This window comes from Pseudophryne corroboree, chromosome 6 (genome assembly GCF_028390025.1).
Source record: "Pseudophryne corroboree isolate aPseCor3 chromosome 6, aPseCor3.hap2, whole genome shotgun sequence".
Lineage (NCBI taxonomy): Eukaryota > Metazoa > Chordata > Amphibia > Anura > Myobatrachidae > Pseudophryne > Pseudophryne corroboree.
In genome coordinates, this window is record NC_086449.1 from 346694392 (window position 1) to 346766480 (window position 72089).

The following is a 72089-nucleotide window of genomic DNA, read 5'->3' on the forward strand; positions in this document are numbered from 1 at the left end:
GAAAAAAACATGCATCGTGGTTTTGATTTTTTTTACATTTCCTGTCTGCAATTGGATTCCCCCCCTAAATGTCTTTTTTTTTTTTTTTTTTTATTCATAGTTTCTGTACTGTATTATATTATACTGTTGAGGCCTTGTGCCCTATTGAAGAAAGAGCACTATATAAAATAAATTCATATCCTTAATGCATAAAGTATATGTAATCTATGTGTTAGCAATTGCCTTTAATTGTTTGCAGTGGGCTTTCTGAATAGTACACACATCCTAATCTGTGGTCATTTTATGGCTTTTGTTTTGAAATGAGATGACTTTTTACTTTTGAGCTAGCATTAAGCAGCCTTCGCACACAACCACTGGCTACTAGAGCATACCTAGGTTACAGGGCACTGAGAAATAATATTCAAGATTCAATTTACTGTATACCAAAGTTGTGAGCATAGTATAGTCTTCACACTGAAGACTATTTGCACAATTTCCCCCGGGAATGTTTTGCAGCCTATATACAACCCTTCCACTGATCTAAATTTTAAAGGGGCTGCTATCTATGTCTAAATATAACCCGTTAACAGCTGCTGTTTGGTCCTAGCTCCCTGCCATATATGTCCTGGACCATAAAGTCTGGTGCTTTGCGTCCACAGCAGTTCATGCAGTGAAGTTCTAGCTTTCCCTTGAAACTGGTAAGTCTTCTACAAATATTTTCATAAAGATATATCATGAAATGAGTCTTGGTGGAAAGATTCAGTTGCACTGACTGATTCTTTGGCCAAACTGGGGCTAGTTCTTGTCTGTATGGTTACATATATTTCATGTCATTATAAATTGTCTTGTCAAAGGTTCTCACAGCAGTAAAGGAATTTTTGGAGGTTTTATAAAGTGGTTTTGCATTTTAGCCTATGATTATACTAAACAGATTATCACATAATAAAATTAGCACGCTGAGTCATTATAGGATTCTGACAAATACCGATTTGAATCCAACCCTTAATGCTGGCTGTACACATGATATTCCAATCATTATACAGCAATTGGCTGGTTGCATCAAATGTCTCTATCCTGCAAGTGCTAGCTTTTGCTTCTTGCACATGGGGGGTCATTCCGAGTTGATCGCACGTAGCAACTTTTTGCTGCTCGTGCCATCAACTAGACGCCGCCAATAGGGGAGAGTATTTGAGCATAGCAGGGCTGCGATCGCATGTGCAGCCCTGCTATGCTAAAAAAGTTTAAAGCAAAACAAGACTAGCCCGGCAGCTACTTAACAGTGTGACGGATCCAGCGATGAAGGTCCTGGCTGTGACGTCAGGCATCCGACCTCCAAACGCCTGGACACGCCTGTGTTCGGTTTACCACGCCCGGGAAACGGTAAATAGATGCCCCGATCCTCCTTCGTGCTGTCAGTCTTCTTGCAATCGCTTTCAATGGTCCTGGTGTCGTTGGTCAGCGATGGCAATGCGAGCGCAGCTGCAGTTCTGACCTGTGCGCATCGCAGCGAAGAACCACTGCGTGTAAACAGTTTGGAATGACCCCCATTAGCGTAATATAAAAATCAGTAGTCAGGACATTCATTGCTCCCAATTCACAATCCGTGCAAGATGGAGTTGATCTGATCATCTAACAGGTATTTTTTTTTTATTGTAAAATATATATTTGTGCTAAAATGAATGATTGTTATATGTTATACTGTAAGTTTCTATATCTCACACTGTACCCTTTCTACAATGGTGATTTCCTAGAACCCAGAATCTGGACAGCGTGAAGGGAAGAGACTTCTGGATCTTACTCCTCTTCTATGATGCCAGGAGTACTCACTATGAATATTACGGATTTAAATCGCGAGTGCCTTCTGCATTTATTTTCCTTCTTAGATAGAGACAGTAAGAAATACCTGTCACAAACATGTCACAAGTTCATGGAAGTTTTCCAAGAACCTTCTCTGTGGCCCTTGTTGAATTTTACCTCCATATCGGAGCTCTCAAAAAAGAATTATGTTTTGGGACCAGCTTTGAAATCTCTGTCAATTTGCTGGTACTCCAGCCGGGTAAAGGTCTGCAACATTGAGGACTGGGTGAAAACTGCACTCCAAAAATCTATGTGCAGCTCCCACCTGAACACAGTCAGTGATTTCCTTCTGCAAGTCTGTAAAAGGTAACGTAATATCCAGCACTCTATTGCTATGTGGCTAGAGTGCATGACATTTATTGTTATTGTCATTCTATTCTGGGTTGTAATTTATATATATTTTTTACATCAGTGTTTTTGTTTATGTACGCATGTTCTTTACTTGCTTTATTTGAACTTTTGTTGTTTGTACATTTGTTATTTAGTAGAATGCTAAGCCCCCCCAAAACAAAAAACCCTTCCAAAAAACTACCCAAAAAAACTCTATACATGGGACATAAGTTATCATGGAAATGTCTTGCCGTAATAAAGAATAAATAAAAGGCCGTAACCAATCTTATTTTTGTTTACATACATCTGTTTTTAGTTTTTGTGTGAAGTAAACTTAAAACTTCATTTTAAACTGTTGTGAAGGGTTTGGGTTTCATTCAGAAGCAGAGGATAAGTGCAGCATTATCACATCTTGTACATGAACTCCTATCATGTGTGCATACTGTAGAAATCATTCTGTATACTGTGCAGTGCGGAACATTACACACATGCCATTTAAAGAGAGTCCAACCATGGAGCCAATGGGTCTAATTCAGACCTGATCACACGCTAGCTCTTTTTCCAGCGCTGTGATCAGGTCAGAACTGCGCATGCGTATACACCGCAATGCACAGGCACGTTACACGAGTACAAAGCGGAACGTTGCTGTGCGATGGGTTTTACGAAGAATCCATTCACACAGCTGATCGCAAGGAGATTGACAGGAAGAAGGTGTATGTGGGTGGCAACTGATTATTTTCTGGGAGTGTTTGAAAAAAACGCAGGGGTTCCCAAGCATTGGCAGGGCGGGTGTCTGACGCCAATTCCGGGTCTGGACAGGCTGAAGTGATTGCAGCGGCTTAATAAGTTCTGGGCAGCTCAGAAACTCCACAAATTTTTTTTTTGTACCGCTCCGCTGCACATGCGATCGCACACTTGCACAGCTGAAATACACTTCCCGGTGGGTGGCGACTATCTGATCGCATAACTGCAAAAAAACTGCTAGCGAGCGATCAGGTCTGAATTGCCCCCAATGTTCTTTTTATTTATAACAACATTTCTCTGACGTCCTAGTGGATGCTGGGAACTCCGTAAGGACCATGGGGAATAGCGGCTCCGCAGGAGACTGGGCACAACTAAAAGAAAGCTTTTAGACTACCTGGTCTGCACTGGCTCCTCCCACTATGACCCTCCTCCAAGCCTCAGTTAGATTTCTGTGCCCGGCCGAGCTGGATGCACACTAGGGGCTCTCCTGAGCTCCTAGAAAGAAAGTTTATTTTAGGTTTTTTATTTTACAGTGAGACCTGCTGGCAACAGGCTCACTGCATCGAGGGACTAAGGGGAGAAGAAGCGAACCTACCTGCTTGCAGCTAGCTTGGGCTTCTTAGGCTACTGGACACCATTAGCTCCAGAGGGAACGACCGCATGGAACTAGCCTTGGTGTTCGTTCCCGGAGCCGCGCCGCCGTACCCCTTACAGAGCCAGAAGCAAGAAGAGGTCCGGAAAATCGGTGGCAGAAGACATCAGTCTTCACCAAGGTAGCGCACAGCACTGCAGCTGTGCGCCATTGCTCCTCATACACACTTCACACTCCGGTCACTGAGGGTGCAGGGCGCTGGGGGGGGGGGGGGGGGGGGGGGGGGGGGGCGCGCCCTGAGCAGCAATAAAAACACCTTGGCTGGCAAATATATCACAATATATAGCCCCAGAGGCTATATATGTGATAAATACCCCTGCCAGAATCCATAAAAAAGCGGGAGAAAAGTCCGCGAAAAAGGGGCGGAGCTATCTCCCTCAGCAGACTGGCGCCATTTTCTCTTCACAGTGCAGCTGGAAGACAGCTCCCCAGGCTCTCCCCTGTAGTTTGCAGGCTCAAAGGGTTAAAAAGAGAGGGGGGGGCACTAAATTTAGGCGCAATATTGTATATACAAGCAGCTATTGGGAAAAATTCACTCAATATAGTGTTAATCCCTAAATTATATAGCGCTCTGGTGTGTGCTGGCATACTCTCTCTCTGTCTCCCCAAAGGGCTGTGTGGGGTCCTGTCCTCAGTCAGAGCATTCCCTGTGTGTGTGCGGTGTGTCGGTACGGCTGTGTCGACACGTTTGATGAGGAGGCTTATGTGGTGGCAGAGCAGATGCCGATAAATGTGATGTCGCTCCCTGTGGGGCCGACACCAGAGTGGATGGATAGGTGGAAGGTATAAACCGACAGTGTCAACTCCTTACATAAAAGGCTGGATGACGTAACAGCTGTGGGACAGCCGGCTTCTCAGCCGCGCCTGCCCAGGCGTCTCAAAGGCCATCAGGGGCTCAAAAACGCCCGCTCCCTCAGATGGCAGACACAGATGTCGACACGGAGTCTGACTCCAGTGTCGACGAGGTTGAGACATATACACAATCCACTAGGAACATCCGTTACATGATCCCGGCAATAAAAAATGTGTTACACATTTCTGACATTAACCCAAGTACCACTAAAAAAGGGTTTTATGTGTGGGGAGAAAAAGCAGGCAGTGTTTTGTTCCCCCCATCAAATGAGTGAATGAAGTGTGAAAAAGCGTGGGTTCCCCGGTAAGAAACTGGTAATTTCTAAAAAGTTACTGATGGCGTACCCTTTCCCGCCAGAGGATAAGTTACGCTGGGAGATATCCCCTAGGGTGGATAAGGCGCTCACACGTTTGTCAAAAAAGGTGGCACTGCCGTCTTAGGATACGGCCACTTTGAAGGTACCTGCTGATAAACAGCAGGAGGCTATCCTGAAGTCTGTATTTACACACTCAGGTAACTAGACTGAGACCTGCAGATAGTGCTGCTGCAGCGTGGTCTGTGACCCTGTCAAACAGGGATACTATTTTGCGAACATATTAAAGACGTCGTCTTATATATGAGGGATGCACAGAGGGATATTTTGCCGGCTGGCATCCAGAATTAATGCAATGTCCATTCTGTCAGGAGGGTATTAGAGACCCGACACTGGACAGGTGATGCTGACTTTAAAAAGGCACATAGAGCCTTATAAGGGTGAGGAATTGTTTGGGGATGGTCTCTGGGACCTCGTATCCACAGCAACAGCTGGGAAGAAAATTTTTTACCTCAGGTTTCCTCACAGCCTAAGAAAGCACTGTGTTATCAGGTACAGTCCTTTCGGCTTCAGAAAAGCAAGCGGGTCAAAGGCGCTTCTTTTCTGCACAGAGACGAGGGAAGAGGGAAAAAGCTGCACCAGTCAGCCAGTTCCCAGAATCAAAATTCTTCCCCCGCTTCCTCTGAGTCCACCGCATGACGCGGGGGCTCCACAGGCGTAGCCAGTTACGATGGGGGGCCGCCTCAAAAATTTCAGCGATCAGTGGGCTCGCTCACAGGTGGATCCCTGGATCCTTCAAGTAGTATCTAAGGGGTACAAGCTGGAATTCGAGGCGTCTCCCCCCCCACCGTTTCCTCAAATCTGCCTTGCCGACAACTCCCTCAGGCAGGGAGGCTGTGCTAGAGGCAATTCACAAGCTGTATTCCCAGCAGGTGATAGTCAAGGTGCCCCTACTTCAACAAGGACGGGGTTACTATTCCACACTGTTTGTGGTACCGAAACCGGACGGTTCGGTGAGACCCATGTTAAATTTGAAATCCTTGAACACATATATAAAAAAATTCAAGTTCAAGATGGAATCGCTCAGGGCGGTTATTGCAAGCCTGGAGGAGGGGGATTACATGGTATCCCTGGACATCAAGGATGCTTACCTACATGTCCCCATTTACCATCCTCACCAGGAGTACCTCAGATTTGTGGTACAGGATTGCCATTACCAATTCCAAACACTGCCGTTTGGACTGTCCACGGCAGCGAGGGTCTTTACCAAGGTAATGGCAGAAATGATGATACTCCTTCGAAAAAAGGGAGTTTTAATTATCCCGTACTTGGACGATCTCCTTATAAAGGCGAGGTCCAAGGAGCAGTTGTTGGTCGGAGTAGCACTATCTCGGGAAGTGCTACAACAGCACGGATGGATTCTATACTTTCCAAAGTCACAGCTGGTTCCTACCACACGCCTACTGTTCCTGGGGATGGTTCTGGACACAGAACAGAAAAAAGTATTTCTCTATCGTCCTAGTGGATGCTGGGGTTCCTGAAAGGACCATGGGGGATAGCGGCTCCGCAGGAGACAGGGCACAAAAGTAAAGCTTTCCGATCAGGTGGTGTGCACTGGCTCCTCCCCCTATGACCCTCCTCCAAGCCAGTTAGATTTTTGTGCCCGGCCGAGAAGGGTGCAATCTAGGTGGCTCTCCTAAAGAGCTGCTTAGAGAAAGTTTAGCTTAGGTTTTTTATTTTACAGTGAGTCCTGCTGGCAACAGGATCACTGCAACGAGGGACTTAGGGGAGAAGAAGTGAACTCACCTGCGTGCAGGATGGATTGGCTTCTTGGCTACTGGACATCAGCTCCAGAGGGACGATCACAGGTACAGCCTGGATGGTCACCGGAGCCTCGCCGCCGGCCCCCTTGCAGATGCTGAAACATGAAGAGGTCCAGAATCGGCGGCAGAAGACTCCTCAGTCTTCTAAAGGTAGCGCACAGCACTGCAGCTGTGCGCCATTTTCCTCTCAGCACACTTCACACGGCAGTCACTGAGGGTGCAGGGCGCTGGGAGGGGAGCGCCCTGGGAGGCAAATGAAAACCTATTTGGCTAAAAAATACCTCACATATAGCCTCCGGGGCTATATGGAGATATTTAACCCCTGCCAGAATACACTAAAGAGCGGGAGACGAGCCCGCCGGAAAGGGGCGGGGCCTATCTCCTCAGCACACAGCGCCATTTTCCTTACACAGCTCCGCTGGTCAGGACGGCTCCCAGGTCTCTCCCCTGCACTGCACTACAGAAACAGGGTAAAACAAGAGAGGGACAGAAACAGGGTAAAACAAGAGAGGGGGGGCAAAATAGTGGCAAAAATTATATTATAAAAGCAGCTATACAGGGAGCACTTATTATAAGGCTATCCCTGTCATATATAGCGCTTTTGGTGTGTGCTGGCAAACTCTCCCTCTGTCTCCCCAAAGGGCTAGTGGGGTCCTGTCTTCGTTAAGAGCATTCCCTGTGTGTCTGCTGTGTGTCGGTACGTGTGTGTCGACATGTATGAGGACGATATTGGTGTGGAGGCGGAGCAATTGCCAAATATGGGGATGTCACCTCCTAGGGGGTCGACACCAGAATGGATGCCTTTATTTATGGAATTACGGGATAGTGTCAACACGCTAAAGCAGTCGTTGTCGACATGAGACGGCCGGACAATCAGTTAGTGCCTGTCCAGGCGCCTCAAACACCGTCAGGGGCTGTAAAACGCCCTTTGCCTCAGTCGGTCGACACAGACCCAGACACAGGCACTGATTCCAGTGGCGACGGTGACGAATCAACCGTATTTTCCAGTAGGGCCACACGTTATATGATTTTGGCAATGAAGGAGGCGTTACATTTAGCGGATACTACTGGTACCACTAAACAGGGTATTATGTGGGGTGTGAAAAAACTACCTATAGTTTTTCCTGAATCAGAAGAACTAAATGATGTATGTGATGAAGCGTGGGTTGCCCCCGATAAAAAGATGCTAATTTCAAAGAAGTTATTAGCTTTATACCCTTTCCCGTCAGAGGTTAGGGCGCGCTGGGAAACACCTCCTAGGGTGGATAAGGCGCTCACACGCTTATCTAAACAAGTGGCGTTACCCTCTCCTGAGACGGCCGCACTTAAAGATCCAACAGATAGGAGGATGGAAAATATCCAAAAAAGTATATACACACATACAGGTGTTATACTACGACCAGCTATAGCGTCAGCCTGGATGTGCAGTGCTGGAGTAGTTTGGTCAGAGTCCCTGATTGAAAATATTGATACCCTGGATAGGGACAATGTTTTACTGTCTTTAGAGCAAATAAAGGATGCATTTCTTTATATGCGTGATGCACAGAGGGATATCTGCACACTGGCATCACGGGTAAGTGCTATGTCCATTTCGGCCAGAAGAAGTTTATGAACGCGACAGTGGTCAGGCGATGCGGACTCAAAACGGCATATGGAAGTTTTGCCGTATAAAGGGGAGGAGTTATTTGGAGTCGGTCTATCAGATTTGGTGGCCACGGCTACAGCCGGGAAATCCACCTTTTTACCTCAAGCTACTCCCCAACAGAAAAAGACACCGACTTTTCAACCGCAGTCCTTTCGTTCCTTTAAAAACAAGAGAGCAAAGGGATATTCATATCTGCCACGAGGCAGAGGAAGGGGGAAGAGACACCAACAGGCAGCTCCTTCCCAGGAACAGAAGCCCTCCCCCGCTTCTACAAAAGCCTCAGCATGACGCTGGGGCTTCTCAAGCGGACTCGGGGGCGGTGGGCGGTCGTCTCAAGCATTTCAGCGCGCAGTGGGCTCACTCGCAGGTAGATCCCTGGATCCTGCAGATAATATCTCAGGGGTACAGGTTGGAACTAGAGACAGATCCGCCTCGCCGTTTCCTGAAGTCTGCTTTACCAACGTCCCCCTCCGAAAGGGAGACGGTTTTGGAAGCCATTCACAAGCTGTACTCTCAGCAGGTGATAGTCAAGGTACCTCTTCTACAACAGGGAAAGGGGTATTATTCCACTCTATTTGTGGTACCGAAGCCGGACGGCTCGGTAAGACCTATTCTAAATCTGAAGTCCTTGAACCTGTACATAAAGAAGTTCAAGTTCAAAATGGAGTCACTCAGAGCAGTGATAGCGAACCTGGAAGAAGGGGACTTTATGGTGTCCTTGGACATCAAGGATGCGTACCTCCACGTTCCAATTTACCCCTCACACCAGGGGTACCTCAGGTTCGTTGTACAAAACTGTCACTATCAGTTTCAGACGCTGCCGTTCGGATTGTCCACGGCACCTCGGGTCTTTACAAAGGTAATGGCCGAGATGATGATTCTTCTTCGAAGAAAAGGCGTATTAATTATCCCATACTTGGACGATCTCCTAATAAGGGCAAGGTCCAGAGAACAGCTAGAGAGGGGATTAACACTGTCTCAAGAAGTGCTAAAACAGCACGGCTGGATTCTGAATATTCCAAAATCCCAGTTAATGCCGACAACTCGTCTGCTGTTCCTAGGGATGATTCTGGACACGGTTCAGAAAAAGGTTTTTCTCCCGGAGGAAAAAGCCAAGGAGTTGTCCGAGCTTGTCAGGAACCTCCTAAAACCAGGAAAGGTGTCTGTACATCAATGCACAAGAGTCCTGGGAAAAATGGTGGCTTCTTACGAAGCAATTCCATTCGGCAGATTCCATGCACGAATTTTCCAGAGGGATCTGTTAGACAAATGGTCAGGGTCGCATCTTCAGATGCACCAGCGGATAACCCTGTCTCCAAGGACAAGGGTATCTCTTCTGTGGTGGTTGCAGAGTGCTCATCTATTGGAGGGCCGCAGATTCGGCATACAGGATTGGATCCTGGTGACCACGGACGCCAGCCTGAGAGGCTGGGGAGCAGTCACACAAGGAAGAAACTTCCAGGGAGTGTGGACGAGCCTGGAAACGTCTCTTCACATAAACATTCTGGAACTAAGAGCAATCTACAATGCTCTAAGCCAGGCAGAACCTCTGCTTCAAGGAAAACCGGTGTTGATCCAGTCGGACAACATCACGGCAGTCGCCCATGTGAACAGACAGGGCGGCACAAGAAGCAGGAGTGCAATGGCAGAAGCTGCAAGGATTCTTCGCTGGGCAGAGAATCATGTGATAGCACTGTCAGCAGTGTTCATCCCGGGAGTGGACAACTGGGAAGCAGACTTCCTCAGCAGACACGACCTTCACCCGGGAGAGTGGGGACTTCATCCGGAAGTCTTCCACATGCTGGTAACCCGTTGGGAAAGACCAATGGTGGACATGATGGCGTCTCGCCTCAACAAAAAACTGGACAGGTATTGCGCCAGGTCAAGAGATCCGCAGGCAATAGCTGTGGACGCGCTGGTAACGCCTTGGGTGTACCAGTCGGTGTATGTGTTTCCTCCTCTGCCTCTCATACCAAAAGTATTGAGAATTATACGGCAATGAGGCGTAAGAACGATACTAGTGGTTCCGGATTGGCCAAGAAGGACTTGGTACCCGGAACTTCAAGAGATGATCACGGAAGATCCGTGGCCTCTACCTCTAAGGAGGGACTTGCTTCAGCAGGGTCCCTGTCTGTTTCAAGACTTACCGCGGCTGCGTTTGACGGCATGGCGGTTGAACGCCGGATCCTAAAGGAAAAAGGCATGCCGGAAGAAGTCATTCCTACTTTGATTAAAGCAAGGAAGGAAGTAACCGTGCAACACTATCACCGCATTTGGCGAAGATATGTTGCGTGGTGCGAGGATCGGAGTGCTCCGACGGAGGAATTTCAACTGGGTCGATTCCTACATTTCCTGCAATCAGGATTGTCTATGGGTCTCAAATTGGGATCTATTAAGGTTCAAATTTCGGCCCTGTCGATTTTCGTTCAAAAAGAATTGGCTTCAGTTCCTGAAGTCCAGACTTTTGTTAAGGGAGTGCTGCATATACAGCCTCCTGTGGTGCCTCCAGTGGCACCGTGGGATCTCAATGTGGTTTTGGAATTTCTAAAATCTCATTGGTTTGAACCACTAAAAAAGGTGGATTTAAAATATCTCACATGGAAAGTGACCATGTTACTAGCCCTGGCTTCGGCCAGGAGAGTGTCAGAACTGGCAGCTTTATCTTACAAAAGCCCATATCTGATTTTCCATTCGGACAGGGCAGAACTGCGGACTCGTCCGCATTTTCTCCCTAAGGTGGTGTCAGCATTTCATCTGAACCAGCCTATTGTAGTGCCTGCGGCTACAAGTGACTTGGAGGACTCCAAGTTACTGGACGTTGTCAGAGCATTAAAAATATATATTGCAAGGACAGCTGGAGTCAGAAAATCTGACTCGTTGTTTATATTGTATGCACCCAACAAGATGGGTGCTCCTGCGTCTAAGCAGACGATTGCTCGTTGGATCTGTAGCACAATCCAACTTGCACATTCTGTGGCAGGCCTGCCACAGCCTAAATCTGTAAAGGCCCACTCCACAAGGAAGGTGGGCTCATCTTGGGCGGCTGCCCGAGGGGTCTCGGCATTACAACTTTGCCGAGCAGCTACGTGGTCAGGGGAGAACACGTTTGTAAAATTTTACAAATTTGATACTCTGGCTAAGGAGGACCTGGAGTTCTCTCATTCGGTGCTGCAGAGTCATCCGCACTCTCCCGCCCGTTTGGGAGCTTTGGTATAATCCCCATGGTCCTTTCAGGAACCCCAGCATCCACTAGGACGATAGAGAAAATAAGAATTTACTTACCGATAATTCTATTTCTCGGAGTCCGTAGTGGATGCTGGGCGCCCATCCCAAGTGCGGATTATCTGCAATAATTGTACATAGTTATTGTTAACTAATTCGGGTTATTGTTAAGAAGCCATCTTTCAGAGGCTCCTCTGTTATCATACTGTTAACTGGTTTTGATCACAAGTTGTACGGTGTGATTGGTGTGGCTGGTATGAGTCTTACCCGGGATTCAAAATTCCTCCCTTATTGTGTACGCTCGTCCGGGCACAGTACCTAACTGGCTTGGAGGAGGGTCATAGGGGGAGGAGCCAGCGCAGACCACCTGATCGGAAAGCTTTACTTTTGTGCCCTGTCTCCTGCGGAGCCGCTATCCCCCATGGTCCTTTCAGGAACCCCAGCATCCACTACGGACTCCGAGAAATAGAATTATCGGTAAGTAAATTCTTATTTTCTCCCGCAGGAGAAAGCCAAGGAGCTGTCATCTCTAGTCAGAGACCTCCTGAAACCAAAACAGGTATCGGTGCATCACTGCACACGAGTCCTGGGAAAAAATTATAGCTTCTTACGAAGCAGAATTCCATTCGGCAGGTTCCATGCAAGAACCTTTCAGTGGGACCTCTTGGACAAGTGGTCGGGATCGCATCTTCAGATGCATCGGCTGATAACCCTGTCTCCAAGGACCAGGGTATCTCTACTGTGGTGGCTGCAGAGTGCTCATCTTCAAGAGGGCCGCAGATTCGGCATACAGGACTGGGTCCTGGTAACCACGGATGCCAGCCTTCGAGGCTGGGGGGCAGTCACACAGGGAAGAAATTTCCAAGGACTTTGGTCAAGTCAGGAGTCGTCCCTACACATAAATGTTCTGGAACTGAGGGCCATTTCCAATGCCCTAAGTCTGGCAAGGCCTCTGCTTCAAAACCAGCCGGTACTGATCCGATCAGACAACATCACGGCGGTCGCCCATGTAAACCGACAGGGCGGCACAAGAAGCAGGATGGCGATGGCAGAAGCCACAAGGATTCTCCGATGGGCGGAAAATCACGTCTTAGCACTGTCAGCAGTGTTCATTCCGGGAGTGGACAACTCGGAAGCAGACTTCCTCAGCAGACACGACCTACACCCGGGAGAGTGGGGACTTCATCCAGAAGTCTTCCAACTGTTGGTAAACCGTTGGGAAAGGCCACAGGTGGACATGATGGTATCCCGCCTAAACAAAAAACTAGATATTGCGCCAGGTCAAGGGACCCTCAGGCAATAGCTGTGGACGCTCTAGTGACACCGTGGGTGTACCAGTCGGTTTATGTATTCCCTCCTCTGCCTCTCATACCAAAGGTACTGAGAATAATAAGAAAACGAGGAGTAAGAACGATACTCGTGGTTCAGGATGGGCCAAGAAGAGCTTGGTACCCAGAACTTCAAGAAATGATATCTGAGGACCCATGGCCTCTACCGCTCAGACAGGATCTGCTACAGCAGGGGCCCTGTCTGTTCCAAGACTTACCGCGGCTGCGTTTGACGGCATGGCGGTTGAATTCCGGATCCTAAAGGAAAAGGGCATTCCGGAGGAAGTCATTCCTACGCTGATAAAAGCCAGGAAAGAAGTAACCGCAAACCATTATCACCGTATTTGGCGAAAATATGTTGCGTGGTGTGAGGACAGGAAGGCCCCAACAGCGGAATTTCAGCTGGGTCATTTTCTGCACTTCCTACAGTCAGGAGTGACTATGGGCCTAAACTTGAGTTCCATTAAGGTCCAGATTTCGGTTCTGTCGATTTTCTTCCAGAAAGAACTGGCTTCACTGCCTGGAGTTCAGACATTTGTAAAGGGAGTGCTACATATTCAGCCCCCTTTTGTGCCTCCTGTGGCACCTTGGGATCTCAAAGTGGTGTTGAGTTTCCTAAAATCACATTGGTTTGAGCCACTTAAAACTGTGGATTTTAAATATCTCACGTGGAAAGTGGTCATGTTATTGGCCTTGGCTTCGGCCAGGCGTGTGTCAGAATTGGCGGCTTTGTCATGTAAAAGCCCTTATCTGATTTTCCATATGGATAGGGCAGAATTGAGGACTCGTCCCCAGTTTCTCCCTAAGGTGATATCAGCTTTTCACTTGAACCAACCTATTGTAGTGCCTGCGGCTACTAGGGACTTGGAAGATTCCAAGTTACTGGACGTAGTCAGGGCCTTAAAAATTTATATTTCCAGGACGGCTGGAGTCAGGAAAACTGACTCGCTTTTTATCCTGTAGGCACCCAACAAAATAGGTGCTCCTGCTTCTAAGCAGACTATTGCTCGCTGAATTTGTAGCACAATTCAGCTGGAGCATTCTGCGGCTGGATTGCCACATCCTAAATCAGTAAAAGCCCATTCCACGAGGAAAGTGGGCTCATCTTGGGCGGCTGCCCGAGGGGTCTCGGCTTTACAACTTTGCCGAGCTGCAACTTGGTCAGGGGCAAACACGTTTGCAAAATTCTACAAATTTGATACCCTGGCTGAGGAGGACCTTGAGTTCTCTCATTCGGTGCTGCAGAGTCATCCGCACTCTCCCGCCCGTTTGGGAGCTTTGGTATAATCCCCATGGTCCTTACGGAGTTCCCAGCATCCACTAGGACGTCAGAGAAAATAAGATTTTACTCACCGGTAAATCTATTTCTCGTAGTCCGTAGTGGATGCTGGGCGCCTATCCCAAGTGCGGATTGTCTGCAATACTTGTATATAGTTATTGCCTAACTAAAGGGTTATTGTTGAGCCATCTGTTGAGAGGCTCAGTTGTTATCATACTGTTAACTGGGTATTGTATCACGAGTTATACGGTGTGATTGGTGTGGCTGGTATGAGTCTTACCCGGGATTCAAAATCCTTCCTTATTGTGTCAGCTCTTCCGGGCACAGTATCCTAACTGAAGTCTGGAGGAGGGTCTTAGTGGGAGGAGCCAGTGCATACCATTAGTCTAAAGCTTTCTTTATAGTTGTGCCCAGTCTCCTGCGGAGCCGCTATTCCCCATGGTCCTTACGGAGTTCCCAGCATCCACTACGGACTACGAGAAATAGATTTACCGGTGAGTAAAATCTTATTTTTTTTCTTAATAACAATACATTTTTCATAATTTACAAATTATTCAGTTGTTGGATTTTTCATAGTTGTATTGTGTAGCAAAATATGACTAGTTTGCACAATGAGAAGTCGCAGACAGTACTACATCCATGTGCTCCTTACTGTGTATGATATTGATGAGGGTTGTATTAATTATGGCTTTATCATGTATTAAAAATGTTCATTAAATAGACAGAGGAGTGTGATTATAGGTAGGTACACAGTGTGATATTGTCATTGCAGGGTCCCCACTGCAGCTCTCCCCCAGACAGGGGTTCCTCTCAGGAAACATTGCTGCAAGGCCTAAAAGGAACTTACATTTATCGGTTTATTATTATTACCACAGTGTATCACAGTATTACCTTACTACCAGAAGGAACCTTGTACCAGCAGGGCTGCTAAGTGCAGGACCCTGTATGGTATCTTAAAGCCAGCCCGCAGTATACAGAGAGTAGATGGCTTTAATGACGTTGGTATTTCGACCATCGGGATCCTGACCAGATCCCCTTTAATGTTACAGTTCTGGTGCAGACTCTTCAGTCAAAAGCAGTAATTAAATGCAATATTGTGACTGCAGGATGCACCATTTCAGAAATAAATGTGCATACCTGAGAGAGGCCTGGGTGGCTTTCAGTCCATACTGGGAATGCTGCAGCTGTGATGGACATGTCTGAAACCTGTAGATAAAGATCTAGATGCCATACTCCAGTGATCTTCAACCCGTAGCTCACCGTAGTATTTTCGGTAGCTCACAGAGCACATGGGCTTGGGCAGTCACTGGCACTCCTCCTCTCTTCATTTCATCAGAGCTCGTGGAATGGCAATGGCGGCACCTGATTGGCTGCCTGACCGCGAGTTTTGATTGGCTCACTAACTGACACCATATTTTAAATGCCCGCCGCCGCCGGAGACTCTGTCACCCTCACCGCAGCCGCTCTCCAGACTTCACAGAGCATTTATCTGGTGCAGCGGGGGGCATTTTAAATGGCACTGCGGGGGGAATTGTATCTGGCACTGCTGGGGGGCATTATTTGTGTATCTGGCACTACGCGGGGGGATTACGTGTAGTGAGGCCACACCCACTTTTGTGAGGCCACACCCACTTTCGCAGGAACACACGCACATTGGGGGGAGGGGGTAGCTCCTTTAGAGGTTTTATTTTCCGAAAGTAGCTCACGCCCCAATTAAGGTTGGAGACCACTGCCATACTCACAATGTTTTTTACATCGTATGTAGAAACTGACTATACCCATAAATCAAACACTGAGGGGTTAATGTAGAGTTGGACTCCATGTACCTCAGCAGCACAGACATAAAATGCCTCTGAAACACATTGAGTATATGCTGAGCTGGGACATCATGCATTGGTCCATGCAGCATTAGCATATCTGCCAGCAGAAACACGTGTAGCAAATGCCATAATACCCAATGTAATACTGTAAGCAAATGTCTGGTTAGTTGTTCTGATAAATCCAAGAGTCACATTTACCATGCAAATGCGTTTAAATACAGACACAAGTACAAAGTAAGAGTATAATGGAACCCCAATTAGCTCCAAACATCCCTCGTTTTCCCCTTTAAAAAATACTATGATATTCTTAACTGCCACACTGTGAATGCAAATATCAATTAAGTACTGCGTATGGATGGTGCGACGTATAATATAGCAGCCACACTAGTGATGTGTATGAGGGAGGGGTCCAGGTTGAAGCGGCTGCTGATCATTTTCAGTGTGTATTTAGTAACTGGGTGACCACCTTCAAGAGATGCACCTCCAGGCAGGTGCATACGTGACTATAGGTATAAACTATAGTATAACGCTTTCCACTTCTTTAAGCACAGGGAGTACTAAGGATACGACCACTGACTCTGCATACAGATGCAAGTGCAGTTATTGTGCGTATGCGCTGTATGGAGAAGCATATGCTCTATCGTATGTTACAGAAAATGCACATGTCCAACTCTACATGACCTCCTAATTGTCCACTTTTGCTCACTTGTAAATGTTTGAAAGGTAACGCTAACTTTTTCCACTATTCTTTCTCTAGGTGCCCAAACTTACGGACATTGACGCTATCGGGCTGCGCCCATGTCAATGATGAGAATATTATCCAGATCCTAAAACATTGTTCCCACCTTCAGAGTCTAAAGCTGGAGAACTGCTCTGGAGTGACGGACAGAATGCTGGTAGTGGTTCCCCTTCTTTCAAAAAAACTCAACACTCTACATGTAAACTTCTGCCGAAATATAACCCAAAATGGGTTATTGCTGCTACAGCAGGGATGCCCAGGCATCGCCCTGCAGGCAGACAGAAGTGCAGCTATGGTCGCTGACAGGATGCCGGATGAGAGACCTTTTCTGCAAAGAACACCAAGAAAGCTTGTAGTGAGATAGCAGATATGTACTGCTGCAGTTCAGTCATGGCAGATGGATGGTGGTGTCCATGTGCTTTCTGCTTATGAACAATATCAGCATGTGTCTATGGATGTACAAGTGAGCACTTTGTTTACACAATTCCTCCAGATTGTACTTACATCCTACTCGTTAGTCACATTCTATTCGTTAGCCTAGAGCATGTGTATCTGAGCAGGAGGGGGTAAGTATGAAATGATACCTTTGACCCCCACCCCCAAACCTGAAAGTGTTGTGGTGCCCCTAGTGTGGAGGTTAGCCTTTCCCATCATTGTGCTGTGTGGGCACTCGAGATGTAATTAATCTGGATAGTAAAGACATTTTGCTGTGACAAAAATAACAATAGATTAGGGGAGAGTTAATGTAACAGAAATGTGTAATGTTTACCGCCATCCCATTTACCAAGGACATCCATGTTGTATGGGCATCATAGCCGCACTCAAAGTCCACTCTTGGAATGTAGTAGCTTTGTTCTTTTTATATTTTATATTATGTATAATATAAACTGGCAATTACACCCCCTCCCCAAAAACAGTGATCTTTCTTTTTACATTGCTAAAATATCAACGCATCTTCATACCAAATAAAGCAGTGCCATAGTGCGGTGCTTAGGTGCCCTGGGCCAGCAATCTGGGCCTTCCACCCCAATGCACATGACGTCACAAAACTAGCCCCAGGAACAAGAAGCTTGGTTCCAGACAAGTCTGGTGCCTATTGATAAAGCCTAATATTTATCTTATTTAAAACACTCTGAAAGGTTAAAAAACACAGTACGCAATTGGCGCACGAGGTACCGTAAGGGTACGCTCTTAGCGTAGCGGACGCTGTATCGGGAGCGAGCTGCTCGAGCGACACAAACGCTCGCGAGAATACGCTGTTGGTATCGGGCACACTATAGGTGAGCGACTACCGTAATGCTACGCTATCAGCGTAGCGGACGCTCGAGACCACGAGGAGATCACGAGCGGCGCAGACGCTCACAAGATAACAATCAGTAGACCTTGAATGTAACACACAGAAAGGATATTCTTATACTGTAGACCTTGTATGGAAACACTGTAGCTATATAACGCTGCTTAACCTTGTTTACACTAAAGCTGTTTGAGCGATAGAGACGCTCCTATTACCCTCTGCAATATAATGAACACACAATACCGGTCTAAGGGTCTAACGCCTTTTAAGGAAATGAATGAACGTTCAAAAAGAATAATACAATACAAGTTATACACTACCAAGATAACATAAAATACCTAACCAAGTAACTACACATAAAATACAATAAAGATACAATTTACTTTTAAAGGGGAAGGAGAGAGAGAGAGAGAACGAGAGAGAGTGGCTTATAACAATAAAGACAATATGATTGCAGAGAAACTTACGCACAAAGGGAAACAATCGCATGCGCCTTCTGGATATCCAGCTCCCGATTATCAGTGATGAGAACCGTTGAAGAGAATAGAGAGCTGGCCCAGATCGGCTTGTCCTTTTATACACTACACACAATACAGTACAATGGTCCCTATATTCTTATTGTTCATTGGACACAGGAATTCGTCTTCGCATTAAAACAAAAGGTCATAGGTTGATTCATACAGGTGGGCTGTGACTATTTCAAACTGCTCAGGTGGGAGGGAAACTGGGTTTCCCGCCGCATGGGTAATAAAGTGCAAAATACAGTAAATGTTCATAAACTTCTTATGTCCATAACTATTCGCACGAGCGATTAATCCGCTTCAAACCAACACCGGAATATTGCTAATTAAATACTCTTCCGATGGATACTAAACACCACTGTATAACCCCTGTCTGACCCTTCGTATCAAACAAAGAGGGATCTCTTTGTCTATGAACATGCTACATTAACTAAACTTTCAGAATCTATCAAAGGGACCATAATCTACAAAATACATTATATGGTTAAAATATGTAACGATTGAGTCGCCCGCTAGGCGCATACAAACTCTACCGTAAATGCGCATACCGTGCGCCTGCGGGTGCACGCAACAGCGAGTATGCGCACGCACGGGAGAGCTCATGCATGCGCAGCGGGGACACGCATGAGGTGCAAATATGGCAATGTGTAGCGTGATATTTTTCTGACTTTGACAGTCCACCCTTTGGCAGTCACCAATAACTGCCACTTTCTAAAACATTTCAAAAAGAGAAAAATATATGTCATGTATAATACATTTCTATGATTGGGTAGGGGAGGAGAGGAGAAGGTAGGAAAAGGGTATGACCTAGTGAGATAGCAGAAGCATGTGTGTATGAATCCATGTTTGGGGGGGGTCATGTATCATCGTGCCGTACGTGTTTTAAATCAAGCTTCGAGGTATTGCGAAGTATACATTTGAATTCCTTCTTATCCCGTGGTACGGGTCTGTGGATGGGCTGTCAAACTTTACCGAGCTCTCTTCGGCTTTTGGTTGCAACAAAATGGGGGAGCACATTTTAGTTGATGATACATGAATGGGGGAATATGTGAGTGCTGATATCTGTGCCTATATTCCCTATCGACTATGTGTGTTATTACCTGAAGGTTGTAGTGATGAAGATAAAGAACAATTATGGTAAATGCAGTGATAAACTATGTGAGTTTAATATACATTTGCCGATTGAGGTCTTGTCTTGTCTCGATGTACATGTTGACTGTAGTCTCTTTGTGCTTTTGCCAATAAACGCAAGCAAAGCTTTATCAATGTCCATAGACTTACAAAAAGTGTTGGGCTAGCGTAAAATTAAAAGTACTAGGGATATGGGGGTCTATGGCATAGTCCATCAGTTGTCTGTGTAAAAGGTTGTCAAATTCTTCTTTAGTCCATCTGTTGTCTGCATACAAGGTCGTCAAAATCCTCTTCCAAGCGGGTCTTTTTACCTTGGAGAAAAACAAAGGAGAAACGGGTGAAAGAAACGGACCGTGGAATCACATTTTCATCACAACATTGTCTCTATCGTTGGGTCATAAATCACATCAGTCGTTGTTATTACAGTATCTTCACTCCTTAAACTCATCACTCGGGCGCTACGTTTACACTTTGTTAAAACCCGAACGCATCTAAATATCAGTCCGACCAATATGATGACACCCAGAACACACAAAAGGAATTTCCCTACATCCATGATAATACCTTGGGTCCATTCTCCTAAACCAGAGAACCAATTTCGCGGGTTCAACCATGACACCCAACTGGTCAGCTCATTACCCACAGCGGCAAGGGTCAGATTGTGTTTCCTTCGGAACTCCCACTTTAATTGGAGAATGTCGTCCATCTTTTGGTCTATGACCTCGACCGGGTCCTCGGTGCTGTTTGTGATATACGTGCAGCACTTTATTCCATACTGAGTTGCTAGGGTGACACAATACCCACCCGTCACAGCTGTGAGACAATTGAGAATCATCCTATGCTGAACCAGTTCTGTTTTATAAGCTTGGAGCTCCCTTCCAGTATACCTGAATGTGTCATCATACATTTCAGTGATGTTGTCTAATAAATTTGCAAGCGCAGATATATACTTATAGTTCCACACTCCTCTGGCGGTGCGAGTGATGTCTAACGCGAGTAGAACCTGAATCCCAATGGATTCATGGATCAGGTCAGAGGCCAGATGCTCTGTCCTTTCCGTCAGTTGCCTTTTAACTACGTGCTCGTAATGAGTGTGAGTATAAGGAGCTTGGGCACTACGGTGAATATCTTTCATTTTGGTATGCGATACAGTCATTACCTCAGGCAGTACTTTTCCAATATAACACAATCCTTCTGAGTTTGGGGCAAGCACTTATACGCCTTCCTCCCGCATATGAAATATGCATCATCGGGGAGAACACAGGGGACGGAGTAGGACATAACCATATTACACATTTTCCATATGAAATTTCCTAACCCTAATTCTTCCATCTGTTTAGTACACGTATCGGTTTGTACGATGTGTGCACAGTATCCTGGTGATACCTCTCCAACTCTCATGGTCCTACTTCCTAGGGTATACCTATATCGGAAATATTTTCCACTACCGGCTATGTGGCGTATAAGCTCTATATCTGTAGGCATTCTAACGGCTCTATATGAAAAGGTCATGGTTTTGTTATTCCATGACACTTCCCAATTTCCCGGCTTTCGGGGATTGGAAGTGTTAAAACATACTAGGGATCTATCCACATGATATTGGTGGAGCTTCAAACTAGGAGGACTGGAGATATTAAACCTCTTGTCCACCGGTCTCCCATCACTTAACTCAAGTACCTCTCCTATAGTTAAAGGGAATGGTACTAATCCTGATTTGCTATGGCCTTGAGGTACTTGAGAGCATACCCAACAGTCTGTTTGGTTTAACACCTTACCCACTAATGAGTGATAGTCACCCAATGGATGCCGGTCCATGTTAATGTTAAAACTGGACTGACATTTCTTGATACACCCATCCTTAACTATCACAGTGTCTACAGATACAGTTCTTTTCAGTTAACATTCCTTCACAATGTTTACAAATAACATGGCTGCTAGATCGTTTCCGGTACTCGCCTTTGCTCGGTAATTGTGTTGCTATTGGAAATTTACACCTCCGTCTTAGTCATCAGAAACCCTTCTGGATCCTTTCTCGACCTCACTGGTACTCTCACCGAAACAGACTGCTCTGGTCAACATCATGGTCAACAGAAAAATCCGTATCACAGTCTCTTGAGGCGAGTCCATCTTACAGGAGGAGAAAAGGAGAAATTTGTAATGGGGTTACAGGAAAACAGTTTGAGGGGGAGAGAAACTTGTTACGATAATTAATTCTCTAGTCTTGTTGTTCTTCTTGTTCTGCTGTCATCTCAAAGGTGCTGTCTCTCAGTCTTCCAACCGAACACTCCGGTGATACAATATTTCTTCCAAACCAGCGATCTTTCTGTAAGGAGCAAAAATCTTGCATCACCATTTGTCTAACTGATGTGTGACATACCATCTTTAAAACATGAAAACATGAGTGAGAAGAGAGAAAACAAAAAAAACAAAAACAAAAGAGAGAGAGAACAATTCATATACATATATATTACATAAACCAACAATAAACAACAACAGGAAAAAAAAAACATTTTTCAAACATTTTAAAACATTGTCAGATCTGCCGTTCATCATCAGGCTGTCATATCTACATGTCCAATGGTATCCTTGCTCAGTCCCTCCCACCAGCACCTCCATACTCCACCCTTTGTATCTGGCCAGGATACATTGATGCGGATAGGTCATGCTGGGGTTTGGTAGACTTCTGCAGAGACCAAGTAGCTATGCAATGTTTGAGTCCTGCCGATAACCGTCAGAGATGGGGAAAAAGAAAACATTTCACAGATACATTACAAATTTTTTTTTCTTACCCGGTCATTCCTGTGTCTTCAGGGAATGACCTCCCAATTTGTTAACAATAACCTCAGGCTTACCATCAGTCCTAATGATCACCTTTCCTGATTGCATGTTACAGGTGCGGCCCAAACTCCTTCCTATGTGATCTCTGGTTACAATTTGGTGTATCATAACTTTTGCTCATTTTCATGTCTAGGGGGTCTGACTTTATGTGGGCTGTTGCAGTTGCTGGCATAATGCCCTTCTCTTTTACAACGATAACAAATCCTTGAGTTCCTCCATGTGCCAATGGCCTGGGGTTTTGGTTGATTTGATGTCTCCTCCAATGCTTGGATGCCCATCGCCATCAACCGCTCTTCCTGTGTTTCTCTGGTTCTTTGACTATTATGGTCATGTCGTTGTCTAGGGGGTGTATATACCTTGTGTGTGTTTTTAGACCTACAATCTCGTGCAACATGACCTTCTCTTAAGCAGTTGTAACAGCTTTTCACCTTTGACTTACCCTCCGAAATCTGGGGCTTCTTTGTTTCCCTGTGCTTGCTGATGCTTTGCTCATGCCCAACAGCAGAGTCCCTTAATGCAGTTACTGATTTATCTCTCCAGTATGGATTGGTGATCTGTATCCTTGTTCTCAATACCTCCTTTAAACCATTCATTAACACAGATACTGCCACTTCTCTATGATTTACATTTGTCTTGATGTCCGTGATCCCAGTGTTTCTAGCCATTACTTGCAGTGCTCGATTAAAATAATTGGAAATACTTTCCCCTTCGTTTTGTCTTATGGAGAAAATTTCATTCCACTTGACAATGGCAGGGAAATATACTCCCAACTGTCGGTTGATCCGCTTAATACACCCCTGATTGTGTTCCTCCGTACAAGGTACCTCCGTGTCTAATTGACAATCAGCAATAAATTTCGCAGGGTCAACACTGGAGGGCAAACATGCCCTCAGCACTGTCCGCCAATCTTTGTTGGTGGGTTCTGTTGAGTTTCCTAGTTCTTTAATGAACCTTTGACATGCGACTAGATTTTTCCTAGGATCAGGAAATTCAGACATAATTGCTCTCAATTCCATCCGGGACCAGGGACGGCGCATTGCACTGTCCTTGACGGGAATGCTTCCCTGATCGTCAGTCTTCGCATTGGGGACTGTGATCACCCTGACAGGACTAAATTCAATTACATCACCTTGTGTTGGTCTTACAATATGAGGTACATTTGTTTGTGCGTGATATATAACACCGTACGTACCTGTGGACACGACCTCACCTGACCCTCCGTTAGGGGGTTTGATTACTGCCTTTACCGATTTGGTCGCGTCCACCTGGATGTCTTGTGTGATGGCTGCTGGAAAAGGTGCCGACATCGTGCTGGGCTCACGTTCTTGCTTGTAGTCCTGAGGGAAGTTTAACATGGGGTGCGACTTGCACAGGTTAACATTTGTAATTTTTACACTTTCATTTTCATAAACATTATTACATTTGTTACTTTCATTCTTAATACAGTTACTAAGTGCATTTTTATCGTACAACATTGCGCCATTCTCTGCAACCATAATCCTCTCCATTGCCATGTCTCTCTTCCCAAGATGAGAGTCAGATATGTAAGTTAAGTTTCTTTGTATTTCACTTTCTTTTTGCCATAACTTTAAACAATCATAATGTTTGATCCGTCTCTTTGCTGATTTAATGAGACATATCCTTCTCCTTAGATTTTGTAACACATCTGGGCTAAAGCTACCTACCCGGGGAAACTTCTCCCCGTCATGCACAGTCATTCTTTCCCATTCATCACATAAAACCTCTGTGTGTGAACCGTATTTTTCACACATTACATACCTTGCCGACCCGATTGGCCGGTTTACTGAATCAACCCGAACCGAGGTTGATCGCCCCCCTACCTGAACAACTGGCCCCCATACTTGCAGGTGTTGCTTTCACTACCTCTGACCTTCAAATCAGGGTCTTCAGCGAACCCTTACAAAACCAAGATGTTTGGGGTAGGCCGACGGTGGCAGTTTACCGAGTACTCCACTCACTCGCCCACGCCGACCAATACGCCCACACACTGCCTTAGCGCTGGCATACTCGACCTAGGGCCCCTGCGACCTGAACCGCTATTTACTGGAACATGCAAGTGTGATCCGAAGAGCACTTAACCCTTTCCAGTAACTATTGGTTGCTGGATAGTTCCTGAGTGACCAGCGAACCTCCCTTAAAATAAAAAAAATTACACAAATCACGTTAGAGTGTACAAATAGCGTTTATGACCCCTTTCGTACGCAAATGGTACTGGTCAGGTTACTAACTAATGCACACAATCACGTGCGGTACAATCGTTCTGCACATAAGCAACTAATCTTATGTGCGGAGCGACCAGTGGAATCGAAAATTGTGGCTGCGAATTCCTTCAGCCTGAGCTTCAATGGCCTATATGGGTTCCGCACCAACCCTTCCTGGTGTTGTGCTACTTTTCTTTATAGCGGACTTCTTAGTCTGCTGTACCTAGACCTCCTGGTCTGTTCCGGACCTCCTGGTCTGTGCTACAGTAGACCTCCTGGTCTGCTATACTCTAATGCTCAAATTTATGTTTAACAAGGGATGCCTCCCCAGCCACCATGCACGTCACTTACATGTATGTACCTCACGAGAACTCGACTTCTTGTGGTTCAACCCAAAAAAATTGTAAAAACTTATATATACAAACACTCACCACATGTACACTCTAATTTTTTTTTTTATTTCTGCGCAGAAATTCCTTTCATTCAGTAAACAGTCTAGACCAGATGAGTCGCAAATTGGAGAAGGATCTATTAGCTTAGAATTTTGGACACTAAAATTGACTTGCGCTATTTATCGCGTTGCCTTCTTTTCGCCTGTAAAAAATAATACTATCGTGTGATTTGAATTATGTGGGCATACCCGGACGCTCCGTTGCGTAATATACGCTACGTGCGTCGGCCTTTGTGTTGCGTACGCTTGTCTCACCCTTTTGTTAGAGACACGTGTATGCCAGCCAGATATGTCCACAGAAATACAGTTAACACGTTTATCAATGTAGATGATCTTTAATTGTATTCATCTACCGAGCACCACACAGGTCTCTCAAAGCTGTGTGCGTGCTTTACAAATTACCCCTTAATGTATTACTTTTACTCTAACTACTAATAGCAACAAATCTTTCTTAGCACGTTATCAATTGTGAAATGGCAAACAGGAGAGTGATATGTGAAAATACACGAATGAAAAGAAATGCAGATATATGCGTGCGTGCGTACGCAAGACAGAACAGAAAAAAAACAGTTTTAAAAGACACTAGCGTATTGTTCTTACCTCCGGTTCCGGATTCCTTCAGCACCCTTTACTAAGCGAAGCAGACGCTTATCTTGGTCAGCACTATGAGGAATATTACCTCCCGCCCTTTGCTGACCGATAATTTTCTGCTGAAATTACCTAGTGCAGATATGTGAAGGACGGACGAGCCTCCAATTGATAAAGCCTAATATTTATCTTATTTAAAACACTCTAAAAGGTTAAAGAACACAGTACGCAATTGGCGCACGAGGTACCGTAAGGGTACGCTCTTAGCGTAGCGGACGCTGTATCGGGAGCGAGCCGCTCGAGCGACACAAATGCTCGCGAGAATACGCTGTTGGTATCGGGCACACTATAGGTGAGCGACTACCGTAATGCTACGCTATCAGCGTAGCGGACGCTCGAGACCACGAGGAGATCACGAGCGGCGCAGACGCTCACAAGATAACAATCAGTAGACCTTGAATGTAACACACAGAAAGGATATTCTTATACTGTAGACCTTGTATGGAAACACTGTAGCTATATAACGCTGCTTAACCTTGTTTACACTAAAGCTGTTTGAGCGATAGAGACGCTCCTATTACCCTCTGCAATATAATGAACACACAATACCGGTCTAAGGGTCTAACGCCTTTTAAGGAAATGAATGAACGTTCAAAAAGAATAATACAATACAAGTTATACACTACCAAGATAACATAAAATACCTAACCAAGTAACTACACATAAAATACAATAAAGATACAATTTACTTTTAAAGGGGAAGGAGAGAGAGAGAGAGAGAACGAGAGAGAGTGGCTTATAACAATAAAGACAATATGATTGCAGAGAAACTTACGCACAAAGGGAAACAATCGCATGCGCCTTCTGGATATCCAGCTCCCGATTATCAGTGATGAGAACCGTTGAAGAGAATAGAGAGCTGGCCCAGATCGGCTTGTCCTTTTATACACTACACACAATACAGTACAATGGTCCCTATATTCTTATTGTTCATTGGACACAGGAATTCGTCTTCGCATTAAAACAAAAGGTCATAGGTTGATTCATACAGGTGGGCTGTGACTATTAAAGTGCAAAATACAGTAAATGTTCATAAACTTCTTATGTCCATAACTATTCGCACGAGCGATTAATCCGCTTCAAACCAACACCGGAATATTGCTAATTAAATACTCTTCCGATGGATACTAAACACCACTGTATAACCCCTGTCTGACCCTTCGTATCAAACAAAGAGGGATCTCTTTGTCTATGAACATGCTACATTAACTAAACTTTCAGAATCTATCAAAGGGACCATAATCTACAAAATACATTATATGGTTAAAATATGTAACGATTGAGTCGCCCGCTAGACGCATACAAACTCTACCGTAAATGCGCATACCGTGCGCCTGTGGGTGCACGCAACAGCGAGTATGCGCACGCACAGGAGAGCTCATGCATGCGCAGCGGGGACACGCATGAGATGCAAATATGGCAATGTGTAGCGTGATATTTTTCTGACTTTGACACTTCCTACTGTATGTAGCCGTGTGCCTCTCTTAATACCCTACAAGTTGGGAACAGATATTGGTGAGACAGCAACTGTGCCGCACCCTTGGCCTTGTTCTTGTTCTTTGGGTGGTGACACCGTCTGCAAACCCCTCCATATGTCCTTGAAATCAGATCTACAGAATTGTTTTTTGATACTTATTTTCTGCTCTGATTATAAATTCTGATTATCAGACACAGTGTCTATACATCAAAATACAGCTGTACCACACACTACAATTTTATTTTTGTCTTGAGTACACTCTGCGATAAATGTTAATGACCAGTTTTGCTTGTTCCATTCTGTGTCCAATACCTTGTAACCCTTAAGATATTGTGGATTCTTTTTGATGAATGTTTTCTATATTTGTTTAATGATTTTTTACTGAAAACTGCTTTATATAATGTATTGAAATAGATTTATATAAGAACAAACAACAACACTTATTTTGTTTGCCAAATACAATTGCACTATATAGTAGTAAATTATTATCTCATGAAGGCTAGTTCTGATACCCAATGTTTAGAAAATATATGTATACGTGCCTAATGGGTTAGTATTAACATGTAGTAAACAAGTAGCATAAAACAGATACCATGATTATACAAAAAGACAATCTTTACAGTGGTATTTTGAGTCCTATGCTCCTCTACACCATAACCAACACTACACCTCCCAAGTTACCTCTCAGCTCCTTCCGATGATACTGTACGTTACAAGGGGCAAATATGAAGAGATTTGTAGGGTTTATGTAATATGTTAATCAGTAAGGGGGCATAAATCATAAATCTTACTTATGGGGTTAGTACATTTATTTATTATCAGTTTCTTATATGGAGCAGCACATTCCGTTGCACTTTACAACTGGACACTGGTGTGCACTGGTCTCCATAAAAGAGAGCTGCACAACTAGAACACAAGTTATATGGACATGTGAGACAGCTAGTATTCACAGTGTTATTTATTTCCTCAAATTCTCAGAAATAAAAGTCTGATAGGAAAAAAAGAGCAGAGCAGATTTCTCTCCTGAGCTAGTGCACTCGCCATGCTGTCAGTGTTCAGAACAGGCCCTTTTGTGCCATTCTGAAAGTAAAGTAAGGGCCCAGGAGGCTAAGGCGGCATCACTGGGTCCCTACCTTTACTGTGGGTCATTGTTCTAGCTCTGGGATCATTCATATGTGAAACACTACGGCTAACAGCACCCAGTGGTATTATTAACACACCGGGTGTTAGTAACTACACTGTGCGTTACTAACAGACCTATTTTATAATGGATCTAGCAGTGCTGGCAATACCCTACTTCTCAACTTCTATAAAAATGGAAGGCACAAATAATTGTGTGGCAATATCACACGTGAATAACATGAATTTAACCTCATACAAAATGATTTTAGTTAAAACAAATATATTTGCTATTTGCCCAAAAATATTGGAACATCGGTCGGTACCATTGGAAGTTCGGGAACATCACTACTTTCGGCAGGTACACAGCTGCCAGGTACATGGGAGGCTTGATTTACACTTCCCCCAACAGCTGCTGCTGTCTGCAGCCGCTGGGTGGGGGATCCTGCTGTGCTGACCAATCAGCAATGATCAGCAGCATGGCAAACACTGGGGGAGGTTGCGGGAAGGCAGAGGGACCTTCTGGTCCCTCTGAGAGCAGCAGCAGTGGGAAGTTTCCCTTTCCTGCAGCTGCTAACACTGCTTATCGACTGGTCGCATCCTGTCCGACCAGGTCAGATAAAGCACTTGCTGGTGTGGTCGCATCTGATGCGACCATGCCAAGCAAGGGGTTAAAGAGATAATAAAGCAATGGCTGTAATGCATGTCTTTTAGAAGCTTTGTTAACCCCTATGCTGTGTAGGATTAGTATGACTTGTCTTCTGGGTATACAGTAAAACTTTGGAGGATGAGCCACGCTCGTCCACCACAGCGAGGGGCAAAAGAACCCCCAAAACATATTGATAATTTAGCAGAGTTTCTGTACACGCCAATGGATTCCCTTAGACAATGAATACACCATTTGCTTATCAAGTGGAGTGGTTTATTGAAGGACGAGTACAGCTGTACTCACTGTTATACACACTGGTTGGATGGAGAAGAGTGGGGTGTTATACAGCTCCTCAAATGGTGAGTGTATGTAGTTTAAGGTTGCAGTGCAGGATGCTGGAACAGCAAGTAATCACAGGAGCTAAGTGGAAAACTACTGTCTCCCACTGTGGTGCTCTAACAAAGCAACACAATGGTTGTGCACATGTGCAGTACTTAGGTTGGTGGCCATTTTGGGACGGAATGAAGCCTCCCTGGAGGAACATTATGTACTCCTTTTTAAACCACCCCCTCACTACAAGCTTCTCCATGTTATGCAAACATTCAAATAAAGCTTTTCTGTAGCAACATAAAAAGTAACCGTGTTAAGCACATAAGAAAACTTCAACATATCACATGACCTTGGTCTGGTCATCTTGGTAGACCTATCAGAAAGAGTCCCTTCACTGACAGCATTGGCCATAGTAACAGTCTCTTGACTCACAAACTTGGGTATGCTGTCACTGTCACAATTCTTGACATGGGGGTAATTCAGAGTTGGGCAAAACCATGTGCACTGCAGGGGTGGCAGATACAACATTTGCAGAGAGAGTTAGATTTGAGTGGGTTATTTTGTTTCTGTGCAGGGTAAATACTGGCTGCTTTATTTTTACACTGCAATTTAGATTTCAGTTTGAACACACCCCACCCAAATCTAACTCTCACTGCACGTTATATTTGCCCCCCCCCCTGCAGTGCACATGGTTTTGCCCAACTGCTAACAAATTTGCTGCTGCAATCAACTCTGAATTAGGCCCATTATTCACACTTGTGATCTCTAAATCTTGCCTATCTTGGACTTCCACTAGCATCAGTCAGATCTGGACTTTGACTTCTGGACATCCCAAAGTTCACTGAATGCATTTTTGTTCATTGCTCATCATATCTCTTAGGTGGCCACCCACAAGCTAGTCATAGAAACATAGAATTTGACGGCAGATAAGAACCACTTGGCCCATCTATAGTAGCCTGCCTCTTTTTTAATCATATGGTTACTAGAAACCCTATTGATCCTTATTTCTTTGTAAGGACATCCTTATGCCTATCCCAAGCATGTTTAAATTGCTCTACTGTCTTAGCCCCCCATTAGAGGTGGTAGAGGCTATTCCACTTGTCCACTACCAAAGTAATTTTCCTCGTTTCCCCTGAATCTACCTCCCTCCAGTTTCAGGGCATGTCCTTGTGTTCTAATAAATCTATCTTTGAAAAATGTCTCCCTTCTGTAACTTGTTAAAACCCTTGATATATTTGAAAGTTTCTATCATGCCCCCTCTTTCCCTTCTCTGCTCCAAACTATACATGTTAAGATCTTTTAGTCTTTCCAGGTAAGTTTTGTGATGTAGGCCATGCACCATTTTAGTTGCTATTCTTTGTACAGTCTCTAATGTATTAATAGCCTTTTGAAGATATGGCCTCCAGAATTGAACACACTGTGTTGAGGCTATGCCAGTAACATATACAGTAGCATTATCCTTTCTTTCTGCTGCTGATTCCTATCCCTATGCAACCTAGTATCTGACTTACCTTCCTTATTGCTTTATTACATTGCTTACCTGCCTTTAAGTCACCTGAAATAATAATCTCTTTCCTCCCCAGTAGTTTCCCATATAGTGCCATTAATACTATATTTAGTCTTTGGATTTTTGAGACACAAGTGCATGATTTTGCATTTTTTGGGTATTAAACTGTAATTGCCACACTCTTGACCATTCCTCTAGTCTACTTAGACCATCAGTCATTTGTTTTACTCCTCCTGGTGTGTCTACTCTGTTGCACACATTTGTGTCATCTGCAAAAAGGCATACTTTCCCTTCAGTACAATTTGCAATGTCAACAATAAATATATTAAAAAGCATTGATGCAAGTACAGATCCCTGGAGTACTCCACTGGTACCATTTCCCTCCTGTGAATGCATTCCATTTACTACAACTCTCTGTTTTCTATCCTGCAAATAAGATCTTATCCATTCAACCATTTAGTATGCAATACTATGCTTTTACATTTATTTAACAGTCTACAATGTGGGGTAGTGTCAAAAGCTTTACTAAAGTCTAGATAAGCTATATTTATGGTCACCCCTTTATTACTTTAATGACCCATTCAAAAAGGTCAATAAGATTTGTTTGACATGACCTCTCTCCTCCTCCCCCCCCCCTAGCTAGTAACTTGCTGAATAATTCTGATACTGGTGCTACCAGCACCTTTTTAAGCTCTTTTAGTATCCTTGGATGTATCCCATCTGGCCCCATTGATTTATTTACTTTCAATTTTGACAGTTCTGCAACTTAACTGTGGCCCCTTCCCTTCTCTTTCAGTAGTGAATACTGAGCAAAAATAATTAAGATGATCTGCTATTACATCGTCTCCCTCAACATGACTCCTTGTCTGTTTTTTTCACAATAATATTTATTGGGTTTTAATTTTCCAACAAACAGAGAAAAAATACAATAAAGCATGAAGAGAGAAATAAAAACAAAGAAATATTAGGGGATACAGAATAGAAAGAAAGGAAGGGAAGAGGGGAATTGCCAGAAAAGTCTGGCATCAGAGGGCCAAACCCCACATAAAAAGAGAGACAATCAAATTCACTTATGATAAGTAAGGTATCACATATGCCAACTCAGTTCAGAAGAGACATCTTAAGATTTCAGAACTAGGGGAATTCAATATGCTAAAATCTATTGGAACGCTATATATAGTACAAAGTCCCATTCGTTCCCTGAACTCTCCCAATCTAAACCATTTTTTGTGACTACATGAAGCAGAAGAAGAGTAGTCACTACCAGACGTTTCAAATAAATGAAGTTTATTAATTTTATTTGTGATAACTGTAATGCTGGGGATCCAGTGGCGTAAGAAGGCGGGTGTGGCCCTCACCCGGGTATCACCCTCAGAAGAGGTGACAGCAAAGTGCCAGCTCTTCTACAGGGACAGGAGCCGAGTGCTGCAGTGTTATAATCTCCTGCAGCACTCGGCTCCTGTCATAGATAAGAGCCAGCACTGCACACTGCCCAGTCTCCGGGGGCAGCCAGCATCTTCAGGGAAGCTGGACACGACCCCTGAGCGAAGGAGAAGAGATCTGTGAGACACACCCCTTTAAATTAGGCCACATCCCCTTTTTGGGTGCCCGCAGCATCGGCGGGCTGAGCGTGTGTGTAATAATGGGTGGTCTTCTGTATACCGGCGGTCGGGCTCCCGGCGCTCAGTATACCGGCGCCGGGAGCCCGACAGCCGGCATACCGACACTTATTTTCCCTCGTGGGGGTCCACGACCCCCATAGAGGGAGAATAAAATAGTGTGGCGCGCGTAGCGCGCCACCGTGCCCGTAGCGTGGCGAGCGCAGCGAGCCCGCAAGGGGCTCATTTGCCCTCGCCACACTGTCGGTAAGCCGGCGGTCGGGCTCCCGGCGCCGGTATGCTGGTCGCCGGGAGCCCGACCGCCGGCCAGCCATAGTGAACCCGTAATAATACAGAGTGCACACCGGGTGTAACCACCAGGGCACATCATTCAAGAATGGGTGGAGGGGGGCAGGTAGCAAGTACATACAGGTGTTCCTACTAATTGGTCCAGAATAGGCAGCTGGGCAGGTCCACTGGGAGATGCCAGGGGGTATAAAAAAAATAAATTGAAAAAACTAAGATTTTACTCACCGGTAAATCTATTTCTCGTAGTCCGTAGTGGATGCTGGGGACTCCGTAAGGACCATGGGGAATAGACGGGCTCCGCAGGAGACTGGGCACTCTAAGAAAGATTTAGTACTACTGGTGTGCACTGGCTCCTCCCTCTATGCCCCTCCTCCAGACCTCAGTTAAGGAAATTGTGCCCGGAAGAGCTGACATTACAAGGAAAGGATTTTGGAATCCAGGGTAAGACTCATACCAGCCACACCAATCACACCGTATAACTTGTGATAAACTTACCCAGTCAACAGTATGAACAACAACAGAGCATCAAACAATGGATGCCAGCATAACATAACCCTTTATTAAGCAATAACTATATACACGTATTGCAGAAAGTCCGCACTTGGGACGGGCGCCCAGCATCCACTACGGACTACGAGAAATAGATTTACCGGTGAGTAAAATCTTATTTTCTCTAACGTCCTAGTGGATGCTGGGGACTCCGTAAGGACCATGGGGATTATACCAAAGCTCCCAAACGGGCGGGAGAGTGCGGATGACTCTGCAGCACCGAATGGGCAAACACAAGGTCCTCCTCAGCCAGGGTATCAAACTTGTAGAACTTAGCAAATGTGTTTGAACCCGACCAAGTAGCTGCTCGGCAAAGCTGTAATGCCGAAACCCCTCGGGCAGCCGCCCAAGAAGAGCCCACTTTCCTTGTGGAATGGGCTTTCACTGATTTTGGATGCGGCAAACCAGCCGCAGCATGAGCCTGCTGAATCGTGTTACAGATCCAGCGAGCAATGGTTTGCTTTGAAGCAGGAGCACCCAGCTTGTTGGGTGCATACAGGATAAACAGCGAGTCAGTTTTCCTGACTCCAGCCGTCCTGGCTACATAGATCTTCAAAGCCCTGACTACATCAAGCAACTTGGAATCCTCCAAGTCACGAGTAGCCGCAGGTTGGTTCAAATGTAAAGATGACACCACCTTCGGCAGAAATTGCGGACGAGTCCGTAATTCTGCCCTGTCCATATGGAAAACCAGATAGGGGCTTTTACATGACAAAGCCGCCAATTCTGACACACACCTAGCCGAAGCTAAGGCCAATAGCATGACCACCTTCCACGTGAGATACTTTAGCTCCACGGTCTTAAGTGGCTCAAACCAGTGGGATTTCAGGAAACCCAACACCACGTTGAGATCCCAAGGTGCAACTGGTGGCACAAAAGGGGGCTGAATATGCAGCACTCCCTTAACAAACGTCTGAACTTCAGGAAGAGAAACCAGTTCCTTTTGAAAGAAAATGGATAGGGCCGAAATCTGGACCTTTAAGGACCCCAACTTCAAGCCCATAGTCACTTCAGACTGTAGGAAGTGCAGGAACCGGCCCAGCTGGAATTCCTCTGTAGGGGCCTTCCTGGCCTCACACCAGGCCACATATTTTCGCCATATACGGTGATAGTGTTTTGCTGTCACGTCCTTCCTAGCCTTTATCAGCGTAGGAATAACTTCATCCGGAATGCCTTTTTCCGCTAGGATCCTGCGTTCAACCGCCATGCCGTCAAACGCAGCCGCGGTAAGTCTTGGAACAGACAGGGCCCCTGTTGCAACAGGTCCTGTCTGAGAGGCAGAGGACATGGGTCCTCTGTGAGCATTTCTTGCAGTTCCGGGTACCAAGTCCTTCTTGGCCAATCCGAAACAATGAGTATTGTTCTCACTCCTCTTTTTCTTACGATTCTCAGCACCTTGGGTATGAGAGGAAGAGGAGGAAACACATAGACAGACTGGAACACCCACGGTGTTACTAGTGCGTCCACAGCTATCGCCTGAGGGTCTCTTGACCTGGCGCAATACCTTTGTAGCTTTTTGTTGAGACGGGATGCCATCATGTCCACCTGTGGCAGTTCCCATCGATTTGTAATCTGAGTGAAGACTTCGTGATGAAGTCCCCACTCTCCCGGGTGGAGGTCGTGCCTGCTGAGGAAGTCTGCTTCCCAGTTGTCCACTCCCGGAATGAACACTGCTGACAGTGCTTGCACGTGATTCTCCGCCCAACGAAGAATCCTGGTGGCTTCCGCCATCGCCACTCTGCTTCTTGTGCCGCCCTGGCGGTTTACATGGGCCACTGCGGTGATGTTGTCTGACTGAATCAGCACTGGTTGGTTGCGAAGCAGAGGCTCCGCTTGACTCAGGGCGTTGTATATGGCCCTTAGTTCCAGGATATTTATGTGCAGACAAGCCTCCCGACTTGACCACAACCCTTGGAAGTTTCTTCCCTGAGTGACTGCCCCCCATCCTCGGAGGCTCGCATCCGTGGTCACCAGGACCCAGTCCTGTATGCCGAACCTGCGGCCCTCGAGAAGGTGAGCACTCTGCAGCCACCATAATAGAGACACCCTGGCCCTGTGGGACAGGGTGATCAGCGGATGCATCTGAAGATGCGATCCGGACCACTTGTCCAACAGATCCCACTGAAAGATCCTCGCATGGAACCTGCCGAAGGGGATGGCTTCGTATGATGCCACCATCTTTCCCAGGACTCGCGTGCAGCGATGCACCGACACCTGTTTCGGTTTTAAGAGGTCTCTGACTAGAGTCACGAGCTCCTGAGCCTTCTCTGCCTGGAAAAACACCTTCTTCTGGTCTGTGTCCAGAATCATGCCCAGAAAGGGCAGACGCGTCGTAGGAATCAGCTGCGACTTTGGGATATTCAGAATCCAGCCATGCCGCTGCAACACTTCCTGAGAGTGTGCTACGCTGATCAGCAACTGCTCTCTGGACCTCGCCTTTATGAGGAGATCGTCCAAGTATGGGATAACTGTGACTCCTTGTTTTCTCAGGATCACCATAATTTCCGCCATTACCTTGGTAAACATTCTCGGTGCCGTGGAGAGCCCAAACGGCAACGTCTGGAATTGGTAATGACAATCCTGTACCACAAATCTGAGGTACTCCGGATGAGGTGGATAAATGGGGACATGCAAGTAAGCATCCTTGATGTCCAGAGACACCATAAAATCCCCCTCTTCCAGGCTTGCAATGACCGCTCTGAGCGATTCCATTTTGAACTTGAATCTTTTCAGATAAATGTTTAGGGACTTTAAATTCAATATGGGTCTGACCGAACCATCCGGTTTCGGTACCACAAACATTGTGGAATAGTATCCCCTTCCCTGTTGAAGGAGGGGAACCTTTACCACCACCTGCTGGAGATATAACTTTTGAATTGCTGCTAACACTACTTCCCTTTCTATGGGGGAAGCTGGCAGGGCCGATTTGAGGTAACGGTGAGGGGGCATCACTTTGAATTCCAGCTTGTATCCCTGAGACACAATCTGTATAGCCCAGGTATCCACCTGTGAGCGAACCCACTGGTGGCTGAAATTTCGGAGACGCGCCCCCACCGCTCCTGGCTCCACCTGTGGAGCCCCAGCGTCATGCGGTGGATTTAGTGGAAGCCGGGGAGGACTTTTGTTCCTGGAAACTAGCTGTATGGTGCAGCTTCTTTCCTCTACCCCTGCCTCTGGCAAGAAAGGACGCACCTCTGACCTTCTTGCTTCTTTGTGATCGAAAGGACTGCATTTGGTAATACAGTGCTTTCTTAGGCTGTGAGGGAATATATGGCAAAAAAATTTGACTTCCCAGCCGTAGCTGTGGAAACTAGGTCCGAGAGACCGTCCCCAAACAATTCCTCACCCTTGTAAGGCAAAACCTCCATGTGCTTTTTGGAGTCGGCATCACCTGTCCATTGCCGAGTCCACAGGACCCTTCTGGCAGAAATTGACATTGCATTTATTCTAGAGCCCAGTAGGCAAATGTCCCTCTGGGCATCCCTCATATATAGGACAGCGTCTTTTATATGCCCCAGGGTCAGTAAAATGGTATCCTTGTCTAAGGTATCCAGTTCCTCAGACAGATTATCTGTCCATGCTGCTACAGCACTACACATCCAGGCCGACGCAATCGCCGGCCTCAGTAGAGTACCTGAATGTGTATAAACAGACTTCAGGATACTTTCCCGCTTCCTTTCTGCAGGATCCTTTAGGGCGGCCGTATCCTGTGACGGCAGGGCCACCTTCTTAGATAAGCGTGTCAGAGCTTTATCTACCCTAGGGGAGGATTCCCAGCGCATCCTGTCCGTTGGCGGGAAAGGGTACGCCATAAGTAACCTTTTGGAAATCAGCACTTTCCTATCTGGGGAATCCCACGCTTTTTCACATAATTCATTTAACTCATGTGAAGGGGGAAAAGTCACTTCTTGCTTTTTCTCCCCATACATATAAACCCTCTTGTCAGGGACAGGGTTTACCTCTGATATGTGCAATACATCCTTCATTGCTATAATCATCTAGCGGATGGCTTTAGCCATTTTAGGCTGCAATTTTGCATCATCGTCATCGACACTGGAGTCAGAATCCGTGTCGATATCTGTGTCAACCATTTTGGATAGTGGGCGCTTCTTAGACCCTGACGGCCTCTGCGCTGTAGGATCAGGCATGGGCTGAGACCCCGACTGTCCCAAGGCATCAGCTTTATCCAACCTTTTATGCAAGGAGTTTACATTATCATTTAACACCTTCCACATATCCATCCAATCAGGTGTCGGCGCCGTCGGCGGAGACACGTCATTCAACTGCACTTGCTCTGCCTCCACATAGCCCTCCTCGTCAAACATGTCGACACACGCGTACCGACACACCACACACACAGGGGATGCTCTATTAGAGGACAGGACCCCCACAAGGCCTTTAGGAGAGACAGAGAGAGAGTATGCCAGCACACACCCCAGCGCTATATAACCCAGGAATCACACAGTAACTTAGTGTTTACCCAGTAGCTGCTGTATATATGATTAATGCGCTAAATTTATGTGCCCCCCCTCTCTTTTTACCCTCTTTCTACTTTGAGACTGCAGGGGAGAGCCTGGGGAGCTTCCTCTCAGCGGAGCTGTGGAGAGAAAATGGCGCTGGTGAGTGCTGAGGAAGAAGGCCCCGCCCCCTCAGCGGCGGGCTTCTGTCCCGCGATTTTGTGTAAAATTAATGGCGGGGGCTCATGCATATTACAGTGCCCAGCTGTATATATGCTGCTTTTGCCAGGAGGTACTCAATTGCTGCCCAGGGCGCCCCCCCCTGCGCCCTGCACCCTACAGTGACCGGAGTGTGAGGGTTAGTGTGGGCGCAATGGCGCACAGCTGCAGTGCTGTGCTCTACCTCAGTGAAGACAGGAGTCTTCTGCCACCGATTTTGACGTCTTCTTGCTTCAACCCGCCGGCTTCTGTCTTCTGGCTCTGCGAGGGGGACGGCGGCGCGGCTCCGGTTCCTGTGTTCGATCCCTCTGGAGCTAATGGTGTCCAGTAGCCTAAGAAGCGCAACCTAGCCGCAGTTAGTAGGTTTGCTTCTCTCCCCTCAGTCCCACGTAGCAGAGAGTCTGTTGCCAGCAGAAGCTCTCTGAAAATAAAAAACCTAACTAAAATACTTTCTTATTAGCAAGCTCAGGAGAGCTCACTAAAATGCACCCAGCTCTGTCCGGGCACAGATTCTAACTGAGGTCTGGAGGAGGGGCATAGAGGGAGGAGCCAGTGCACACCAGGTAGTACTAAATCTTTCTTAGAGTGCCCAGTCTCCTGCGGAGCCCGTCTATTCCCCATGGTCCTTACGGAGTCCCCAGCATCCACTAGGACGTTAGAGAAAAACCTGGAAAGAGGAGCCATGTGGACAAGATGGCAGTGGGCTGGGGGTCCCAGAACAGCCCAGGACACAGGATATGAGCAGGAGCCCAGCAGCAATATCTACCAGAGAGAGCAGCAGCTGGCCAGGTTATGTCAGATGGGAAATCCACAAATATCAGGATCAGCAACCATGATCTCGCTGGGGTGGCTCAGGACTGCGGTGGATAAACTGGCTTCACTGCAGCTGGGTACCGCCACTTCACTCTTTCTATATCTCCAATCAATATACGTGTATCGCCCTAGAGCTCTCTATATCCCCCTATAGCAATTTCCATATTGTTTCACAACAGCAATCTCTATATTTCTCCCCTACAGCTCTGTCTCTCTCTCTAAGTCCCTAAAGCACTGTGGAGAGGGGGGGGGGGGGGGGGGGGGGTTTGGTTTATATTTACTAAGGTGTTTTTTAGAAGTGGAGATGTTGCCCATAGCAACCAGATTCCACTTAATATTTATCTAGCTGTTTCTAGAAGATAATAGCTAGAATCTTACTGGTTGCTATGGGCAACAGCTCCACTTCTAAAAAAAAAACCTCACACCTTGGAGAAATCCCTATTTCTGCAACGGGGTACACTGGTATTCCACAGGGAATAACATTAGGGGGTGTAGAGTTGGATCTTGATCCGAGGCACCAACAGGCTAAAGCTTTGACTGTTCCCAAGATGCACTGCACCGCCTCCTCTATAGCCACGCCTCCAGGCACTGGAGCTCAGTTTGTAAGTTGGTGCCTGCAGTGCAAGCAGCTAACCGGGAGGGCTGCGTTAGGCAAATACAATTGCACTATATATAGTAGTAAATTATTATCTCATGAAGGCTAGTTCTGATACCCAATGTTTAGAAAATATATGTATACGTGCCTAATGGGTTAGTATAAACATGTAGTAAACAAGTAACATAAAACAGATACCATGATTATACAAAAAGAAAATCTTTACAGTGGTATTTTGAGTCCTATGCTCCTCTACACCATAACCAACACTACACCTCCCAAGTTACCTCTCAGCTCCTTCCGATGATACTGTACGTTACAAGGGGCAAATATGAAGAGATTTGTAGGATTTATGTAATATGTTAATCCACAGGTTCTCAAACTCGGTCCTCAGGACCCCACACAGTGCATGTTTTGCAGGTAACCCAGCAGGTGCACAGCTGTATTAATTACTCACTGACACATTTTAAAAGGTCCACAGGTGGAGCTAATTATTTCACTTGCGATTCTGTGAGGAGACCTGCAAAACATGCACTGTGTGGGGTCCTGAGGACCGAGTTTGAGAACCTATGTGTTAATCCATAAGGGGGCATAAATCATAAATCCTACTTATGGGGTTAGTACATTTATTTATTATCAGTTTCTTATATAGAGCAGCACATTCCGTTGCACTCTACAACTGGACACAATGATAAAACAAAACTGGGGAATAACAGTGATAGAGGTAGGCAGGCCCTGCTCGCAAGCTTACAATCTGTCCATAGTAATATTTTCCATTTATCGGAACCTCCAGCAAGATACCCCTTACATATACAGTAAACTAATCAGTATAAAGTGTGCACTGGTCTCCATAAAAGAGAGCTGCACAACTAGAACACAAGTTATACGGACATGCGAGACAGCTAGTATTATTTACAGTGTTATATTATTTCTTCAAATTCTCAGAAATGAAAGTCTGATGGGAAAAAAGAGCAGAGCAGATTTCTCTCCTGAGCTAGTGCACTCGCCTTGCTGTCAGTGTTCAGAACAGGCCCTTCTGTGCCATTCTGAAAGTAAAGTAAGGGCCCAGGAGGCCCTTACTTACTTAAATGTGGTACGGGCTCTCTGTATCTATGTGAAGAGCACCGCCTCCTTTAGGAGATCTGATTCTCTCTTTGTTCTTTTTGGTTTTCATAAACGTGGCTGGCCTGCGTATAAGCAGACCTTGGCCAGATGGATTAGAATGGTGATTGCACAAGCTTACGTACAGGCTGGCCTTCCAGCTCCTGCTACTATCAAGGCACATTCTACTCGGTCTGTTGGATCTTCTTGGGCGTCCCTAGAACAATTGTACAAGGCGGCTACGTGGTCCTCAGTTAACACGTTCATTAGGTTCTATGCCTTTGATACTACCGCCTCCCAGGATGCTTCCTTTGCACGCTGAGTTCTTGTGCCCGCTACAGTGCGTCTCCTCCCATGAGGAACTGCTTTAGGACATCCCGACGTTATTCCCTGTGGAGCCCAGTGTACCCCGCAGCAGAAAAGGAGATTTATGGTAAGAACTTACCTTTGTTAAATCTCTTTCTGCGAGGTACATTGGATTCCACAGGGCGCCCAACCCTGTTGGAACCTCGTGGATTACACATTTGCACTTGTGCTATAGTGCTTTACCGGAGGACAATTCCACTAAAAGGGGGTAACTATAATCTCGTATTATCGGGTAAAAAACACAAGGGAGAACAATCTCTGCACTGGGACGCCAGTGTCAGAGCCTATTTGAGACATTGTGTTGCATATTTTTGCTTTAACAACCAGAATCTAATATATGGCACTAGCGGCAATCAGAAGAGTCAATTGATTATTATATATCCATTCTTTAATAAGAGGTCATCACAATTTGTATCTAACGGATAGATTCAATCTTAATAGCAACAATATATATTGTAACATATTGAATGTTAGGTGACAGTATTGATATGATTCATTGAGTTACATTTTTATTATTGTTACATTATTAAATGTGATATTTTGTACCAGTAAAATATATTTTTTATATTATAAACAAGTTTCCTGGTTTATCAGAGTGAAAACAGACATTCACCTACTAATCATTGTGTTCCTGGTCACTGAAGCGCATTGACACCATTGTTGCAATATGGTTATTACACACAGGGTTAAATGGGAATTCTCCACGCCTGCCACAGATGCAGGCATGGTGGGGTCCCTTTATTCAATTTCTCCTATCACCTTTTTTCCCCTCCCCTTTCTCTAATCAAACTAGAGTTCCTGTTACAGTTGGACGGTTATTATTACTGTCTTCTTGGGTTCAAAAATGTAAAAAATGTTATGACTGGTGGCCTAGGCTACATCGGCTACCGTTTTCTTTCTGCATTACATTGTTTAGTTATTGTATGTGTACTTTAACTCCGTTAGTTTGCCCGACATGTTATTCTTGTCCTCCCCTTGCGTGCTGGGACGGGGGATTGGACTTTCGCTTGTGGCTTCTCCTTCTGCGTTCCACTAGACTGGGCATTGGATGATACCAGCCCCTGGGGACACTGGGGCCTCTACGGATGGCTCAAAGACGTCTCTTAAATTGGTCTCGTGGAACGTAGAGGGTCTGAACACACCAATCAAGAGGAAAAAGATTTTGACACACCTCAAAAAATTCCATCCTGATATAGTTTTTTTGCAGGAGACGCACTGGCATCTCAATGACCCCAATACACTTAGAGATACCTGGGTTGGAGACTTCAGAAGCGCTTCCTATACTACTAAAACAAGGGGAGTACTTAATCTTATAGTTCAAAGATCTACGAAATAGAAGAAGGATGATTGGGTGGACCCTGAGGGCAGGTTTTTGTTTCTAAAGATGGAAGTCGAAGGAGAGCTTTTTACTCTAGCATGTATTTACGCCCCTACAGGACCAAATGATTCCTTTTTCTTTGATATCTTTGTTAAACTACAGGACTGGATGGAGGGAGTTCTGATTGTAGGGGGAGACCTTAATATTGCAATGGATCCGCTACTAGATGTATCTGGTGGCCCCAGACAGCTAAACTGCAATAGATCCATGCCACCCTCACTGTCCCTAATGCAGGACTCTTTACAACTTCTGGACCCATGGAGATTTCTCCACCCTGACTCTAGGGAATATTCCTTCTTCTCACACCCCCACAAAATATTCTCCAGATTAGATTATTGGCTAATACCTGCCTCTTCGATACATAGAATAATAGACTCCACCATAGCTAGTATTCTCATATCTGACCATGCCCCCATCACCTTGACAATAACGTTAACCACACCCCGACAATACTCCTACATCTGGAGATTCCCTGAATACCTCGCCACTTCTGAGGACTTCAAACTCTTTTTGTCACAATCATATCTCAATTACACACATGATAACGCAGCACATATTAATGACATAAATCTCTTCTGGCAGGCCTCTAAACCCGTTCTTAGAGGGCAAATTATTTCATATGTTGCCACCAGAAAGAGGCAACTGCGAGAAAGGATGGCAGAGGCATCCCTCCAGGTCGCTTCGGCCTACTCCCAACTGTTGACTGATCCATCTGAGACTAACAGGAAATTATATAAAGACATCAAACTGATACACGATACCCTCTGTGCTGAACAGGCCAAGCTATTCCTCTCCTTCCAATCTAACAAATATTTTCGCTGGGGCAATCGCCCAGGGAAGTTATTGGCAAACATGGTAAAAACCCATGTAACACCTAAACATATCTCCTCAATTAGAGACACAGGCGGACCCCCCTCAGTGACACAGGAACAGATTAGCTACACTTTTCTGACTTTCTTTGAGAAATTATACACCGCACCACCCGACCACCCTACGGCTGGCATGGACTTTTTGACACAGGCTAATCTCCCCACGCTCTCTGAGAGCGATAGAGAATTTCTTACCAACCCCGTTACTGCAGCAGAATTGGAATCGACTATCAAATCTCTAGCAAATGGGAAATCCCCAGGTCCCGACGGTATGTCGGCGGCCTATTATAAGCTACTTCTCCCACATTTAAGTGAACACCTCAGGCAACTATATAATGCGCTCTTGACGGGACACCCTGCCCCGACAGGCTTTAACACAGCCCGAGTCATAGTCCTCCCTAAACCTAATAAAGACCATACATTAGTTTCATCCTACCGGCCAATCTCACTACTAAACCAAGACTTTAAAATATTCACAAAGATTCTTGCCACCCGTCTCCAAGTGATTTTACCCAAACTGCTACATCCTGCCCAAACAGGATTCATGCGTAATAGACAGTCAGTACATAATGTTCGCTCATTGCTGGCAGCTATGTATAAAACGCATAATTCATTAGAGCAGGACAATATGGTACTGAGCTGTGATGCAGATAAAGCCTTTGACCGAGTATCTTGGGCCCACATAGACAGATTACTTGGACTTTAAAATTTCGGTCCTGATTTTATTAAGGTATTTCACATCATCTACCAAACACCCCAGGCCTTTTTGACAATAAATGGTCACAACTCGAGACTATTCTCCTTATATCGAGGTACTAGACAGGGATGCCCCTTATCCCCCCTCTTATTTAACTTGGCCTTGGACCCTCTCCTTCGCCATTTCTATAGAGAACACAGATGGCACGGCATAAAACTGGCTGATCATGAAATCAAATTCTCAGCATTTGCAGATGACATTTTACTTTATTTTAGCAACCCCCGAAAAGCCATACCACACTTACTTGACATTCTAGACTCATTTGAACTAGTCTCCGGATTTAAAATTAATCACTCCAAAACGGAAGCCTTGGCTTTCTTTCCCTCAATAAAAACAGGTTGGGGAGACACGTTCCCATTTCACTGGGCCACAAACAATTGTATTACTTACTTAGGGATTTTATTCCCTGATCACCCATCCAAGCTATACTCACTTAATTACCCCCCACTATTCGCTAGGACATATACAGATTTTGCCAGATGGACCCACCTTCCTCTCACATATACTGGCAGGAGTCACTTGTACAAAATGATAAGCTTTCCCCGCTTCCTTTATGTATTAAAGATGCTCCCGCTGATCCCGCCTAAACACATGCTAGCTCAGTTGGACAAAGCACTGTCCAAATTTATTTGGGCGGACAAGCACCCTCGATTCTCATTATTCAAATTACGCCAACCTCGTTCTCTTGGAGGCTTAAATTTACCATGCCTTCACTCGTATGCCTTGGCAGCCAACTACAGGATCGCTTTGGACTGGATTGGCGGTCGAGACATATATGCCAACACACACCTGGAACAATCTTTTACCCCCTCTCAGACTTTGGTGTCTCTGCTACACACCACCCCTACTTCCATACCACACTGTGTGGCAGACAATATACTTATCTCCTCTACCTGTGTTGCCTGGCGATAGATTCGCTCAAGACTAAAAATACCACAATATATATCGCTGTTCCTACCTCTCTGGGGTAACCCAGACTTCAAGCCTCACACTACATCCCCCATATTTCAGACTTGGTACGAAGGAGGTCTAAAACACATTCATCAGTTTCTGCATACCAAAACTCTGACCATACTTACACACTCCCAAATTATGGCACGTTTTCCATCCTTATGAATCCCATTCTTTCCCTTTCTTCAAGCATGTAGCTATGCACAAAAGGTCACATCTTTGCTATCTATACAAGACACCACCCATACCTTGGACAAAACACTACGACACACCCCAAATGGTAATTTTTCCACAGCGCTCATATACACACACTCCCGCACTCTATTAAACGTGGAATCCGGCTCAGTAGGCCTCCTAAAATGGAAACTGGAATTCCCAGATCTCACCATGAAACTGATTCTAGAGGCCAACACCTACTTAGATAAAACACTAGGCTCATTTTCATACTCAGAAATGCACCAGAAAATTCTACATAGAGCATATATCACTCCCAAGCTACGATACCTCATCGGAGCAGCCCCCTCATCTCATTGTTTCAAGTGCACTGCTCCAGAATCAGACCTTGTACACTGTCTGTGGTCATGCCCCAAGGTACGTACACTTTGGCAGGCACTCCAATCATATATCACGACCGACTTACAGTTACAATTTACCATCACTAAGACGTGGGCATTCTGGGGCATATTCCCGAAACCACCCAACACCGGTCTGTCCAAGGAACAACGTATTTTATTAATTAAACTGGCAGCCGCTACCAAAAAGATGATCCTTTCACAATGGATCTCCACTGATCATATCCCCATCTCATTATTACACCCTAGGATCTCTCATCTATTCCATCTAGACTGGACCAATACCGCTTTACAGAAAGACAAATTGACCGAGAAATACTACCATATTTGGCTACCCTATGTCCAGACCCTCCCCCAGGTTACAAAGGAAGCCCTACGGAAATGTTTCAAAGACACTAAGTGGTACTTGCTAGAGACCCTGGACTCCGTAGCCCCTTTTTGAGCTTAAGGCGCTATACCGCTTCCACATACCAGCTAGATCTTTTACAATTTTGATATTGATTTACTTCCTCTACTGCTCCAACACTAGTATTACCTAGGGCTTACACGGAGTATAATTATAATTATTGTCATTAAATGTCTATGCTACAATGCTATGTAATGCATGTTGTATCATTTTGTCCTATTGTTAACTCACCGGTCAATAAAAAACTTTTGGAAAAAAAAAAATGCTGTCATCCTTAAATTTATACATACCCACAATAATGTAAGAGGTAAAATGTAATACAAAATCTACTGACTAGTATTTTTCAATACAATAGAGACTTACAGTTATTATTTCTGCCCCATGTATGTGTCCAGCCATTTAATTCTAATTCTGCTCCTTAAATATATATATATATATATATATATATATATAGTACTCCAAAATAAAACGGCACTGGACGCAAAGAATATGAAAATGAGATGTATTGCAACAACAACAGCTGTTTCAGGGCAGCAGCCCTTTCCTCAAGTTAACAGCAACACTACCAACAAATGGACAGTGTTGGTAGTGTTGCTGTTAACTTGAGGAAAGGGCTGCTGCCCTGAAACAGCTGTTGTTGTTGCAATACATCTCATTTTCATATTCTTTGCGTCCAGTGCCGTTTTATTTTGGAGTACTGTATCTGACATTTTGAAAACGCTGCACGGAGGCCAGTTGTGTTTATTTAATCTAAGAGTGCCGACTGAACTGCAAGTATATATATATATATATATATATATATATATATATATATATCCACAAACACTCTCCTCCTGCGCTAATTGGTTTCAAAATAGGCGATTAGGTATAGCTATCTCTAGGATGGGCTGCCTGGTTCCTCTGAGTTCCTTGTTAGGAGGAACTGAGCAAAGAAAATAGAGTATAGAGAAAGAGGAAAAATGGCGCCCCAGGAGTTTACAAATACCCTTATACAAAGACTATTGCTTAACAGGATTTGCAATCAATATTTATACAGGTTTTTAAAACACATAACGGACTGTACTTGTCATAAAAATGTATTAAAACAATTATACAGAAACATGAAGTATATCCATCATTATTACATGTACATTATGATGTAGTTTCTCCTACAGAAATCCATCAATGGGATATGGAGGAAAGAAGGCAACCTTTCTGTTGTATCCTTATTCTTCCTCATTAAATATTCGGAGATAACATCAACAAGAAATACAGTAACAGTACAGGGTTACTGTATTTCTTGTTGATGTTATCTCCGAATATTTAATGAGGAAGAATAAGGATACAACAGAAAGGTTGCCTTCTTTCCTCCATATCCCATTGATGGATTTCTGTAGGAGAAACTACATCATAATGTACATGTAATAATGATGGATATACTTCATGTTTCTGTATAATTGTTTTAATACATTTTTATGAAAAGTACAGTCCGTTATGTGTTTTAAAAACCTGTATAAATATTGATTGCAAATCCTGTTAAGCAATAGTCTTTGTATAAGGGTATTTGTAAACCCCTGGGGCGCCATTTTTCCTCTTTTTCTATACTATATATATATATATATATATATATATATACACACACATATATATATATATATATATATATATATATACACACACTGCATATACAATATATATATATACATATATATATATATATATATATATATATATATATATATATATATATAAAAGAGTATAACCAAATTGCGGTATTCGAAACCGCCTTAGACACAATAGTCCTTGGAGGAGTTGGCCGCAAATCTCCAAAACAAGTCTTCTTGCCAGATGAGAACCGATGGTTAAACAATGATAGTGGTAGTATGGAGAGCATTCAAATGAATTTCTTTTTATATAGTGTCTCTAAGATCTTCCTTCAATTTTTGGATCAATCACGGAGAGATGTAATTGTCTGAAAGAAACCCTCTCACCAAAAAATCACCCAAAGCAATGGCGTCACTCGTTAATCCATAATTTTCAGATATTTATTAAAAAACTTTTAACATCTTTAAAAGTGTTGTTGTATGTCTCTTACATTAGTCTTAACAGTCGTGGGAATGATCTTAGTGGGACTTGCTGCCCACCCCAGCCGGGGAGGAGCTCCTAGGCAGCCTGTCCACCCACTATGTTAAAGACAATCACCCCCTGTGGATTAACGAGTGATGCCATTGCTTTGGGTGATTTTTTGGTGAGAGGTGCAGTATGGAAGGGGATAGAGGGCCGCTGCGGCCGCCTACCTGTCTTAGAATTGGTAACGGCCGGGCTACGGCGGTCCGTGTGTCCCTGCTGTGCTGTGGAGCCTGTGGCAGCGATGGGCATGGCGCCAGCGGCCCCTCTGTCTGCCGCTGCACCTACTCTGGGTACGGGGTGGGTCTGTGGTGCGTCGTCACCGTGATATCATGGCGCGACTCACGGCGGACCCGCAATGCACTCCTGGGAATGGCGGAGAGTGCATTGAATGGATAAGTCCCAGACTGCTGGACTTGTAGCCCCCTAGCAGGGAACCGCAGCAGACAGCTGAAAGAGCCGCATGCGACCCCTGCGCTAAACCAACCCTAATAATTATCATCATCTTTTATTTATATGGTGCCACAAGGATTTTGCAGCATCTTAACCGAAGAAACAAATTGTGGATGTGTAATTCTTTGTTATCTGCCAATTGTTAAACAAACCTATTTTTAAATCAAATCTCTTTATCAGCCGAGGGTCGCCATCAGTAGAAGAATTTATGCTAAAAGCAAAGTGAAAAATAAATAAATAAGATTTTAAACCTACCGGTAAATCTTTTTCTTCTAGTCCGTAGAGGATGCTGGGGACTCCGTAAGGACCATGGGGAATAGACGGGCTCCGCAGGAGACATGGGCACTAAAAAGAACTTTAGATATGGGTGTGCACTGGCTCCTCCCTCTATGCCCCTCCTCCAGACCTCAGTTAGAGAAACTGTGCCCAGAGGAGACGGACAGTACGAGGAAAGGATTTTTGTTAATCTAAGGGCAAGATTCATACCAGTCCACACCGTATAACATGGAATACACGAACCAGTTAACAGCATGAAAGAAAACAGCATCAGCCCTAGACTGATCAAAACTGTAACATAACCCTTATGTACGCAAAAACTATATACAAGTCTTGCAGATGTAGTCCACACTGGGACTGGTGCACAGCATCCTCTACGGACTAGGAGAAAAAGATTTACCGGTAGGTTTAAAATCTTATTTTCTCTTACATCCTAGAGGATTCTGGGGACTCCGTAAGGACCATGGGGATTATACCAAAGCCCCAAAACGGGCGGGAGAGTGAGGATGACTCTGCAGCACCGATTGAGCAAACATGAGGTCCTCATCAGCCAGGGTATCAAACTTGTAGAACTTTGCAAAGGTGTTTGAACCCGACCAAGTAGCAGCTCGGCACAGCTGTAATGCCGAGACACCTCGGGCATCCGCCCAAGAAGAGCCCACATTCCTAGTGGAATGGGCCTTTACAGAATTTGGTAACGGCAATCCAGCCGTAGAATGAGCCTGCTGAATCGTGTTACAGATCCAGCGAGCAATAATCTGCTTAGAAGCAGGAGCGCGAACCTTGTCGGCTGCATACAGGACAAACAGTGCCTCTGTTTTCCTAACCCGAGCCGTTCTGGCCACATAAATTTTCAATGCCCTGACCACATCAAGGGACTCGGAATCCTCCAAGTCCCGCGTAGCCACAGGCACCACAATAGGTTGGTTCATATGAAAAGATGAAGCCACCTTGGGCAAAAATTGAGGACGAGTCCGCAACTCCGCTCTATCCACATGGAAAATCAGATAGGGGCTTTTGTGAGATAAAGCCACCAACTCCGACACTCGCCTTGCCGATGCCAAGGCCAACAACATGACCACTTTCCAAGTGAGATACTTTAATTCCACGGTTTTAAGAGGCTCAAACCAGTGAGACTTAAGGAACCGCAACACCACGTTAAGGTCCCAGGGTGCCACTGGAGGTACAAAAGGAGGCTGCATATGCAGCACTCCCTTCACAAAAGTCTGTACTTCTGGGAGAGAAGCCAATTCCTTCTGAAAGAAAATGGATAGGGCCGAAATCTGAACCTTAATGGAGCCTAATTTTATGTCCAAATTCACTCCAGTCTGTAGGAAGTGAAGGAAACGGCCCAGATGGAATTCTTCCGGAGGAGCATTCCTGGACTCACACCAAGATACATACTTCCGCCATATACGGTGATAATGTTTTGCTGTCACGTCCTTCCTAACCTTTATCAGAGTAGGAATCAACTCATCTGGAATGCCCTTTTCCGCTAGGATCCGGCGTTCAACCGCCATGCCGTCAAACGCAGCCGCGGTAAGTCTTGGAACAGACAGGGCCCCTGTTGTAACAGGTCCTCTCTGAGAGGAAGAGGCCACGGATCTTCTGTGAGCATTTCCTGCAGATCCGTATACCAGGCCCTTCGAGGCCAATCTGGAACAATGAGAATTGTCTGTACTCCTCTTCGTCTTATGATTCTCAATATCTTGGAGATGAGAGGAAGAGGAGGAAACACATAGACCGACTGGAACACCCACGGTGTCACCAGGGCGTCCACTGCTACCGCCTGAGGATCCGTTGACCTGGCGCAATACCTCGGTAGTTTCTTGTTGAGGCGTGACACCATCATGTCTATCTGAGGCAGTCCCCACTGACTTGCAATCTCTGCAAAGACTTCCTGGATGTAGATCGTGTCTGCTGAGGAAGTCCGCTTCCCAGTTGTCCACTCCCGGAATGAAGACTGCTGTCAGAGCGCTTACATGAATTTCCGCCCAGCGAAGAATCCTGGTGGCTTCTGCCATTGCCACTCTGCTCTTTGTTCCGCCTAGACTGTTTACATGAGCCACTGCGGTGATGTTGTCTGACTGAATCAGAACCGGTAGGTCGCGAAGCAAATTCTCCGCTTGACGAAGGCAGTTGTTTATGGCCCTTAATTCCAGTACGTTGATGTGTAGACAAGCCTCCTGGCTTGACCAAAGACCTTGGAAGTTTCTTCCCTGTGTGACTGCTCCCCAACCTCGGAGGCTCGCGTCCGTGGTTACCAGAACCCAGTCCTGAATGCCGAACCTGCGACCCTCTAGAAGGTGAGCACTCTGCAGCCACCACAGGAGAGATACCCTGGCCCTGGGGGACAGGCTGATCATCTGATGAATCTGTAGATGTGACCTGGACCACTTGTCCAGAAGGTCCCACTGAAAAGTCCTCGCATGTAACCTGCCGAATGGAATGGCCTCGTAAGACGCCAACTTCTTTCCCAGAACTCGAGTGCAGTGATGTACCGACACCCTTTTTGGCTTCAAGAGGTCCCTGACCAAATTCATGAGTTCTTGGGCCTTTTCCATCGGGAGATAAACCCTTTTCTGGTCTGTATCCAGAATCATGCCTAAGAAAGGCAAACGGGTCGTCGGCACCAACTGTGACTTCGGGATATTGAGAATCCAGCCGTGCTGCTGCAACACCCTCAGGGAAAGTGATACGCTGTTCAGCAACTGCTCTCTTGATCTCGCTTTTATTAGGAGATCGTCCAAGTATGGGATAATTGCGACACCCTGCTTGCGCAGGAGCACCATCATTTCCGCCATTACCTTGGTGAAAATCCTCGGGGCCGTGGAAAGCCCAAACGGCAACGTCTGAAATTGGTAATGACAATCCTGTACAGCAAATCTCAGGAACGCCTGATGAGGCGGATATATGGGGACATGAAGGTATGCATCCTTTATGTCCAGGGACACCATATAATCCCCCCCTTCCAGGCTGGCGATGACCGCTCTGAGCGATTCCATCTTGAACTTGAACCTTTTTAAGTATAGGTTTAAGGATTTTAAATTTAAAATGGGTCTGACCGAACCGTCCGGTTTTCGGGACCACAAAAAGGGTTGAGTAATACCCATCCACTGCTGAAGCAGGGGTACTTTGACCACCACTTGTTGAAGACACAATTTTTGAATTGCATTTAAAACTATCTCCCTCTCTGGGGAAGAAGCCGGTAGGGCCGATTTGAAAAACCGGCGACGAGGCACCTCTTCGAATTCCAGCTTGTAACCCTGGGAAACAATTTCTATTGCCCAGGGATCCACCTGTGAGTGAACCCAGACGTGGCTGAAAAGTCGTGGGGCGGACTCCCTCAGCGGAGCCCCAGCATCATGCGGTGGATTTTGTAGAGGCCGAGGAGGACTTCTGCTCCTGGGAACTAGCTGTAGTTGGCAGCTTATTAACCCTGCCCTTACCTCTGGCAAGAAAGGAAGATCCCCGTACTCTCTTGGGTTTATGCGACCGAAAGGACTGAATCTGATAATGTGGCGTTTCCTTAGGCTGTGAGGAAACATAAGGCAAAAAAGTTGATTTACCTGCAGTAGCTGTGGAAACTAGGTCCGTGAGACCTTCCCCAAACAATTCCTCACCCTTGTAAAGCAAAACCTCCATATGCCTCTTCGAGTGGGCATCACCCGTCCATTGTCAGGCCCATAGGGCTCGTCTAGCAGAAATCGCCATAGCGCTGGCTCTGGAACCCAGTAGGCCAACGTCTCTCTGAGCATCTCTTATATATACTGTAGGACAGCATCCTTAATATGACCCAGGGTCAATAAAATGGTTTCCTTATCCAGCGTATCTATATCAGCAGATAAGGTATCTGTCCACGCTGCTACAGCGCTACAAACCCAAGCCGACGCTATCGCCTGTCTGAGTAATGTACCAGTATGTGTGTAAATTGACTTCAAGGTAGTCTCCTGCCTGCGATCAGCAGGATCCTTGAGGGTTGCGGTATCTTGAGATGGCAGCGCTACCTTTTTGGATAAGCGTGTCAACGCTTTGTCCACCCTTGGGGAGGATTCCCACCGTATCCTGTCCTTAGCCGGGAAAGGATACGCCATAAGAATCCTTTTGGGAATCTGCAGTTTTTTGTCTGGAGTTTCCCAAGCCTTTTCAAATAACTCGTTCAGCTCGTGAGATGGGGAAAAGGTTACCTCAGGTTTCTTTTCCATATACATGCGCACCCTCGTGTCAGGGACAGAGGGGTCATCTGTGATATGCAACACCTCTTTTATTGCAATAATCATATAATGAATACTTTTAGCCAATTTTGGCTGCAACTTCGCATCATCATAGTCGACACTGGAGTCAGAATCCGTGTCGGTATCCGTGTCTACTACTTGGTATAGTGGGCGCTTTTGAGACCCAGAAGGTCCCTGCGACATAGTAAAAGGCAGGGCCTTCATTGTAAGAGTGTGAGTGAGTGAGTGTGTATGTATGTATGTATGTATGTATGTATGTATGTATGTATGTATATATATATATATATATATATATATATATATATATATTGTGCTTGGAAAAACGAGGCGGCACTCAGAGGCTGTCAATCACATAAAGCGTGTAATGATGCAATCATCCTGATGAAGGGGAGGTGGTCCCCGAAACGTTGATTGCACCATTACACGTTTTCTGTGATTGACAGCCTCCAATCATATCGTGGCGGGGTGACCTCCCTGGGGAAGGTACCTGAGCAGGACACATCCTGCTGTGGACACTCTGAATATATATACTAGTATATATACTAGGTGCTTCATCGCGCCCTTTGGGCGCTCTTCACACCGTTGTTGGGGGCTACGCCCCCTTAACCCCTGCACACCTTTGTGTAGTTGAATATATGATTATTTGGAGTATTCCCTGCATTCCTACTGTTGTTAGTGATAAAATATTGCGCAATGTAAGGGCAGCAGATGGTGAAGGGGACATCACTTCTTGCGACAGCGTGAACAGCGCCTGCGGGGCGCGATGTAGAGAATGTAGGTGGTGTAGTTGGGGGGACCGTGGATGGGGGAGGGTGTCTGTAGATGCTGCAGGTGGAGGGGCGGATGGGTGAGGGGGGTCAGGAGGTGCTGCGGGTGTGGGAGGTGGCATGGGGGCAGTGGATAGGGGAGGGGGTCCAGAGGTGGTGCAGGTGGGGGAGAGACAGGAGCGTGGCTGTTGGGGATGGGAGTAAGGGTTGCGAAGGCACTGCGGGTAGGGAAGGGCCTGGTTGTGGGGGATGGGTGAGGGGGCCCGGAGGTGCTGTGGGTGGTGGAGGGGGGAGTGCGTCGATGTCACGGGTGGCACGGGTAGGGTAAAGGGTTGGGAGGTACCATGTTTGGGGGAGGAGAATGGGTGCCGCGGGTGGGAGAGGGGCAGGTGCGAAGGTGTTGCGGATGGGCTCCGGAGGCACCATGGGTGGTGGAGGGGTGATTGCGGGGGTTGCCGCGGGTGGGGGACGGGGTCCGAGGGCGGTAGGGAAGGGGTGGTTGTGGGGGTGCGGAGGGTGGGGGAGGGGTGGGTGGCGCGGGTGGGGAAGGGACGGGTGCGGGGGTTGCTGCGGTGTGGGGGAGGGTGTCTGTAGATGCTACAGGTGGAGGGGGTTTGATATTGGGGGAGTTGGATGGGTGAGGGGGTTGGGAGGTGCTGGGGGGGCTGCGAATGGGGGAGGGGGTCTGGAGGCGGTGCAAACAGTGGAGGGGGTGTGGCGGGTGGGGGAGGGGCAGCGCTGTTGGGGTTGGGAGGTGCCATGTGGGGGGGAGAAGCATGGGTGGTGCGGGTGGGAGAGGGGTAGGTGCGGTTGTGCGCCAGATGGGGGAGGTGGTGAGGAGGTGCGGCGGGTGCTGGAGGAGCAGTTGTGGGGGTTGCTGCGGGTGGGAGGGTGCGGGGGTTACTGTGGTGCGGTGGAGGGTGTCTGTAGATGCTTCGGTGGAGGGGGAGGTGCGTGGATGGGTGAGGGGGTGGTGAATGGGGGAGGGGATCCGGAGGCGGCGCGAATAGTGGAGGGTAGGGGTGTTGGTGGGTGGGGGAGGGGCAGGGCTGTTGGGGATGGGGGAGGGGTTCCGAATGCGTTGCAGGGTGGAGAAGAGGCTGGTTGCGAGGGTGCGGAGGATGGGAGAGGGAGTCTGGAGGTGGTGGAGGGGCATGTGTGGGGGTGCATGGATGCCACGGTTGGGGGTGGGGTTGCTGCAGGTGGGGTAGGGAGTTGCGGTGTGGGGGGGGGAGCATGGGTGGTGTAGCGGATGGGGGAGGGGGTCAAGAGGTGCTGTGGGTGGTGGTGGGGCAGTTGCGGGGATTGCTGCGGATCAGGAAAAACAGTGGGCCGGCATCCCCGAGCCCGTCACTTCCCCAGCCAGCCGCAGCATGCTCTGCTCCACTGCCACCGCTGATCCCCGGGACACACAGCTGAGCAGTCCCCCTTGCAGCATTGTGCAGAGAGGGGCTGCATCTGGAGAGCTGTGCCCCGGGGCAGTCCGCCGCGCCTACGCTGCTCCCCGGAATGTCCATCTGGAGAAAGAGTGGGCCGGCATCCGCCGAGCCCGTCACTTGCTCAGGCAGCCGCAGCGTGCACTGTTCCACCGCCACACATGATCTCCGGGTCACACAGCTGCGCAGTCCTCCTTGCAGCATTGTGCAGAGAGGGGCTACGCCTGGAGAGCTGTGCCCCGGGGCAGACCACCGGACAGGGAGAGCACTGTGCCTCAGTGTCCCGTGGCTGCAGCCATTCTGGGACTGGGACACCAGAGGAAGTGAATACTTGGCTGGGTGTTTTCCCTCTCCTATTTGGCCAGATCTGTGACTCCTTCACCCATCGCTGTGACTCCGCCCAGCGTTAGAACGCCAGGCACAGAGTCACAAGGCTATTATATAGGAGATATATATGTATGTGTGTGTGTGTGTGTGTGTGTGTATGTGTGTGTGTGTGTGTGTGTGTGTGTGTGTGTGTGTGTGTGTGTGTGAACTCCAATAAGGGCTGGTAGCTGCTGTAAAGATTTTTATCGAGGGGATGGCTAGAAATTTATTTGGGCTAGGGATAAATAAAAAAAGGGAAATAAATACTCATACCTTGAAACATACATAAAATCACACACCTATACACATTCTATTTAAAGTGATATCCCTGGGGTCATAAGCTCTGGAATAGTACTAATTTGTACTTCTGTTATAAAATTAGCAGTAGGTCTACAGTTATAGAGATGTCATTCTAAAGTGTGTATTGTACTCCCGGGAGAATTGTTGTTATCATAATACATTTTATGCATTAAAATAAATGCTTTTTTATTTGATTGTCTAGCGCAACTTGGTAATTTTTTCTATCTAAGTGTGCTTTTGGGGATTGGCATTCCCTTCCCAAGCTGCTGCTGATAATCATCTATACACCACCACTCACTGAGCGCTTAGCTAATTTTCCCCACCTATACACATGCATACTGTCACACACCTGAATATATACATGCATGCATACATTCACTCACTCGCTCATATATATATATACACATAGTCACACACCTGTATACATACAGAGTCAAACATATATACATACATACATATAGTGCGACACAAGCACACATACAGATATGTAGTCAGTCATACACCTTTTCACATACAGTCACACACATGCACACACTCAGAGACACACATACTGTACATGGTACTGGTAATCACACACACACAGTGCCCCTTCCCTTACACTCACTATTTAGGCTCTTCTGCTCCTTGTCCTGGATAGTGAGCTCTCCCCAGTGGCAGATCCAGGGGGAGGGGGGCACTCGGTCCCGTGCCCCCCCTATCATTTGTGGCCCCATCCGTCCCCCCCCCCTCCGCTTGTGTCAATGAGACACGCTGCCGCTCAGTCCAGCGGCAGCGTGTCTCAGCTGTCAGGAGGAGAGCGCGGCTATCTGGCGGCGTGTTGCGGACTTCAAACCAGCCGCCGGTTCGTGAGCCAATCAGAGCTCGCGGACCGGCAGCCAATCAGGAGCCGCCGGTCCGCGAGCTCTGATTGGCTCACGAACTGGCGGCTAGTTTGAAGTCCTACACGCCGCCAGACATAGCCGTGCTCTCCTCCTGACACCCTCAGAGCCGGCAGAGAAGCAGCAGCAGCGGTAAAGCAGCTGCAGAACTGCTGTGGGGGCATTTGTATAGTATACCTGCTGTGGGGGCATTTGTATACCTGGCACTGTGAGGGCAATTGTATACCTGGCACTGTGGGGGCAATTGTATACCTGGCACTGTGAAGGCAATTGTTTACCTGGCACTGTGGGGGCATTTGTATACCTGACACTGTGGGGGCATTTTTGGATCTGGCCATGGGGGGCATTTTTGGATCTGGCACCGTAGGGACATTTTTGGATCTGGCACCGTGGGGGCATTTTTGGATCTGGCACTGTGGGGGCATTTTTGGATCTGGCACTGTGGGGGCAATTGTGGATCTGGCACTGTGGGGGCAATTGTGGATTTGGCACTGCACTATTGGGGGCATATGTCTGTGTATCATGTCTCATTTTAATTGGCCACACTCACTAAATGACTGCGGGCATTACTACAGGTAACATTATTACTGGGGGCAATACGGGCATTGCATAAGGGGCACCACTACTATAAGGGGCACTACCAGTACAGTGGACATTGCATAATGAGCGCTACAACTGTGGGCATTGTATAAGAAGCGCCACCTCACATGCACCGAAGCCGCACGCAAATGTACTTCCCCTTACATGGTGCCCCCCCACCCTCCCCCTCCCCTATCATTTTTTTCTGGATCCGCCCCTGGCTCTCCCAATGATAATGCTGGCTGGCCTGGAACTGTGTACAGCACAGTGCCGTGTAGCCCCGCCCCCTTTTCGGACCTACGGCTGCCTCTTCTTTTCCAGCTCAGCAGTGCACTATAGTAGTGCACTGCTGCGATGATTAATGGCAGCGGGAGGAGGCTGGGCTCTGCCAAGGCAGGCACTACACGTGACCAGAAGAAACTGAAAGTAAACTACAGCTCCCGCAGCAAGGGCTGCTGGGAGATGTCGTTTATTTTCAGTTTAATCACAGCAATGCGGCCACGGCAGCAGAGGCGGAACTACCGCCAGTGCAACAAGTGCGTTGCACTGGGGCCCGCCTCTTTCCAGGGGCCCAAAGCATGTAATGAGTCAAACTGACTCATTACATGCCGCTGCGTGCTGCGGGCAACCGCTGCCCGCAGCGCACAGCCGCCCGGAGAGGAGAGGAGCAGCGGTACGGGGGAAGGAGGAGGAGGGAGCCGCAGCAGCGCTTTGTTACTGGTGGAGGCGCTGCTGCCCCTCTGCTTCACTATAGGCTGTCTTCCGAGAACAGCCTATAGTGAAGCAGAGGGGCAGCAGCAGTAGCGCCTCCACCAATAACACAGCGCTGCTGCGGCTCCCTCCTCCACCTCCCTCCTCCTCATTCTCTACTGCCCGCGAATCGTCAAGCTGCGCCGAGGAGCCTGAGCCAGCGGAGAGGGTAAGTATAATTCTTCTTTTTTTCTGTCTCTTTCTTTCTTTCTGTCTTTGTTGGGACTGCCTGCCGCAATGTGTAAAAAGGGGGAATCTGCCTGCCGCAATGTGTAAAAAGGGGGAATCTGCTTGCCGCAATGTGTAAAAAGGGGGAATCTGCCTGCCGCAATGTGTACAAAGGGGGAATCTGCCTGCCGCAATGTGTACAGAGGGGGAATCTGCCTGCCGCAATGTGTAAAAAGGGGGAATCTGCCTGCCGCAATGTGTAAAAAGGGGGAATCTGCCTGCCGCAATGTGTAAAAATGGGGAATCTGCCTGCCGCTATGTGTAAAAATGGGGAATCTGCCTGCCGCTGTGTGTAAAAATGGGGAATCTGCCTGCCGCTATGTGTAAAAATGGGGAATCTGCCTGCCGCAATGTGTAAAAATAGGATTTTGGTACTTACCAGGTAAATCCTTTTCTTTGAATCCATAGGGGGCACTGGAGTACTCTTGGGATATGGACGGCTTCCACCGGAAGAAGGCACTGAATAAATTAATTTTGAGACTACTCCTCCCCTCCATATCCTCGAGCACCTCAGTGTTTTTTACTGAGCCGAACAGGATCGATAGAGAGATTGACAAAAGGAGAATTACATATAACATCACGGACAACAATAAAGTTGACACATAACGTAACTGACAACTAAACAGTTGACACCATAACCGATTAACATTTGTTAAATTTAAACCAGTCGTGAAAGTGTGTTACCATAAGAACCACTGAACTTACTCTAAAACAGGTAAACTGCTCTGGGTGGGCGTCCAGTGCCCCCTATGGATTCAAAGAAAAGGATTTACCTGGTAAGTACCAAAATCCTATTTTCTTTTTCATCCACTAGGGGTCACTGGAGTACTCTTGGGATGTACCAAAGTTTCCCCCGTGGGCGGGAGAGCTGTTTGGCACCTGTAACACCAGGCGGCCAAAGCTAGATGCTGGTGCCGCAAACGTATCAAACTTGTAAAAGCGCACAAACGTGTGCACTGAAGACCAAGTAGCCGCACGGCAAAGCTGTGTCGTAGAAGCCCCACGACTCGCTGCCCATGACGTTCCCACAGAACGTGTGGAATGAGCTGTTACTGATGTAGGTGGCTGTAACCTAGCATGAAGGTAAGCCTGACGTATGGTCAGTCTAATCCATCTGGATAAGGTCTGCTTAGAGGCTGGCCAACCCCTCTTGGCCGCATCATAGAGAACAAACAACGTATCCGTCTTACGAACTGTAGACGTTCGGGATACATAAACGCGTAAAGCGCGAACCACATCCAACGTTCCAGAATTTTCTGTTAATACCGGAACTACTATTGGTTGATTGATGTGAAAAGACGACACTACCTTTGGTAGGAAAGCGGGATTCGTCCGAAGTTCCGCTCTGTCATCATGAAAAACTAAATACGGTGACTTGCACGACAAGGCACCTAAATCTGAAACACGCCTTGCCGAAGCTAAGGCTAAAAGAAAAATCGTTTTCCAAGTGAGAAATTTAATATCCACTTGTTGTAAGGGTTCAAAGTAAAAGGACTGTAAGAAATCTAAAACCAGATTCAAGTCCCATGGCGCTGTAGGTGGAATGAATGGAGGCTGTACTCTCAGTACACCCTGCAGAAACGTATGTACCGACGGCAACAAAGCCAATTTCCTTTGAAAGTAAATTGACAATGCAGATACCTGCACCTTTAGTGTGGATAGACGTAGTCCTCCATCTAACCCCATCTGTAGAAATAACAAAAGACGGGATAATTTGAAAGATGATGTCGGAAACTTCCGAGCTTCACACCAACCTATATAAGTACGCCAGATTCTGTAATAATGAGCTGCCGTAACCGGCTTCCTAGCTCGTACCATGGTTGGTATAACAGACTCAGGAATGCCCTCTCTTCTTAAGATGGCCTTTTCAACAGCCACCCCGTCAAACGCAGCCGCGCTAAATCGGGGTAAAGGAACGGACCCTGTTGTAACAGGTCCGGACGTAGTGGGAGTGGCCAAGGATCGTCTGCGAGTAGTCCGAGGAGATCCGAGAACCAAGTTCTCCGAGGCCAATGAGGCGCTATTAGTATGACTGTGACGGACCCTCTCTTGATCCGTTTTAGTAACAGCGAGAGCAGCGGAAACGGTGGAAACAGGTACACGAGGCTGTACGGCCACGCGGCTGTGAGAGCATCCACCGCCACTGCCTTTGGATCTCTCGTTCTGGACACATATCGTGACACTTGATGATTGTGGCGGGATGCCATCAGATCCACCTGAGGGTAACCCCACCTCTGGACCAACATCTGAAACACTTCTGGATTTAATGCCCACTCTCCTGGATGAAAATCCCGACGACTGAGAAAATCTGCCTCCCAGTTGTCCACTCCCGGAATGAACACTGCCGACAATATCACCTGGTGATATTCGGCCCACCTGAGGATCCGAGCTACTTCCCGCATTGCCATGCGGCTTCTCGTTCCTCCTTGTTTGTTTATGTATGCGACCGCCGTCGCATTGTCTGACTGCACCTGAACAGTCTGAAAACGAAACATGTGCACTGCTTGTCTTAGCGCATTGTAAATCGCCCGGAGTTCCAGGACATTTATAGATAGCAATCTTTCGTGATCTGCCCAGAGGCCCTGGAGCCGATAACTCTGAACTACAGCTCCCCAACCTCTGAGACTCGCGTCTGTTGTAAGAATTATCCAATTCCAGACGCCGAACCGTCTCCCTGCAGATAGATTGTATATCTTTAGCCACCAGAGAAGAGACACCCTGACCTGTGGCGACAATCTCACCCTGTGGTGAATCTGCAGATGTGAGCCCGACCACTGTGCTAGCACCTCCAGTTGAAAAGGACGTGAGTGAAATCTTCCGAACTGAAGCGCTTCGAAAGCCGCCACCATTATGCCTAAAAGGCGAATGCACAAATGTACTGAGACTGTGCGTGGCTTGAGCACTAATTGTACCAGATGACGAATGACCTGTACTTTCTGTTGTGGTAGGTAAATTTTTTGATTTACTGTATCGAAAATCATCCCTAGGAATTGAAGTCGTTGAGACGGAATTAGATGTGATTTCTTGAAACTGACTATCCAACCGTGCTGAACTAGTACATTGTACGTTAGCAACGCATGCTGGAGAAGCATCTGTTGAGACGGAGCCTTGATGAGTAGATCGTCCAAATACGGAACAATTATTACTCCTAGGGATCTGAGATGAGCTATCATCACGGACATCACCTTGGTGAATACCCGAGGCGCTGATGAGAGGCCAAACGGCAGAGCCTGAAACTGGTAGTGGTCTCGTCTTATTGCAAACCTTAAGAAACTCTGATGAGGTGGCCAAATCGGAATGTGTAAGTACGCATCTTTGAGATCCAGCGCAATCATGAATTCCTGTGGCTCTAAACCTGCAATTACTGACCTGAGAGATTCCATCTTGAATCTGTAGTAAGTGACGTATTGATTGAGACCCTTTAGGTTCAATATTGGCCTGACTGAGCCATCTGGCTTTGGTACCACAAACAGACTGGAATAATAACCCTGCCCCTGTTCTTGCACAGGGACCGGAATCACAACTGCAGCATTCAGCAGGCAACCTGCAGAACTGCCTTCTTGTCGTCCGACACAGGCAGTCCTGTCTTGAAAAACCTCCTTGACGGAAGACAATCGAACTCTATTTTGTAACCCTCTAACACTAAATTGCGGATCCACCCATCTGTGGACGTCTGAAGCCACGCCCCCTGAAAGCTCTGAAGGCGTGCTCCCACAATTGGAGATCCGAGATGGGCTGGGAGCCCGTCATGCCACTGGCTTGTTAGTGGTCTTAGCGTCTTGACGACGTGCATTGGATTGTTGGGCACCACGTCCCCGACCTCTTCTACCAAGCGTGACCGCTCCTGTGCCCCGCCCACGAAAGGGCTGAGTTCTAAAGGATTTGAACGCCGGACCAGAATATTTCCGTTTAGGTACAGTTGTAGGCGATGGAAGAAACACAGACTTTCCTCCCGTAGCCTCAGAAATCCATCTGTCCAATTCAGGACCGAAAAGCTTCTCGCCACCGTAAGGTAATGCCTCTATACCTTTTTTAACCTCCGCCTCCGCTTGCCAAGAACGTAGCCAAAGTGCTCGTCGTGCTGTGACTAGCGATGAAGAAAGGCGAGAAGTAAGCTGACAGACGTCAGTAGAAGCTGTACATAGATATTCAGCAGCTTCCCAGATTTGATCCGCGAGAAGTATAAGATGATCATCCTGTAGAGCCGACTTGAGCTCTTTTATCCATACCATTAATGCTTTAGTAACCCAAATGCCAACCAACCCAGGTCTCAGCAGCACTCCTGCTGCTGTATACATGGACTTTAGCATAGATTCTATTTTACGATCTGCAGGGTCTTTAAGCGTAGTAGCAGTTGGTACTGGTATGGTTAACTTCCTTGTAAGTTTAGATACGGACGAATCCACCAAAGGTGGGTTCTCCCATGTAGCTGTCATGGACTCTGGAAACGGGTAACTCGATTTAAATCTACGAGGTATAGAAAACCGTTTATCCGGATTCTTCCGTGTTTCCAGTAACATTTTATTAAGAGATTCCGAAACAGGAAAACACATCGGAGATCTCTGTCGTTTAGTAAAGACTACTTCATCATTCGTCAGAGGCTCCTCAGTTTCCGTAAACTCCAGCGACTGACGCACTGCTCTGATGAGATTATCAATGCCTGGGCTGTCAAAATCGTCACTGTCTGACTGTTGGTCTATTTCACCCTCCTCATACTCATGTTCAGTGAGGTCTAGCATCGCAGAAACTGGCAAATAATTAGGAAAAGGAAACTTATCCTTTCCACCCAAGGTGGACTTTTGACCAGATTGAGACTCCTCTGGTAACTCAAGCGGTCTCCTCTTAAACTCAGATCTTGCCGCCTCCCGCTCTTCACGAGAGGCGGCCAATTCTGATTGCAAACCAGCTAAGACATTTGCAAGCATAGCCCATGGAGGGTCCGGAGACGAACCTGGCTTTAATTCTGGAGTGGAAATCGTATTTGTATTAATAACACATACTGTACATGTGGTAGATCCATCAGGCAACACACTTTTACAGACATGACAAGAAAATTGTTTCTTAGATTTTGCTGGTGTCTTACTCATTATGAAGACAGACAATACAAACTACACACAGACAGTTTGCACGACTCAGTAATAACACTAAGGTTCTTTGTATATATCAGGCAAGTGCAGTGCACGCCAGCAATAAGAAAACTGATTCCCAAATTCCCCTAACACCCCTCTTAAGTAGAGATGTAATATAGGAACCCTGGAACAGACAGGAGAAACATGAAGTATGTTAAATACCAAGTTTTCCGTATAATACACAGTCAAAGCTTAATACTGCTAATACTGCTAATGTGTCTCCCCCCACCCCCACGAACTCCGTGTACAGCACCGGGTCGGAGGCACCGTGGAACACACAGCATAGGGCCGTGGAGCGGCCTATACCTGTGTAGCCAAGGCAGCGGGGAACTCATCGGCTGCTGCGGTGCTGGGAGCGGCGGTCAGCGGGAGCAGAGAGCGTCCTGCATAGAGCCGTGGAGCGGCCTATGCACACGCGCTCCGGGCCGCGGGAGAACACGCAGCATAGAGCCGTGGAGCGGCCTATACCTGTGTAGCCAGGCAGCGGGGAACTCATCGGCGGCTGAGGTGCTGGGAGCGGCGGTCAGCGGGAGCAGAGAGCGCACTGCATAGAGCCGTGAAGCGGCCTATGCACACGTGCTCCGGGCAATGTATCTAGAATGCGGCGCTGGATAATGTGCTCAGGCTGTCCCCCAATACATTCCCTCAACAGTGGGGCGGCAGCGTAAGCTGACCGCCCCTACCCAACATACCTGGACAGTAACGAGGTCTATGACGGGGCTTCTTATTCAAGCTCCGTCCAGCTTCTAGCAGGCAGCCTGCACGTGGTGTGAGGGAGCTCTTTACAGAGAGGTCCGACACTCACAGCTGCTCTCAGCAGCTTCCACTATCCCTGACCCACGCCTCTCAGAAGGGGGGAAAGGATGTGGCAATTATTGAAAGAAAAAACAAAACTTAGAGAAAAATTCCAATACTTGTGGACAAACTCCACCAGCCTTCTAACTGTGTCGAGCACAGAAAAAACACTGAGGTGCTCGAGGATATGGAGGGGAGGAGTAGTCTCAAAATTAATTTATTCAGTGCCTTCTTCCGGTGGAAGCCGTCCATATCCCAAGAGTACTCCAGTGACCCCTAGTGGATGAAAAAGAAAAGGAGGAATCTGACTGCCGTAATGTGTAAAAAGGGGGACGCTGTCTGCCGTAATGTGTAACAAGGGCACGCTGTCTGCCGTAATGTGTAAAAAGGGGACGCTGTCTGCCGTTATGTGTAAAAAGTGTACGCTGTCTGGCGTAATGTGTAAAAAGTGTACGCTGTCTGCCGTAATGTGTAAAAAGGGGGACGCTGTCTGCCGTTGTGTGTAAAAAGTGTATGCTGTCTGCCGCTATGTTTAACAAGGGCACGCTGTCTGCCGTTATGTGTAAAAAGTGTACGCTGTCTGCCGTTATGTGTAAAAAGGGGACGCTGTCTGCCGTTATGTGTAAAAAGGGGACGCTGTCTGCCGTAATGTGTAAAAAGTGCACGCTGTCTGCCGTAATGTGTAAAAAGGGGGACGCTGTCTGCCATAATGTGTAAAAAGGGGACGCTGTTTGCCGTAATGTGTAAAAAGAGGAATCTGTCCACTGTAAGGTGTAAAAGGGTCTCTACCTGGTGTAGTGGTGCTATTGTGCGGCGTAATTTGAATAATGGAGACTACTGTGCACCGTTTTATGAATTGGTATTACTTTGTTGCCACACCCCTTCCCCATGAAGCCACGCCACTATGTATTTTTGCACGCGCCTACGGCGCACACTGCCCCTGTTTTGCATGCAGGGGTGGGGCTCCGATGCAGTTTCTTGCACACAGTGCTAAAATGTCTAGTTACGGCACTGTTGCTAGGTATCCATTTCTCGGGCCCTGAGCAGGTCCCCCTCACCAGATCCTCTCCAGGGGTGAGGGGGGGGGGGGGCAAAGCATTTTGCCGCACTAGGGCCCACCGCTCGCTAGTTCCGCCACTGCGCGGCAGCTAGTAGAGTCTGGAGCTTGTGCTCCGTCGGCTCTAAGGAACCGCAGCGCATGCGGAGGGGGTGTTAGGGGGATAAAACTGATCCTCTCTGCGCCCCCTCCTATCCTGCGCCCAGGTCGCATGCCCCCCTAGCCCCCCCCTAGTTACGGCCGTGTCCCTGTACATTCCCTGGACTCTGCTTTGTCCAACCTCTTGTGTAATAAATTCACATTTGCATTTAAAACATTCCACATATCCAACCAGTCAGGTGTCAGCGTTGCCGACGGAGACACCACACTCATTTGCTCTACCTCCTCCCTAGAAGAGCCTTCCGCTTCAGACATGCCGACACACACGTACCGACACCCCACACACTCAGGGAAATCCCTAATCTGGAGACAGTTCCCCCACAAGGCCCTTAGGAGAGACAGAGAGAGAGTATGCAAGCACACACCCAGCGCCAATGACTTTGGAAAAAAATTCCCAGATAGATATAGCGCTTTTTATATATATATTTATTGCGCCAAATTATGTGCCCCCCCCCCCTTCTTTAAAACCCTCTGTCACCGTGTTCAGCTGGGGAGAGTCCGGGGAGCCAGCTTCTCAGCGTGTGCTGTGGAGAAAATGGCGCTGGTTAGTGCTGAGGGATCAAGCTCCGCCCCCTCAGCGGCGGGCTTCGGTCCCGCTCGAATCCATTCAAAAACTGGCGGGGGATACCCATATACAGCCCACAGAGCCAATATATCTATTTTTACCAGTCCTAGAGGTGTAAATTGCTGCCCAGGGCGCCCCCCCTGCGCCCTGCACCCATCAGTGCCTGCTGTGTGTGTTCTGTGTGGGAGCAATGGTGAGCAGTGTTACCGCTACGCGTTACCTCAGTGAAGATCTGAAGTCTTCTGCCGCCTCTGAAGTCTTCTTATCTTCTTATACTCACCCGGCTTCTATCTTCCGGCTCTGTGAGGAGGACGGCGGCGCGGCTCCGGGACGAACAGCGAGGAGAGACCTGCGTTCCGACTCCCTCTGGAGCTAATGGTGTCCAGTAGCCTAAGAAGCAGAGCCTAGCATTTAAGTAGGTCTGCTTCTCTCTCCTCAGTCTCAGTCTCTCTCCTCCTGTTGCCAGCAGGCTCCCTGAAAATAAAAAAAAACTAACAAAATTCTTTCTTTCAGGAAACTCAGGAGAGCTCCCTGTAATGCACCCAGTCTCCTCTAGGCACAGTATCAAACTGAGGTCTGGAGGAGGGGCATAGAGGGAGGAGTCAGTGCACATCAATATCAAGTTCTTTTTAGTGCCCATGTCTCCTGCGGAGCCCGTCTATTCCCCATGGTCCTTACGGAATCCCCAGCATCCTCTAGGACATAAGAGAAAAAGGAATTGCGCTCTGCTAAACATTGTCCGAGCAAGCCATATACAGAAAACATTTTTTATTAAGAGATATAGTTAATATTCACTTCAGATGCACAATACATATATATTTGTAAAACACTAAAATAACACTTAAATGTTTACAGGCTTACGATATCTCAAATGAAGGTATTCTCCATTTAGGGAAATACTCCCATAGAAATGAATTTCAAGATTCCAGTCTGTAAAGCCTTTAAGTAAAAGGGTTTTTTTTTTTTTTCCAACCCTTAAAAGTTAAAATGTATCTGATAATTTCCCACAATCTGGGCTTAAGAGAAGGGTAATTTATACAGGCATACACTTGCAGACCGTTCTTCAATATGTGTAGCAGCGGATAGTAGCGATTAAGGTGTATAAGAATTACCTGCTAGATGTTAATGCCGCCTCCAGTCAGTTACTTTTCCCGGTCATTCTGCTCTGAAGCTATGGTGCGGCGGCCGCGTATAATCAAGCTAGTGTTGGGAAGGTATCCGGATCATGGGTCGACAGCACTTAGTTCGACAGTGACTAGGTCGACACCAGAAATAAGTCGACACGGACAAAGGTCGACATGATTTTTTTTTTTACTTTTTTTTTTAAACACTTTACGGGCCACGTGGACTACAATTGGGAACGGTAACCTGTGTCGAGCGAAGCGGTATCGGAGCAATGTACCTTGCCCGAAGCATGGCGAGCGAACACAGTGCACTAATTGGGGTTCCCGTCACTTTACCAACAAAATGACACAGACCCCCCCCTAAAAAAACGCATGTCGACCTTGCTCAGGTTGACATAATGGCCGCGTCAACCTACTCACTGTCGACATGTGTGTCGACCCTGAGTCCCATACCCTGCAGGGAGAACAGCGCACCAATAAATAAACACTGTGTTTGTGAATACAAATCAGTGCCAGCTGTTAGGTGAAGTTCAGGACCCATCAATAGCTCCCTGTCCAGAGCCGTAACTAGACTTTTTGGTGCCCTGTGCAGGAGAGAGAATTGGCGCCCCATCTCCCTCATTTTTCCAATAGGGATATAAGGCGCATGCCGCGTGGGGAAGTGGTATGACAAGAGAGAGCCCATGCAAGAAAATGGATTTGGACCAAATCCTCTTTATACCACATTCATGCACTTACCTTGAGAGCCTGTTGTCATTCAGTTACAATACCCTTTATTAAATAACTCTTTCAATGTACTGCCATACCCAGGATTCAAAACTATAACCTGTTGAATTCTAATCAAACACCCTACTCATTGAGCTATCCTGCATAAAAATTATGATCACTATATTAAGTTCATGAATGTTGTATACAGTAGGTATTAGTGACAGGGGTAGTCAGGAGATGCTGGGCTTCAGAAAGGGTGGAAGCTGCAAGTGAAAGTATTTAAGAGAACATTGACAAGTGTCACCAATAGCGCCCCCTACCCTGCAGTGCTATGTGCGGTGCCCCCTCCGCCCACACCTAGTTACGGCCCTGTCCACATTCAGAAAGGAACCTTAAACACATTTCTTTACTGAATGTTTCCACTGATTAAATTACCAGTGGCTATGATATGGGAGTGGGGGAAAAACTTTTTAGGGTATGTCACCAGTATGGTCCATATCATATGTATAGACACTGAATTCATATTTCCTTACTCATTTCCTTTTTGTAAGGGTGTTGCCACACTTATGGACCACCCTGTATATAGTTTGTATTCAATTTGTACTTTTACTCTGAGTCTGGCAAATCATTTTCACACTATGTGCTGTGTAAAAGACTCCATATACTAGTAAATATATAAACTAGACTATTCCTCCTCTCAAAACGGGAAAAAATATATATTCTGTTGTATTAACTTGATTTTGGGTCTCCCATCATTTATGTTTAATCCTATTTTCTGTTTAAACTCATAGTTGTAATTTAGTATGCCATCACCTAATAGCAAATGTCAACTAACTGATATAATGTGTAATGACTTTCTTTTTATTTAGACATTTTAAAGAGAACGACAATTAAACTTTATTATGCACAAGGGGCCTAATTCAGACCTGATCGTTCGCTAGGGTTTTTTTTTTTTGCAGTCCTGTGTTCGCATAGTCGCCGCCCATAGGGGAGTGTATTTTCGCCTTGCAAGTGTGCGAACGCATGTGTAGCAGAGATGTAAAAACAGATCTTGTGCAGTTTCTGAGTAGCCCAGGATTTATTCAGCCAATGCGAACGCTTCAGCCTGTACGGGACCGGAATTGACGTTAGGAACCCTCCCTGCAAATGCATGGACATGCCTGTGTTTTTCCAACCACTACCAGAACACGAGCAGTTGACACCCACAAGCGGCTTCTTTCCTGTCAATCTCCTTGCAAACACCCGTGCGAATGGATTCTTCGCACAAACCCATCGCTGAGCGGTGATCCACTTTGTACCCATGTGACGCACCTGCGCATTGGGGTGAATACGCAGTTTAGACAGGCGACTATGCGAACACAGGACTGCAAAAAAAACCCTAGCGAGCGAACAGGTCTGAATTAGGCCCAATGTGCAGTGCTGTGTTTTCAATTGTCCATGGTGGGATGTCTGACATTACAGTAATAATACATCACAGAAATACAAACTTACCCAGAAACATAAAATGTCATGGCAGATAAGAACCATATAGCCCATCCAGTCTGGCTTAGTGTATTGGATTGGGTTAGGAGTTAGGGTTGTTTTAGAGGTATGGGGGATGAGATTAGGGTGTTGAGGATAGGATATTACGGTTGGTTTATCAGTGTGGGTTAAGGTATTAGGGTTAGGGGTTATCGGTAGGGAGAGGGTTGAGTGTTGAGGGTTAGGGTATTAATATGGCCTGAGATAGAGTATTAAGGTTAATGTTCAATGTGAGAGTTAAGGTAGGGAAGCTCTACGTCCTGGATTTAGTGGGATTATACCAGATTTTGCATGTCAGGCTTCTTTAACTTCCGGGAAGGTGACAGTTTTGTTTTTTTGTTTTTTTTTTACAGGTCAAAGCAGATGATGAGTCTCTAAGAACACCTTCATGTTAGTCGTCAGAAAGACCACTGAAACCTAATGATTTTCTTAAGCTGTGGAAGTGAGTTACTTTTACCCTCAGGCGTGGTAAAACTACTTACCAAGTATGGAAAGGCATTGAACATAGCACATTGTCAGCTCATTGTTTGTGCTGACATTTATACTGTACTGCTATAAATTTCACTATAAGTTGTGTCATGCCCACTTCAGACATAAATCTATCATCCAAGTTCAGTTTTGCCATACCCCAAAACTGTTTTCTCTCCTGACTCCAGATCTGAAAGCTACCCCATGTTATTATACTTTATGTTTCAAAACTATGATGTCAGTCTAATATAAGAGGGCTGCAGGTAAAGCCAAGGTTTAAGTCACAAACGTGTTATGGAGGATGGGGAGGGGAAGGGAGGAATAATGTGGCAAGACATGTCTTTGCCCTGCATAACAGAAAGCCTAGCTTAACCCTTGCTGAGCAGAATCCTCTGCATGGTGACCTAAGAATTTGAAATTACGATTTAGCAGCCCTTAAAACCTTATTCCAATCTTTAGTAGACCACAAACATCCCTTCATGGTCCATACAGGCTTATTTTTCATTGCTGCACAACAGCTGTAAGTTCTTAACCCATTACTTGTTCCCAAAATAGGCCGCGTTTTAAAACTCTGCAATCTACAGTATATTATATTCCAGTTTTTGCTAACAAACTTTTTTTCGTAACCTCTATTCACTTGACTTGAATTGCTTAAATGTCAATTCAATAAGCATTACCTGTTAAATACCCTTATAGCACCAGGTTATAAGATTTGATACAGGAATTCTACCTTCTGAAGAACAGCAGCAGCTTGGACAGAAAAATATATTTCTGCAGCGGGATACACTGGGATTCCACAGGGAATCGGGGTGTAGAGTTAGATCTTGATCCGAGGCACCAACAGGCTATAGCTTTGACTGTTCCCAGGATGCACTGCACCGCCTCCTAAATAACCCCGCCTCCAGGCACTGGAGCTCAGTTTGTAAGTTGGTGCCTGCAGTGCAGGTTACTAACAGGTGGGGCAGCGCTATGCCACCCTGAAAATATACGTTATGGTAAGAACTTACCGTTGATAACGGTATTTCTCCTAAATCCACAGGATAACAATGGGATATGATGAAGCGACAGCAGATTTGCTCCAATCGGTCAAAGCTTTTCCGGCCGTCCAGCATGCAAAGGGCCTGTCCATATCTCCCCGCCTCCTGGCTCAGGCTAATCAGTTGTACTCCAAAGCTCAAGGCAGGAGCATCATAGATAGCCCTAATCAGGCGATAAGAACTCACATGCACACCCTTCCGTACAAGAAGGAAGAGGTTAGTGAGTAAAAGGATGCTCAAATCAGGTGCGTCAGGGTGGGATCCCTGTGGACCCAGTGGACTTAGGAGAAATACCGTTATCAACGGTAATTTCTTACCATAACGTGTATTTCTCTGGCAGGGTCCACAGGTTATCCATAGGATAACAATGGGATTTCCCAAAGCAATTTAGTCGTTGGGATGCTCCTGATTGGACAGGAGAATCCTTCGCCCGAATTCAGCATCATGAGAGGCAAAGGTATCCAAGGTATAATGTCTAATGAATGTGTTAATGGAAGACCATGCGTCCGCCTTACATATCTGTTCTGCTGAAGCACCACTTTGTGCTGCCCATGATGGATTTACCTTACGAGTAGAGTGAGCAGAGACATTAGCTGGAACAGGGAGATCAGCCTGAGAATATGCTTCTGAAATCGTCATCCAAAGCCGTCTTGCCAGCGTCTGCTTATCAGCAGGCCATCCTCTCTTGATAAATCCGTAGAGAATGAAGAGAGAATCTGTCTTTCTGATGGCACTGGTACAATCCATGTAGATCCTTAATGCAAGGACCACATCCAGCGATGCATCTCCCGCAGAAAGGCCCGGTACCTGGAAAGCTGGGTCTACAAATTCTTCATTAAGATGGAACGTAGACACCACCTTCGGAAGATACCCAGATCTATTTCTGAGAACTGCTTTATATGGATAAAAAAATAAATAAAAAAAAAATCATGATAATGCCCCTAAATCTGATACTCTTCTAGCTGACACCATAGCCAGTAGAAAGAGAACTTTAGCTGTAAAAAAAATTTAAGATCCACTTTATTAAGTGGTTCAAACAGGGCAACTTGAAGGGCTTTCAGGACTAGACTTAAGTCCCAAGGCACTGTAGGGGGAACAAAAGGAGGTTGAATGCGCATCATTCCCTGGAAAACAGTATGCACATCCTGTAAATTGGCAATTTTCTTTTGGAACCATACAGTCAATGCCGACACTTGCACTCTCAAGGAAGCCACCTTCAAACCTTTATCCATTCCTGTCTGAAGGAATACTAAGACCCTGGAAACTCTGAAAGACTTAAAGTCCATTTTCCGTTCACTGCACAAATGAATTATGGTTTGCCAGATTCGGTGATAAATGCGAGCTGAGGAAGGTTTCCTTGCTCTGATCATAGTTTGAATTACCTGTTGTGAGAATCCTCTTGACTTCAGGATAGAGGTTTCAAGAGCCACGCCGTCAATCA

The 72089-nt window shown here is 46.4% G+C and overlaps 1 protein-coding gene across 2 annotated transcripts; it reads left to right on the forward strand.

Annotated features, from left to right (window-relative positions):
- The first annotated feature begins 610 nt into the window (after window positions 1–610).
- Window positions 611–19669, forward strand: FBXL22 (F-box and leucine rich repeat protein 22). 2 transcript variants are annotated; one of them, XM_063926538.1, is made up of 3 exons: window positions 611–677; window positions 1731–2142; window positions 16603–19669. In XM_063926538.1, exons 2-3 carry the CDS (start codon window positions 1787–1789, stop codon window positions 16946–16948), a joined length of 702 nt encoding a protein of 233 aa, XP_063782608.1. In that variant the 5' UTR covers window positions 611–677; window positions 1731–1786; the 3' UTR covers window positions 16949–19669. The 2 variants fall into 2 exon arrangements, with proteins under 2 accessions (XP_063782608.1, XP_063782609.1); XM_063926539.1 differs by lacking the exon at window positions 611–677 and adding an exon at window positions 1032–1615.
- The last annotated feature ends 52420 nt before the right edge of the window (window positions 19670–72089 follow it).

What these genes read in the sequence shown, in the direction of transcription:
- FBXL22 (XM_063926538.1), top strand. Translation starts at nt 1,787, where the DNA reads ATGATGCCAGGAGTACTCACTATGAATATTACGGATTTAAATCGCGAG. An exon ending in CTTCTGCAAGTCTGTAAAAG is followed by an intron (nt 2,143 to 16,602) that starts GTAACGTAATAT and finishes TTCTTTCTCTAG; the next exon opens with GTGCCCAAACTTACGGACAT.